The 71,008-nt window shown below is 42.7% G+C and overlaps 2 protein-coding genes across 2 annotated transcripts; one reads left to right on the forward strand and one right to left on the reverse strand.

The window, feature by feature from the left end:
* Positions 1–939: 939 nt before the first annotated feature.
* Positions 940–3,014, reverse strand: LOC100929391 (kelch-like protein 9). Its single transcript, XM_031959713.1, has one exon. The coding sequence runs from the start codon at positions 2,974–2,976 to the stop codon at positions 1,036–1,038; it is 1,941 nt and encodes a 646-aa protein (XP_031815573.1). The 5' UTR covers positions 2,977–3,014; the 3' UTR covers positions 940–1,035.
* Positions 3,015–41,329: 38,315 nt separating this feature from the next.
* On the forward strand, positions 41,330–57,013 carry LOC100919227 (cytochrome b-c1 complex subunit 1, mitochondrial). The gene is made up of 13 exons (XM_003762236.4): positions 41,330–41,479; positions 43,973–44,113; positions 45,081–45,167; positions 45,879–46,008; positions 47,685–47,883; positions 49,074–49,153; positions 49,850–49,965; positions 51,463–51,606; positions 52,372–52,532; positions 52,857–52,942; positions 54,393–54,481; positions 55,812–55,887; positions 56,789–57,013. The coding sequence occupies exons 1-13, from the start codon at positions 41,411–41,413 to the stop codon at positions 56,851–56,853; spliced, it is 1,443 nt and encodes a 480-aa protein (XP_003762284.1). The 5' UTR covers positions 41,330–41,410; the 3' UTR covers positions 56,854–57,013.
* Positions 57,014–71,008: the final 13,995 nt, after the last annotated feature.

A 71,008-nucleotide genomic window follows, 5' to 3' on the forward strand; every position in this document is an offset into this window, starting at 1 on the left:
TATTGAACAAAAAATAAAACATGGAATTCGAGTTCACAGAGCCATGGAGCTCTTCTGCTGAAAGTGAATCTTGTGCTATATAACCTTATTAACATTTACCATGGAAAAGGCATGGAATGTCTAAGTTATCTCAACAGCCAAGGAAAGCAGGGATATTTTATGGGGACTCAAAGAAAAATGGGCCACGTAAAATCTAGACATATTGAACATGCTTCTAGCTCTTATTCCCTTAAATTCAAAAGAGCTAGACTGAATCCCATAGATTAACAGCTGGTATTATGGAAAATTGCTCCTTGGAAAAAAGCTTTTAAAAAAAATTTCCTATTCCACTGAAGTACCATTGAATTTTTAAAATTCAGTATTTTTGAGTGTGTCTACATGGGAAAAAAAAATCAAAAGCAGTAACACCAATAATCAAAGCCCCGAAGCTGGGATTAGAGATGAGGCCATGCATTTTTCTCTGACATCACTATTTCTGCAATGACATTTTCTTGTCTAAGCAGCTTCTCCTGCTTGGAACCGTAGCTCACCTCGGCCGGGGGGAGGGGGGTGAGAGAGAGAGGTGACAGAAACGGTCAATGAACAGAGGGGAGCGGCTCCTCACCAGCCGCCTCCTGAAAGCACTAGCAGTCACAAGACAAAAGGGAAAACTCCCCCCCAGAAGCACACAGGACAAGGTCACAACCCCCCATCCCCCCCCGCCAAGGGGACTCTCGGGCTGCCCCCCCCGGTCCCGCCCCCCGCCCCACAGAGTCACCCAGAGGGGGGGGGGGGGCGCAGAGCCCCAGCATCTGCCGGGGACCGGACGGACCCGGCTTTGCCAGGGGCGCGGGGAGGACGCGCCGAGGACGCTTTTGTTCACCACGGACAGGCACCTAGACACACAAACACCACGGGGGACGTCGTTTTCGGTCCCCGGACCGACTAGGGGGAGAGGGAGCTAGGCTAAGGACCAGGAAAGCACGACGAGGACAACAAAGGGGCCTCCCGGCCGCCCGGGCCCCGGGGACCGCCCGCAGGGAAGCAGGGCCCGGCTTAGGGGGCAGAAAGGGGCGACTCTCGGGAAGGGGAGCCCGTGTTTTCCTCGGGAGGAAAAACGGTGAGGGTGCAGGCCCGGATGCCCCCGAGGGACTCGGGCAGGTCGAAGACTTTGTGCCACTCGGCCTTCTCGGGGTCGTACTTCTGCACGATCTCTACCATGCAGCGGTTGTTCCAGGAGTAGCCGCCCACCACGTAGATCTTGTCCTCGAAGACGGCCACCCCCACGTCGCTCTGGCCGCGCAGCATGGCCGCGATCGGGGTCCACTGGTCCAGGGCCGGCAGGTAGTACTCGCAGCTGAGCACGTCGTCGTAGTCGCTGGTGCCGCGGAAGTGGTTGCCCCCGATCACGTAGAGCTTGTCGCCCACAGTACACATGCAGTGCAGCCCCCGCACCGTGGTCATGGGGGCCTTCTGCGTCCACTTGTCCGTGTCCGGGTCGAAGCACATGAGCTCCTTTTGGAAGGTGTCGTGCGTGATGCCCCCCGAGATATACATCAGCCCCCCGTAGACCGTGCCCGCGTGGCCGTAGTGCGGCTCGCTCATCTTGGCCACGTAGCTCCACTCGTTCATCCTGGGGCTGTAGCACTCCACCGTGGCCAGCTCTCCGGCCGCGTTGCGGCCCCCCACGGCGTACAGGTGGCCCTTGAGCGCGCTCAGGTGGAAGAAGGTGCGCTTCTCGTTGAGGGGCGCCACCAGGATCCACTTGTTGGAGCGAGGGTCGAAGCGGAAGACCGTGTCCACCGCGGTCTTGCCCTTGGTGTCGTAGTTGCTCTGGCCGCCCACCACGTAGAGGAAGTTGCCGATGACGGCGATCCCGTGCTGGTAGCGCGGCGCGTCCATGGGCGCCAGGGCCTTCCACTCGTTGGCCTTCTCGTCGTACATGCGCAGCTCCTTGCTGACCACCAGCTGCTGCCGCAGCACGCCGCCCAGGGTGACCAGGTGCGTGCTGTCCGAGCGGATGGCCGTGCGCTCCGACTGCATGACGGGCTGCATGTAGGGCATCATCTGGTAGTTGCTGGCCTCCAGCAGCAGGTTCACGCAGGTGTTGTCGGCGCGCATGAAGTCCACCGTCTGCACGTGGTTGATGAGGTCCTGCGGCGACATGAGCGGGAAGCGGATGTTCTTCATGAGCTTGGGCGCCAGCTCCATGCGCGGCTCCTCGTGGCGCAGCCAGCGGCACGCGGCCTTGAAGAGCTCCAGCTCGCCGCAGTGCTTCAGGCTGTTGCTGGCCAGCGCCGCGGCCAGCCGCTCGAAGGGCAGCTTCTCGAACTCGCCGCTGTGCAGCAGCGCCGGGAAGTTGCGCAGGATGAAGTTGTTCACGTACTTGTCCACCTCGGTCAGGTTGTAGGTGTTGGCCAGCCGCCCCACCTCCACGCAGTTCTCCAGCGACACGCCCGAGATGAGGAAGACCTTGCAGAAGTCCAGGGCCGGCAGCACCTGCAGGAAGCTGGCCGCCTCCAGCGTGTCCTGCAGGTTGTCCATGGTCAGCGACAGCTTGGCCGTGTAGATGAAGTCGATGATCTTCTTCAGGCCCACCTTGTTCACGCCGTGCAGCTTGATGCACTTGAGGTCCTGCTCCTTCATGCCCCCCGTGAACATGGCCTTGAAGTAGTCGCTGGCCGAGGCCATCATGGCCCGGTGCACGGGGAACGCCTCATCGCCGTCGCCGGGGACCAGGCTCACGTCGCACAGCAAGCCCTCCCCGCGCAGCTGGTCGAAGCCCCGCAGCACCACCGAGCTGTGCGTGTTGCTGCGGAAGAACCGGGTCGTGCCGGCCTTGGACGACTGCAAGTGGGCGGACACGCCCATCTCGCCGCCGCCGCCGCCGCCGCCGCCGCTCCCCAGAGACGCCTTCACGTGAGCCTCCTCGTCGGGCCCGAGGCACCGCTCGCCGATGGCCGCCAGGAGCTCCCCTCCGGGGCCGCAATGGTCCATCCCCCCGCGCCGCTGCCCTCGTCCGCGGAGGGCCCGGGACGGACGCTGCTGCCGCCGCCGCCGCCGCCGCCGCTACTGCTGCTGCTGCTGCTGCTGCTCCGGGGCTCGGGCTCAGCTCGGCTCCTCTGCGGGCGGGGGAGGAGAAAGAGGAGGGGGGAGGGGAGGGGGCTGCGCCGTTCGCGCGCCCGCGGGCTCGGCTGTGGGGGGGGGGGGCGCGCTGAGGTGCGGGGGGGGGGGGAGAGCGAGGGGAGGCGCTGGCTCACGGTCGCCTGCCGGAGGCCCCCTGCCTTCCGCGGTGCGCGCTAGGCCGCTGCGCGGCCCGGGCCGCCGCTCCCGATCTCCCGCGGGCCCCGGGCTGTCCCGCGGGCCCTAGCCTGCCGGGCGGTCCCTGGGGGTCGCCGGGCCCCGCCGCAGTCGAGCCCCCGCAGCCCGCGCTTTTCGCCTCCGGCCGAGAGCCTGGCCCTGGGCCCCCGGGCTGGGAGCCGCTGGTGCAGCGGGAGCCTCCGGAGCTGCCTCTGCCCGGGCCGGCGCCGCGGCTGCGACTGCGGCGGCGGCTGCCGCTGGGGCTGCTGCTGGGACTCCCGCCGCCGCTAACGCGGAGAGGAACATTTCTGGAAGGGGCAGCGGCGAGAGTTGTTTTGCTTAACTATGCGCATCGGTTACCCGGGGTGTGGGGGGAAGGGGCAGGTGGGGAGGGGGAAAGATCCGTCTCGTTCCTGACAAATAAAATCGTTTTTAAAGAAAAAACAGTCCGAGGTCGCTTTTGCAGCTACGCTTACAGAAAGAATGGCTTCTGTTAAAAGGTGTTTGCGTGTCTTTTGTTTTCACATCACTTACATCCCAAGGTGGCTCCCTTCCCCCCTCCACCTCAGACAGCCTTTTGTTTTTTCTGAGAATGAAGAGAAAGAACAAATATCTGGGCAAAAGTAGCCAATAGATCAACCAATTCAGACCGGATATGGAGCGCTCGGGACACACCCACACTCCTCCCCCTCTGCTAAGAGGTGACTGACAGAAGAGCATCTTCCTCCTCCTCGTCCTCCTGTGGAGCTAAGCTTGTTCGGGGCGTTCGCCCGGCATCCTGGGCTAAATCGCTTAATTTTTACTGCACATATCCGTTTCCCCTTTGTTACTCACTTTCGTGTGAACGCGAATTCAATGAGAAAAGGAGCAAATCGTTTGATGTAGCTCCTTTGAAAACACTTGTTACCCTTACCATCCCCTTCCATTTACCCGAAGCCTCCAATCTGCTGACCAAAGTAATCAGAAAATCTTGAGGTAAACATGTCACATTTAGCTGAGTATAATCTGATGTAAAGGAGAGATAGAGATCTCGCAGGAATTTCTTAATCCATCGGAGGTACAGCTCAAAGACCGTGGTGTGTATAATGAACGAGTAGCGATAACAACTATAACAACCATAAGCATCTCATTAAGTGCTTAGTGCTAAGCACTGGGGACTGAGTAATCAGGAAGAGGGAGGAAGATTGATGTGAGCATGTGCAGAACACTAGGCTGATGCAATCCCAATATGGAAGTGGGTTCCTTGGGAAAGCGTGATGATGTCTAATGGAAGTGCCCGGCTTGGAGAGCTGGAGGAGGATGTGCAGACGTTCTCCGTTTCCAGTCTGCGTATCACATGATTAAGAGACAAACTGTTGATTGGTTGGAACTGGGATCCAAGGCACTGGGACCTTTTGATTGGGAGGAAGGGAGGCAGGATAGAGAGGTGTTGGCACTAGCTCCCCTTTAAAAAAAAAAAATCATTAGGATGGCCAGAAGGACCCTGAGTCTAGCCGGACAGTTATTTATGTATTTAACGATAAACAAAAGATCCATAAAATATTAACACTTTCAGACATAATCCTCTCCCTCTATTTAACAACATGTGGAAATGCTCATTTTATCTAGTACATCCTTCCCTACAATAGTATTTTATTTTTCCAAATATATGTAAAGATAGTTTTCAAAATTCTTTTTTTGTAAGATTTTGTGTTCCCAATTTTTTCTTCCTCCCTTCCTTACCCCCCCCCCCCAAGACAGCAAGCAATCTGATATAGGTTAAACATGTACAATCATTTTAAATATAATTTATCCTTTTGAAAAATTTTGTCGAGGAAAGCTTGAATAAAAAATGAGTAAATAAAGGAAGGAAGGAAGTAAAAATAGTATGAATTGGTCTTTATTCAGATACTATCAATTCTTTATCTGGGGGCAGATAGAATTTTTTATCTTGAGTGAGTTCTTTGGGATTGTCTTGGATCATTGAGGATAGGTAAAATATAATATTGCTGTTGCTGTGGTTCTGCCCACCTTGCTGTATTAGTTCATGTAATTCTTTCCAGCGTTTTTTTTTTAATTATCTTCCTATGTCATTTTTTTATAGCACAACATTATTCCATTGCAATCATATACCACAATTTATTAATCTATTTTTCAATTGATGAACATCATCATAATTTCCAAATCTTTTATTTAATATATTTTAAGTTAAGAATTTAAAAGTGTGAGAGAAGTGGTGGCAAAGGATATTAGATCCCTAGGAAGTCAGGAAGGACTGCATGTGACCTGGGCAAGTCATTAACCTCAGATTGCCTGCTAGCAAAATCTAAAATAAAATAAAAGGATGGGGGGGGCGGGGAGAAGAATAGGATAGAGAATCACTAGGGAAATAGAATGATTGCCTTATTTCAGTTAGGGCTCAGTTTAGATAAATTTGTAGTGAGCTTAGTCAATTGCTTAAAAGGAAACACTGATCACTGGGGGCTAAGAATGGGGAGAATGCACTTAAATATAGTTTCAAGATATTGATATTACAATCAGCCACCTCATAGTTTTGGGATTTTCTCCCACTCTGTTCAGTATCACACAAATAATAGCAAAGGAGAAATATGTTGGGAGTAGTCCAGACTTGGGGTTTGACATGATACAATTACTGATAGAAGACAGGAGCAAAGTATTTGAGAGGAAAGAATAAATCCAAGTTGAGCTGGTTGTCCCTCCCACCGTGGAAATATCCCATTTCTCCTATAACTGTGCCAGGTTCCCATGGGTCATAACTGGGCAGTGTCTAGAGTGTTGGGAACATTCAACTCTACCTCCCTCAAATTAATGAAACATGCACAATTCCTCCCCTTCTATGAAATTCTTCCTGGTGTGGGATGCAATTTGTGTAGGGAAGGCCGTCACAATTCCTCTTCAGGGTCTTACTGTTGGAGCTGGAAATGGCACAGAACACGGGGAGGATTTGGTGTTGATGGGGGAAGACTTATTTACTTGAAAAGAATCTCTCTTTCTGGGAAAGTACTCAAGTGGATTTAGGCAAATCTTGGGTTCTGTGTAGAGAAGAGGACCTTTTTTGGATGAGAGCACAAGTCTGGATAATTGGTCACAAACACATAAATTTCTCTTTTGGGAGAAGTTTCAATCAAAGGGATCTCAGAAGTCAAACTCTGGTTGAATGCAGAGCTAAAACTGAATTTCTTCACATCTCCATGGAATGTTCATTGACAGCTTTTTATAGACCCCTAGGGGAGAGCAACCATTTCCTGTGGCAGATTTTTTCATTTTGGGGTGTGTGTGTGTATTGTGTGCCCCACAGGTCTGTTTAGATGGGGCTAAAAAGGAGGTGCAGATAACTATATCTAGAACCTTATTTAAATACCCCTCTTCAAGGGAGACTGATTTTATCCTGGAGAGGAGCAGGAGTTTGGGACAATAAGACTGGCTACTCTGCTCTTTGGAATAGAATTATATCAATCTGTCTTATCCTAAATATTGTTAGTGTAGGGGACATTTTGCCTCATTTTAATCCAGTTTACTTGAAAGCCATTGGTCCTCTTCTAGAATGAAGGATGAATAACAACAGATCAGAGTATACTAGATAGTATATGGAGTGAATTACCTATCTCTCTGGGAGCAAAACATTTCAGAGACAGAGACAGAGAAAGAGAGAGAGAGTCCTAAATGTTAGGGGAAATTCTCTGAAATTTCTAATGTGGCCATTGCCTGCTTGATAAATGTGTCAGAAAACATGAGCAGAAAGTTTTCAAGAAGAAATTCAAGCTACCTGTAGCCATATGCAAAAAAATTCTGTGTGGAATAGAGAGATAAGGTGAAGAACTTACAGGAATGTATGAATTCTTTTTCTCTATTTTATTTTCATTATTTCTGTGTTTCCCCTATGACCTGTATAATATGTGCAGACCCATATTTACTTGAGCCTTGGCCAGCTATAAAAATATTTATTTAACCTGATCTGATGACATTTTAAAGTATTTGACATTTATCGATATTTAGTCTATTAGCTGGACCACTATCTGCTTAATTAAGCCTGAAGGCCTGATTTTCTGTTTCCCTGAAATCAGATGATTTCAGGGAAACAGAAACCTTCCATTCCAATCTCTCTGAATAGCAACAACCAATTAGATACCTTCCTTTCCCCTTCTCAAAATACCTAAAAGAGGGGGAACCATTAGTTTTCTGTTTACTTTGTCTTAGGTACTTCTGCCCCACCCCCTATCCCACCAATTCTGATTGAATGGGAAGTCCTTAAGCAGTCCTTTATTGTTTTTATTATGCTTTAGCTTTGAAATCCCTTATTCTGTTGGAATTGCTCTGGCAGACTATTCTCTGATTGCCTGTTTTTAGGAAATCTCCAAGATGTAGACACCTGTCTTGGGCCTGGCACTCTCCAGCCCTATAACCCCAGTTTCTTAATTGGTATCCCAGCATTCTCAAAGGACATTGGAGTTTTGAGATTTTTTTGATTTAATTAGGGGTTTGCCTGCCTTCATGGTCTAATTGTGCATATTCTGCTCAGAAATCCTTTCTGGATCTTAGTAGCAGCTCCTGTTCTATCAGAGGGGACAGGTGGAACTCCTCTAGGCCCCACTCTTTCCCTCCTTTGGAGTCCCTGACAGACTTTGGGTGCCCCTCTTAGCATGGGCATCATGACTGTCTTGAACTCCCTATATAAGCAGAAGCTGAGTTAAGTGCACAAATGACTGAAGACCACCTAACACAGTGAACTGTCCATCTCAAACTGGGTTCTATGGCTGAGATGAGGGCTTTTGTACTGCTGATAACTCTGGGATTGTCAGGAAGAGACTGGCCCTTGCCATAAGTCCTTGCATTTTCTAGTTTTATTTTTGATTTAGTTGTTTCACATTGGGTTGGCCAAAATTATGATGCTGAGACCTTCCAGGTATCTAGGGGAGGTAATTCAATAATTCAAATATTCAGAAGAAGAATGCGTAATGTTGTGTCTCAGTTTCCCTGGATTGTCATCTTTGTTAATTTATCTTTGTATTTTGATGTCTACCAAATGCAAATCTGTTCTGTGATAACTGTTTCCAAGTTGGTGGAAGCAACTTTTATGGTATGAACTTATTGCAATCAGTGGTATTATCCTGTTGCCACTATGTCTACCCTGCATGTAATTACATTAGTAATCAGAATAGTTCAATGGTCCCTATCAAAATGTTGCATACAGAAGATGCTATTAAAATGATGATGTATTAGAGAGGCATGATCTTGATGGTGAACTTGATAAACAATGATATAGATATGTTAACTGATTTTGAACAGTGTGTAAGTTCTTCATAGAAATATGATAAAAATCATTTACATATTACAAGGAATTGTGTGGAATAGAGATAAGGTGAAGAACTTACAGGAACGTATGAATTCTTTTTCTGTATTTTATTTTCATTTCACTAATTTTTTTAGTGAGTTATTTTCTTTTTCCAATTCACAAATTCTGTTTCCCTGCACTTCTTGGGAGTTTTTTTACCTTTTCCAATTCATATTTCAGGAAGTTGTTACTCTCTTGCATAGCTTCTCTTTCCTTTCCCCATTTTTCTTCTAGTTCTCTTTTAAGGTTTTTAATAGTCTCTTCTAGGAGAGCCTTTTGTATTGGGGACCAACAATTGTCTGGAGACTGTCTGCTATTAGTCTCTCCAGGGTTGAAAAGCTGTTCTCTTTCTGTATAGAAACTATCAATCATCTTTTTGATTTTTTTACTCATTTTGTTAAAGCCTGTAGGGTCTGCCTTCAGGGCCAGGAGGTTACCAGCTTCCAGTGAGAGATGTATGGATGGGTAGCTGTCCTGCTAGCTGGCTGCAAAAAGCTTCGAGGTACAGGAGTGCTCTGGGAAAGAGTTCCCCACCGGGAAGTAAGTCAGGTCTGCAGGGCTGAGCTGGGAAAGTGCCCTGCAAAGAAACCATCCCCCTTCTCCCCCCCCCCCCCCCCCCCTTGTGAGATAATGACTGCCCTAGGGCTAGGTGCTGAGCAGTGAGAGTTTCACTACCCCAAGCCAAATCCCGCCCTGGGGCTGTGGGTATTAGCAGCTGAGCAATGAATAGCCCTGCAGGGACCGGAAGTGTCTCTGCCTGGGGAAGCACAGTCTGCTGGAGAAGTTCTATTGCCCCAGGCCGAGCCCCCCACTGTGCCGATTAAAGGCTGCCCAGGCTGTGCCCCCTTGCTGTGCAGATTTATAACTGCCCCCACAAAAGCCCAGAACTGCAGGATGTGGCTGCAGGGCTGCGTTTCAATCTGCCTGAGTCACTTCCGGGTTTGAGTGGTTACAGCCAGATCTTGTTTGGTTCTGGCGTTTTTTAGAGTACCCTCTGTTTTAGGCTTTAATTTCTCTGCCAGTTTACTGCTTTGTAATCAAGGCAGAGCAGTTAGCCTATAGCAGAGTCATCTCTGTAACTTCTGTAGCCACAGAGATCACCCCCGCCCCTGGTCTGCTCAGGACACTAGCCTCTCGCTGCCTGGGCTAGTATGTTCCTGGCCCCTCAGGATAAACCTTTCCTGGCGATCTTCCAGATTGACTTCAGCTGGTAAGTTGTATGCTTCTGATCTTCATGAATTTAAGTTTAATACATATTAAACATATACTTTACTGTAATGAATTTAAGGAAGAGCTATTTCTGAGGCTGAATTTAATAGTTGGTTGTGAGGGTTTAAAATTTTTTTTCCCCCCCCCCGGGGGGCCCCCCCAAAAAAAAAAAAGGGGGGAAAAAAACCCTTTTAAAAAAAGGGTTTTAAAAAGTTTTAAAGGGGGGTTTTTTGGGGGTTTTTTTTGGGGGGGGGGAAAAAAAAGGATTAAAAAGGGGGTTTTTTCTTTGGGGGGCCCCCGGGAAAATTTTAAAAAAAAAGGGGGGGAAAAATTGGGGGGGTTTTTTTACAAAACCCAAAGGGTTTAAATTTTTTTGGGGGCCCCGGGTTTAAGAAAGGGGGGGGGAAAAATTAAGGTTTTTTTTCCCCCTTTTTTTAAAAAAACCCCTTTTTTTTTTTTTAAAAAAAAATTTTTTTTTTTTTTTTTTTTTTGGCCCCCTTTTCAAAAGGGGGGGGGGGGGAAAATTTCAAAAAAAAAGGGGGGGGGAAAAAAATTTTTTAAAAAAAAAAATTTTCCCCTTTTTTAAAAAAAAGGGGGGGAAAATTTTTGGGGGGGGGTTTTTTTTTTTCCCCGGGCCCCCGGGGAAAAAAAGGGTTTTTTTTTTTTAAAAAAAAAATTTTTTCCCCCTTTTTGGGTTTTTGGGGGTTTTTTTCTTTTTTTGGGGGGGGGTTTTTTTTTTTTTAAAAATTTTTTAAAATTTTTAAAAATTTTTTTAAAAAACCTTTTTTTTAAAAAAAATAATTTTGGAATGGGAAAAAAAATTTTTTTTTTCCCCCAAAAAAGGGGGGGGTTTTTCCTTTTAAAAAACCCCAAAATTTAAAATTTAAAAAGGGGTGGGGGGGTTTTTAAAAAATTTTGGGTTTTTTAAAATTGGAAAGGGGTTTTTTTTTGAAAAAAAAAATTTTTTTGGAGGGAAAAAAAAAAAAAATAAAAAATTTGCCCAAAAAAAAAAAAAAAAGGGTTTTTTTTAAAAAAATTTTTAAAAATTTTTTTAAAAAAAAAAAAAAAAAAAAAAAAAAATTTTTGGAAAAATTTTTTAAAATTTTTTCCTTTTAAAAAAATTTTAAAAAAAAGGAAATTAAATTAAAAAAAGGGCCCCCAAAATTTTTAAAATGGCCTTTTAAATTAAAATTAAAAAAAAAAAAAAAAAAAAAATTGAAAAAATTTTGAAAAATTTTTAAAAAAAACCCCTTTTAAAATTTTGGAAGGAAATGGGGAAAAAAAAAAAAAAAAAAATTTTTTAAAGGGGGGCCCCAACGGGGAAAAAACTTTTTAAAAAAAAACCCAAAAGGAAATTTTTTTTGGGGTTTTTTTCCCCTTTTTTTACCCCCCCTTTTCCCAAAAAAGGGGGAAACGGTTTCCCCCGGGATAAAAAGGGAAAACCTGTAAAAACCCCGGGGGGGGGGAAAAAAAGGGAAACCCAAAAAAAAAAAAAAAAAAAAATTTTTAAAAAAAAAAAAAATTAAAAGGGTTTTATTTTAAAAACCTTTAGGGAAAAGGAATTTTTTAAAAAATTTGGGGAAAACCCCAAATTAAAAAAAAGGGGGTTTTTTTGGGGGGGAAAATTTGGGCCCGGGGAAAAGGGGGCCCTTTTTTTTTTAAAAAAAAGGCCCCGGAAAAGGGGAAAAAATTTTTCCCCCTTTTTTTTTTCCCGTTTTTTTTTAAAAAACCCCCCCAAATTTTTTTTTTTAAAAAATTTTTAAAATTAAAAAAAAAAATTTTAAAAAAAATTTTTAAAAAGGGGGAAAAGGGAAAAAAAAAAAAAGGGGGGGGAAAGGGCCCAAAATTTTTTAAATTTTAATAAAAAAATTTTAATAAAAAAAAAAAAGGGTTAAAGTAGGTTTTAAAAATTTTTTCCCCCCAATTAAAAAATTTTTTTTTAAAAAACCAAAAATTTTTAATTTTTTAAAAAAAAAAAAAAAGAAATTTTAAAAAAAATTTTTAAAACCCCCCAAAATTTAAAAAAATTTTTTAAAAAAAAAAAAATTTGGGGAAAAAATTTTTAATTTTTTGGGGGGGGGGAAAGAAACCCCCTCCCCAAAAAAAACCCCCGGGGGCTAAAGGGAAAGGGGAAAAAATTTTAAAAAAAACCCCCCAAAATTTAAGGGAAGGGGTTTTTTTGGGGGGGGAAAAAAACCCTTTTTTTTTGGCCCCCCCCTTTTCCCAAAAGGGAAAACCCCCTTCCTTTCCCCCGGGGGGGGCCCCTTTTGGGGCCCCTTTTTTTTTTTTGGGGCCCTTTTTTTTTAAAAAAAAATTTTAAAAAAAATTTTTTTTTTGGGGGGGAAAAGGGGGGTTTTTTTTTTTTCCTTTGGGGGGGGGGGGGGAAAAAAAAAAAAAAAAAAACCAGGCCCCCAAAAAAGGGGGTTTTTAAAAAATTAAATTTTTTTTTTCCCCCTTTTTTTCCCCCTTTAAAAAAAAGGGGGGCCCCCAAAATAAAGGGGTTTAAAATTTTAAAAACCAAAAATTTTTTTTCCCCCAAGGGGGTTTGGGGAAAAAAAAGGGGGGGAAAAAAGGGGGGAAATTTTTTAAATGGTTTTAATTTTAAAAAAAAAAAAAAAAAAAATTTTTTTGGGGGAAAAAAAATAACCTGGTTTTTTTCCCCCCCAAATTTAAAAAATTTTTTTTTTTTCCCCCAAATTAAAAAAGGGGTTTCCCCCAAAAAAGGGGGAAAAAAAAAATTTTTGGGGCCCCTTTGGGGGAAAAAAATTTTTAAAAAGGGCCCCCAAAAACCCCCCCCCCCTAAAAAAATTTTTTTTTTTTGGGGGGGAACCAAAAATTTTTTGGGGTTTTTTTCCCCCCTTTTGGGCCGGGGTTTTCTTTTTTTTTTAAAAAGGGGTTTTGTTTTTTAAAAAAAAATTTTTTTCCTTTTTTTTTTCCCGGGAAAAAATTTTTTTTTTTTTTTAAAAAAAACCCAAAAATTTTTTTGGGGGTTTTAGGGAAAAAAGAAAATTTTGGGGGAAAAAAAAAGGGAAAAAGGGGGGAAAAAGGGGGGGAAAATTTTGGGGGGCCACCCATTTTTTTAACAACCGGGGGAAAAAAAAAAAATTAAACCCCCTTTTTTTGGGGGGGTTTTTTCCCCCCCCCCCCAAAAAAATGGGAATTTTTTTAAAAAAAAAGGGGGGTTTTTAAAAAAAGGGGGGGGGCCCCCTTTTAAAAAAAACCAAGTTAAATTTGGGGGGGAAAAAAGGGGGGGGGTTTTGGAAAATTTGGGGGGAAAACCATTTTTTTTTCCCCCCCAACCCGGGGGAAAAAAAAAGGGGAAACCGGGGAAAATTAAAATTTTTTAAAAAAAATTTTTTAAATTTTTTTTTTCCCCAATTTTTTTTTTAAAAAAAAAATTTTCCCTTTTTTTTTCCCCCCTTGGGAAAATTTTTGGGGGGGGGTTTAAAAAGGGGGTTTCCCTTTTTTTTTTCCCCCAAATTTTTTTTTCCCAAAATTTCCGGGGTTTTTAATTTTTTTTTTGGGGGGGGGGGGGGCCCCCAAAAAAATTAACCCCCCCGGTTAAAGGGGTTTTTTTAAAAAAATTCCCAAAAGGGGTTTAATTCCCCAAAAATTTTGAAAAAAGGTTTAAAAACCCTTTTTTTTAAAACCCCCCCCCTTTCCCCCCAAAAAAAAAAGAAAAAAAGGGGGGGGGGGGTTTTTTTTTAAAAATTTAAAAAGGTTTTGGGGGGAAAAGGAGGTTTGGGGGGGGAAAAGGGGGGAAAAGGGGGAAAAAAAAGGGGTTTTCCCCCCTTTTTTTTTGGGGGGTTTTAAAAGGGGGAAAAAAAAAAAATTTTTTTTTTTTTTTTTTTCCCCCAAAAAAGGACCTTTTGGGGAAAAGGGGAAGGTTTTCCCTAAATTTAAAATGGGCCCCCCGGGGTTTCCCAAAAAAGGGAAAAGGTTTTTTAAAGGGGGAAATCCTTTTCCCCTTTTTAATTTTAAAGGAAATTTTTTTTTTTTTTTAAAAAAAAAAAAAAAAGGGTTTTCCCAAAGGGGAAAAAAAAAAAGGGGCCCCCCAAATTTTTAAAAAAATTTTTTTTTTGGGTTTTAAAATTTGGAAAATTTTTCTAACCCCCCAAAAAAACCCTTTTTAAAAACCCCAAAAGGGGGGGAAAAGGGAAAAATTTTTAAGACAAAAAATTTAAAAAGGGGGTTTTGGGGGAAAAAAGGGGGGGGTTGGGGGGGGGGGGTTTCCCGCCCCAAAAGGAAAGGGGGAAATTTGGGGGGGGGTTTGGTTTTAAAAAATTCCCTTTTTAAATTTTTTTCCAAAAAAAAAAAAATTTTTTTAAAAAAAAAATTTTTTTTTTTTTTTTAAAAAAAAAAAAAAAAAAAAAAAAAAAAAAAAAAAAAATTTTTTTTTGGGGGGGGGAAAAGGGGGAAGGGGCCCGGGGGAAACCCAAAAAACCCCTTTTTTTTTAAAAGGTGGGGGGAAAGGGTTTTTGGGGGGGGAAAATTGGGTTTTTTGGGGGGGGGTTTTGGGGGGGCCCCCCGGGGGGGGGAAAAAAAAAAGGGGGAAAACTTTGGGAAAAATTGGGGGCCCCCCCAAAAAAAAAGGGGGGGGAAAATTGGTTTTTAAAAAAATTTTCCGGGGGGTTTTTTTTTAAAAAAAAAAAAGGGTTTTTTGAAAAAATTTTTTTTAAAAAAAAAAAAAATTTTTAGGGGAAAAAAAAAAACCCCCCAAAAGGGCCCGGGGGGGGGGGGGTTTTTTTGGGGGGGAAAAAACCCCCGGGGGTGGGGAAAGGGGGGGGGTTTTTTCCCTTTTGGGGTTTTCCCCCCAAAATTTTTTAGGGGGGGGGGGGGGGGTTTTTTTTCCCCCAAGGGCCCGGGGTTCCCGGGGGGGGGGGGGGGGGGGGTTTCCAAAGGGCCCCCCTTTTTTAATTTTTTGGGGAAAAAGGGGGGGGGGGCCCCGGGGGGAAATTTCCCCCCTTTTTTTTTAAAAACCCGGGTTTTTAATTTGGGGGCCCTTTTTTGGGGGAAAAAAAAAAACCCTTTTTTTTTGGGGAAAATTCCCCTCTTTTTTCCCCCAAAAAAAGGGGGGGGAAAAGGGGGGGGAAAAAATCCCGGGTTTAAAAAGAAAAATTTTTTCCAAAAGGCCTTTTTTTTTTTTAAGGGTTAAAGGCCCCTTTTTGGGGGAAAAATTTTAAAAAAATTTTAATTTTAAAAAAATTTTTAAAAATTTCCCCCCTTTTTTTTAAAACCTTTTTTAAAAATTTCCCCCCCCTTTTTTTTTTTAAAAAAAAAAAAAAAAATTTTTTTTCCAACTTTTTTTTTTTTTTTAAAAAATTAAAATTTTTAAAAAATAAAAAAAATTTTTTTTTTAAAAAAAAAAAAAAATTTTTTTGGAAGGGGAAAGTTAAAAGGGGGGAAAAAACCCCCCTTTTTTTTTTCCCCCTTCCAAAAATTTAAAAAAAAAAAAAAAAAAACCAAAAATTTTATAAATTTTTAAAAAAGAAAAATTTAAAAAAAAAAGGTAAAAAAAATTTAAAAAGGAACTTTTAAAAAAAAAAATTTTGGGAAACCCCTTTTTTTTTTTTTTTTTTTTTCCCCCCCCCAAAAAAAAAAAAAAAAAAAAAGGGGGAAAAAAAAAATTTTTTTTCCCCCTTTGGTTGAAATTTTTTTTTTTCCCCTTTTGGGGGAAAATTTTCCAATTTCCCCAACCCTTTTTTAAATTTTAAAAAGGGGCGACCATCTGGAAAAAGATAGGAGAGAGGAACACTAGTGTCTTTTCTCTTAAGGCCAGGAATTCTTTCTGTTTGGAGGAAATACCCCATTTTGTCCAGAAAAGGAACATCTTGAAGTTCCTGGAATGAAAAGGCCTTCCCGTCCCTCCCAAGTTGAGACACAGGAGATTCCTGTCAATACCTCTGGCATGGGGTCATATGTGAGCAAGGTCACAGGCGCCTGCTCCCTCCATACCCCATGGGAACTTACTGAAGAGACTGAAAGGATGAGAGCAGAGAGGGTGGGGATTTGGAATTAGGAAAATAGGGTCTTGAAGGGAGATTGAGTTTTGGACCACCTGGACAAGTCTTAAATGGAAGAGGTAAATAGGGATATACTTACATGGACAGGGGAGTGCCCCTGGATGCTGCTGGGCGAGAAAGTGCCTGCTGGGGTTTCTTGGGAGAATGTGGACATTTCTTGGAGACGCCAAAAGGGGACGTTCCCTGTGCACGATGAGAAGGCAGAGAGAGAACGGATTGAGGACACACTAGTTGGGAACGAAATATTTTTTTTAAAATAAGAGTCCTAGCAAAGTCACCAGACTGAACTCTATGAACGTCCTCTCCAAGGGCAGGGTTTCGTCTTAGTAATAATATGTTTTTGAGGAGCCCCAACCCAGCACTACCCCTTGGATTTGTACGTGGTGGACTTAACAAAACTTGACATTTTTTACTTCTGTATGAGTTGCTGGGATTCGGTTATAAAGATGGGCTATCTCACAGTCTTTATCCGTTCATTCTGGGATACAGATACTTCAACTCTTTTTCAGCCAAACTTCAAACCTAGGCACTTTAGGGCGCAACATCTTTGAAGCTTTCAACAAAGATTTTGGACGTTTGAGAGTGATACAAGGCTAGACAAATGAGCAACTGCTGTATAAATGAGGAAAACTTATTGCTAGTCCCTGGGATGGGGTATCCAGGTTGGGGAAAGTGGGGCTCAGGGTGGGCTTGTTGGAAGAGCAGTTGTTGTAGCTTACCTGAGGGAAGCTGTGAGGGCTGATAAGCAAAAGCTGATGAAGAACAGAAAGAATAAGCTTCCATCACTGGCTCTTTCTGAGAGTTCAAGCTTGTGGGTTCCTCCTTGGATTCCAGTTTGGCTGAGAGAGCGGGAAGACAGAAAGAGGTAAGTGGATTGAAGGTTGTTGTGAGAAGGCCTTATCTTTACTACCTCCAGATTGGAGGATGAGAAGTTTCCAGGATTTGGTTGGACAGGGCCTTCGGGATCCTCCCTCATTTTGAGAAGTGGGTCATTTGTCCAAGTCTCATATAGAGAGTTGTAAGTGGCAAAGGAGGGATCTTGAGACCTTCAACTTCCTAATACAAGGCTAATTCCATTCTATCCAGTTTTGATTCCCTCCCAACCACCGGCGAATTGGGGGTTCGGGGAAAGGGTGATTTCATTCCTAGATTCATTTCTGCCCACTAATTTCTTGTTTTTTCCTTATCCAAGTCAACAGCCTTCTTCCCTTCAGATGCATAGCAATTGCCATTCTCCTGACCCTTTCACTTACCTGTGGGACAAAAGCCTTGGTGAAGTTTTCCAACTTCAAGGCTGCGAGTGCTAGGCTGCCTCAGCACCTTCTGGTCTTCAGAGACCTCCAAGAGCTCCAGTCTGAGGGATTTCTGAGATCCTTGGTGGGGCCTTCGGCTTTTTAACTTTGGGAAAGAGAGACAGGGGGTGGAGCCTCAGTCTTTTGTTAGACCCCAGCCTGTGAGTAGCCACCAGCAGGACCAACCCCTCTGTCACCCAGGAGGTGTGGAACTCCTTCCAAACCCAAGGAATGGGGCCTGAGATACACCCTCCTCAGGCACTGAAATTTACCCATACCTTGATTCTTCATTTAAGTGGCTTGGCTAGTAAGAACCTGTGAATACTTCTCACTGAGTTCTCACCTGGCAGTCTCTAGCTCCTAACCAGGGTTACTTGAATGAGTGATCATCTGTGACCCAGAAATTTGGGGGGGAGGGGGCAAAGGGAAATGACTTTTCCTTGGAAGGTCATTGGAGAAGAACATGTTTGATCACAACTAGGGAAGAGCAGGATGTTGGCCATCCCAAGAGGGGGGGAGGACTGAAGATGAGGTATAGACAAGCACCGGGCCTCCCTTGTCTTCTCCAGCCTGAGAGATTCCTGAATTCTGGTAGGGAGATGAAGCTCCTGCTTGAAACAGAACACAGAGCTGATTGGGACAGAGGTTAAAGAGAGGTACACTCAGATCTGCCATGATTGCTTCACAGATGTGACTTGGAGCTGAACAGGGAAATTTTGGAAGGATTTTCACAATCAGAAATGGAGGACATATGATAGGCAACCACCCTAGAGTGTTTTGTAGGTTCCAAGAAGACTGTGTAGTCTGGATTCCAAGGGGATACACTAGAGGCAAGCTGCCCAGGAAGGCAACTCTTTGTAATAGGGATGAAGATCCTGAAGTGAGGAACTATCAGCAGATTCAGGAGGAGCATAGATTGGAGACTGGAGTCTGAGCAAGTCTGGATGTTGGAGGTGAGAGAGTACAAGACCTTGAAGCTTTCAATGTGGACCTTGTTGGAAAAAAAAATTTTATTTTGATTAAAAAAGGCCAGTCATTTCCAAAATATATAGAGGATCACCTCTACAAGCTGGAATTTTTCCCCCAAAGTTATCAAACTGTGCATATCCTTTGACCCAGCAGTGCTACTACTGGGCTTATATCCCAAAGAGATACTAAAGAAGGGAAAGGGACCTGTATGTGCCACAAATGTTTGTGGTGGCCCTTTTGGGTGGTTAGAAATTGAAATGAATGGATGCCCAATAATTGAGAATTTGGGGTAATTGTATAATGAAAAAGGAATATTATTGTTCTGAAGAAATGACCAGCAGGATGAATACAGAGGGGCTTGGAGAGACTTATTGAACTGATGCTAATGAAATGAGAAAGAATCAGGGATCTTGGGTAAACCCTCAAAAATCACAATGTATGAGGGATGTATTCTGACGAAGTGGACCTTTGACAAAGAGAAATTAACTAGTTTCAATTGATCAATGAATTGGATAGACACCCAAAGGAAGAACACTGGGCAAGTGAATGAAATTGTTTGTATTTTTTGTTTTTACCTGGGATTTTGTTACCTTTGAAACCCAATTCTTCCTTGTAAAAAAGAGAACTGTTTTGGATTCTGACCAATATTGTACCTTAGGATAACTGGACATATTTAAAAGGGAGACTGTTTGCCATCTGGGTGAGGGGGTGGAGGGAGGGAGGGAGGGAGGGAAAAATCAGAACAGAAGTGAGTGCAAAGGATAATGTTATAAAGAAATTTTTTCAAAATAAAAATTAAAAAATAAAATTAAACAAACCAAGAAACCAAAAAACCTCTTAGTGGAAATGGACTTTGAGGATTTAGGCTAGGAAATACTGTATAGCTTGTCTAGCAATGGCCCCACTTGAGACTCTGAATAGCTGTGGCCATGCATTCTCTCAGCCAAGGAAGTCAGATGTTGGTGCTTCCTGGGAGAGGTGATGATGTATGTTATATGTTGTCTGTTTGTTTGTTATAGTGTCTTTATTGTGGCCCTGTGTTAATCGTTTATTGATTTTGTGCTATGCGTTTCCCCTTCCCTGATGTCTTATTTAATCAAGATTATGAGCATTTTCAAATTTGTATCCACCCTCTTTAAGATATGCTTGCTGAATGCAAATTCCAAATTAGTTTAATCTTAGAGATATCTGGACCCCTAAAACCCTGAAAAGGGAGATGTAGCCCAAATGGTCCTGATATAGCAATGCAGAACAACTCATTGTGTACTCTTATAATGACTAATTAGGGTTACCGACGTGGGGGTGGGGGAGACTTCAAATATTAATTTGTTCCCTTTCAGAAGTGTGCAATATAAAAGATGTTTACTGAACCAAGTGCTCTTGAAATGTTCTGACTGTAAGTTTTAGGCTCTTGGAGATATAGACCTTATCAATTGTACAATTCTTTGATAATTTCAAATTAATATTTTTGTTTGCCAAATCTAAGAAAACAAGAATGAAAGATTCCTTTTCTCAAAATAACAATAAAGATGGATTATTTAATTAAAAAAAAAGAAGTGAGTGCAAGGAATAATGTTGTAAAAATTAAGGCATGGGCCCAATTAATAAAAAGGTAATTATTAAAAGAGAAAATTACCCAAAAGGAAATCAAGCCCATTCCCAATTGATAAATGGTCAAAGGATAAGGAACAGACAATCCTCAGACAAAGAAATTTGGAAACTATGACTAAATATGAAAAGATGCCCAAGTCATTATTAATCAGGGAAATGAAATTAAGACAACTCCAGATGCCATTTAACACACCCGTCAGATTGGCTAGGAATGACAGGGAAAGATAATGCTGAATGTTGAAAATTGGGCAGGGACGCTGGATACATTGTTGGTGGAATTGTGAATACATCCAGCCATTCGAGAGCGATTTGGAACTATGCTCAAAAAGTTATCAAACTGTACACCCTTTGAATCCAAAGGTTATTAATGGGGCTTATACCCCAAAGAGATATTTAAAGAAGGAAAATTATGTGCCAAAATGTTTGTATGGCCCTTTGTGGGACTAGAAACTGGAAAATGAATGGATGCCCATAATTGAGAAATGGCTGGGAATAAACTGTGGGGATATTATGGACTATTAATTTCCGGTAAGGAAATGACCGCAGGATAGGATAGGCCTGGGAGAGACTTACATGAACTGGATGCTGGAGGGAAATGAGCAGGACCGGAGATCATTCCATACTTAACACCAATAATATTTGATGACGCCCTGATGGATGTTGCCCTTGAGCAAATGAAATGAATCAACTCAGTTCCAACAGAGCAAGCAAATGAACTAACCAGCTTTCCAGAAAGTCCTGGGAATCTGAACCTTCTAAAAATTCCAATCCCTCCTTTTTTGTCCACCCACTTTTTGACTTTCACAGGTAATTTCTAATTGTCTCAAAGTCTGATTCTTCCCAGAGCAAAGATAAGGGGTTGTCCATTATTAACGAAAATAACTTTAAATATTTTAACATGTATTGTCTAACCGCCATGGGGGAGTGGGGGAGGGGAAAGAAGTTTTGGAAAAAAGGTTGTGCAAGGGTTAATGCTGAAAAATTTCCCATGCATCGATCTTGTGAATAACAAGGTATAATAATAACAAATATATAAAAAAGGCCAGTCTAGTTCAGGGAGATAACTCTCCTGGAGGCTTCTTGCCAAGCTGACATGGACCCATGACCAAATATACCTTGAGTGTCTTGTCGTCCAGCCATCGCTGACAATGATCATCTCTTCCACATCCTCTTATCTTCTTCACAATAACATGAATTGTTTTTATCAACAGTTTTGTCAAAAACCCAAAGAGTCAGTACTTTAAAAAGTAAAATTCCTTTATTGTCAAACTTTACATCAATAGGGACCATGGGGAAGACTATATACAAGTGAATTTGAGAAAGAAGGCCAGGAAAGTGGCCCCTACACCCCACCCTCCCGCCTACCCCTAGTAGAAGTGTTATCCCAAAGGAGAGCCATAAGGAGAGAGCCAAGCAAGAAATTATCCCATAACTTTTTGGGGAAGTTGACCATACCAAAAAAGGTTCAGAGGAGTCTTTCCTGACTTTGGGAGGGGTGAGAAAAATCCAGGAAAGGGTTAGCTTTGTGGTATGGGCGTGGGGACCTTTTCTTAATTGGTTTCTTTCCTTCCTTCACTTTTGTTTAAGTGCCAAGGGCAGCGAACCTGGCCCAGCTCCAACCTGAACCCTCTTCATCAGCGTTGTCCTTGGTCCTGTCTCCAGGGCCCAAACCACCCACAAGTTCGGGCCTGCTTCCCTGAAAATAGTTCCAATGGACACCGAATCTTGGTGGGTGCTATCTTCCCATAGAGAGTTGTTGATCATCTAAAGTTATAGGAAAGAGAGGAAACATTATGCCTTTTCTTCCCAGGAATTCTTTCTGTTTGGAGGAAATACCCCATTTGTCCAGAAAAAGTGACATCTGAAGTTCCTGGATGACCAAAGGCTTCCCCTGTCCCTCCCAAGTTGAGACACAGGAGATTCCTGTCAATACCTTTGGCATGGGGTCATATGTGAGCAAGGTCACAGGCGCCTGCTCCCTCCATACCCCATGGGAACTTACTGAAGAGACTGAAAGGATGAGAGCAGAGAGGGTGGGGATTTGGATGGTAGGGAAAATAGGTTCTGATAGGATTGATTGAGTTTGGACTGACTGGGACAAGTCTAAAGGCGGAGTAAGATTTGGGAGGTAAAAGGATGGTACTTTTAATGGAAGGAGTGCCCCTGGATGCTGCCTGAAAAAGGCTGGGTTTTCGGGAGAAGGGACATTTTTGGAACGCCGGGGACGTTCCTTTGTACGATTGGAGAAGGCAGAAAAACGGATTGAGGAAACTAGTTAAAACGAAATATTTTTTTTAAAATAAGAGTCCTAGCAAAGTCACCAGACTGAACTCTATGAACGTCCTCTCCAAGGGCAGGGTTTCTGTCTTAGCTGAATCAAGTATGTTTTTGAGAGCCCCAACTCCAGCACTACCTCCTTGGATTTGTACGTGGTGTGGACTCTTAATACAAACTTAGACATTTTTGTCTTACTTCTGTATGAGTTGCTGGGATTCGGTTATAAAGATGGGCTATCTCACAGTCTTTATCCGTTCATTCTGGGATACAGATACTTCAACTCTTTTTCAGCCAAACTTCAAACCTAGGCACTTTAGGGCGCAACATCTTTGAAGCTTTCAACAAAGATTTTGGACGTTTGAGAGTGATACAAGGCTAGACAAATGAGCAACTGCTGTATAAATGAGGAAAACTTATTGCTAGTCCCTGGGAAATTTCGTGTTTGGGGAAAGTGGGGCCTAGGTTTTTGGTTGGAAGAGCAGTTGTTGTAGCTTACCTGAGGGAAGCTGTGAGGGCTGATAAGCAAAAGCTGATGAAGAACAGAAAGAATAAGCTTCCATCACTGGCTCTTTCTGAGAGTTCGTAGGGCCCTCCCTGATTCCAGTTTGGCTGAGAGAGCAGGAAGACAGAAAGAGGTAAGTGGATTGAAGGTTGTTGTGAGAAGGCCTTATCTTTACTACCTCCAGATTGGAGGATGAGAAGTTTCCAGGATTAAAAGTTGACAGGGTCCCTTCGGGATCCTCTCATTTCAGAGAAGTGGGTCATTTGTCCAAGTCTCATATAGAGAGTTGTAAGTGGCAAAGGAGGGATCTTGAGACCTTCAACTTCCTAATACAAGGCTAATTCCATTCTATCCAGTTTTGATTCCCTCCCAACCACTGTATGAACTTGGGGTTCAAGGGGGAGACCTAGGGGAAAAAGTTAGCTCCACATTCCTAGATTCATTTCTGCCCACTAATTTCTTGTTTTTTCCTTATCCAAGTCAACAGCCTTCTTCCCTTCAGATGCATAGCAATTGCCATTCTCCTGACCCTTTCACTTACCTGTGGGACAAAAGCCTTGGTGAAGTTTTCCAACTTCAAGGCTGTGAGTGCTAGGCTGCCTCAGCACCTTCTGGTCTCGAGGCCCCCAAGGCCCATTGGTTTCTAATCCGGGGCCTTTCTTAAACCTTGGGAAAGAGAGACAGGGGGTGGAGCCTTGGTCTTTTGTTAGACCCCAGCCTGTGAGTAGTCACTTAGCAGGCACTAACTCCTGGGTTGTCACCTAGGAGGGGAATCCCATAAATCAAAGTGGTTTCAGGGGTCTGAGTATACAGTCTCAGGTAATTGAATTCCATTATATCTTGGATTCTTCCCTTTATTGGGCTAAGTAAGAACCTGTGAATACTTCTCACTGAGTTCTCACCTGGCAGTCTCCAGCTCCTAACCAGGGTTACTTGAATGAGTGATCATCTGTGACCCAGAAATTTGGGGGGGAGGGGGCAAAGGGAAATGACTTTTCCTTGGAAGATCATTGGAGAAGAACATGTTTGATCACAACTAGGGAAGAGCAGGATGTTTGGGCAACATCCAAGAGTGGGGGTTATAGGACTGAAGATGAGGTATAGACAAGCACCGGGCCTCCCTTGTCTTCTCCAGCCTGAGAGATTCCTGAATTCTGGTAGGGAGATGAAGCTTCTGCTTGAAACAGAACACAGAGCTGATTGGGACAGAGGTTTAAGAGAGGTACACTGTGATTCCTATGAATTGGCCTTACAGATGGGACTTGGAGCCGGAAAAGGGAAATTTGGAAGGATTTTCAACAAGAAATGGAGGACATACGATAAACCACCCTAGAGTGTTTTGTAGGTTCCAAGAAGACTTTAACTGGATTCCAAGGATAACTGGAGGGTTTGCCCAGGAAAAACCCTTGCAACAGGGATAAGACCTGAAGGAGGGAATATCAGCAGATTCAGGAGGAACATAGATTAAGCTGGACCAAAGTCTGGAATGTTGGGAGGGAGGGCATAAGACCTTGAAGTTTCAAAATTTTTTTGAAAAACAAATTTTTTTTGAAAGGCCATTATTTCAAAAATAAAGGATCACCCAGCTTTGGAATTTTCCCAAATTATCAAATTGTATTTTTAACCAGCGGTGCCTACTACTGGGCTTATATCCCAAAAGAGATAGTAAAGATAAAGGGACCTGTATTGGCCACAAAATGTTTGTGGTGGCCCTTTTGTGTGGAAGGAAACTGGAAAATGAATACGCCCATAATTTGGGAAAAAAAGTATATACAAGGAATATTATTGTTCTGTAAGAAAAATGACCAAGGATTAATAAGGGCTTTGGAGATTTATATTGAATTTGATGCTAAGTGAAATGAGAGAATCAGGAATTTAAAACCTCAAAATACAGGAATGAGAATTTGGACGGAAGGGATTTCTTTGAAAAGAACAACCTGTTTAAGATTAAAATTGATTGAAGAAGCTGTTATACCCAAAGAAAGAACACTGGGCAGGAAAGGGAAACTGTTTGGTTTTTTGCTTTTTCTTCCCGGGTTTTTGTTATGCCTGAAACCAATTTCCCGGAAAAAGGAATTGTTTAATCTGCATATAAATTTGGATATAAAGTTAATTTAACATGTATGAGACTGTTTCCTTAAAGGGGAGGGGAGGAGGGGGAGGGAGGGAAAACGAACAGAAGTAAAAAAGGAAATGTTATAAAGAAAAATTTTTCAAATGAAAAAAAAAAAATAAATTAAAGTTTTTCTTTCAAAAACCTTTAGTGGAAATGGACTTTGGGGATTTAGGCAAAACTGTATAGTTTGGTTAGCAATGGCCCCACTTGGAGACTCTGAATAGCTGTGGGCACTTCCCAGCCAAGGAAATAATGTTGGTGCTTCCTTGAGAGGTGATGTTGGTTATGGTGTTGTTTGTTTGTTTAAATTGGGCCCCCTTGTTTAGATTTTAAAAGGCTTCCTTCCCATTTTATTTAATTTAAATTATTAACTTTTCAAATTCCAAACCCCTTCTTAAGAGAAGTTTGCTGAATGCAAATTCCAAAACTTAGTTTAATTCTAGAATATTCAACCCCAAAAACCCTGAAAAGGGGAGATGTGGAAAAAATGGTCCTGATATAAATGCAGAAAACCTAAAATTTTATAAAAATTAGGACCAAGGGGGTAAAGATTTCAAAATTAATTTGTTCCCTTTGGTGGAAAATAAAAAGATAACCAAGCCTTGAAATTTTGAATTAAAATAAGGCTCTTGGAGAAACCAATAATTGTACAACCTTTAAAATTTAAATTAATTTTTTGCCAAAATCTGAGAAAAACAAGAAATGAAAATTCCCTTTTCCAAAATAATAAAGATATTTAATTAAAAAAAAAAAAAAGAAGTTGAAAATAAAAAATTTACTAATTCCCCAAATAAAAAGGTATAATTATTAAAGAAAAGAGAGAGAGAATTGACTCCAATTCATGAGAAATCAAGCCCATTCTCCAATTGATAAATGGTCAATGAAAAGAAACCCTGACAAAGAAATTTGAAACCTACACCATATAAAAGATGCCTTTAAACATTAACCGGGAAATGCAAATTAAAACTTGAGATCCTACACACCTGTCAGATTGGCTAGAAATGACAGGGAAAGATAATGTTGAATGTTGAGGGTGGGAAAAACAGGGGACGCTTGATACATTGTTGGTGGAATTTGGAATACACCAGCCATTCGGAGAGCGGAAAGCCTGTTGGAACCAAACTGGCACCCCTTTTATCCGAATCCACGGGCTTATACCCCAAAGAGATATTTTAAAGAAGGAAAGGGACCTGTATGTGCCAAAATATTGTTGGGCCCTTTTAGGTGGGAAAACTTGGAAAAAATTGGATGCCCAACAATTGGAGAAAATAAACTTGTTATGGATATTATGGACTATTATTTTCGTAAGAAATGACCAGCAGGATGATTTCTAGAAATTAAACTTAATGAACTGGATGCTGAGGGAAATGAGGAGGACCGGAAATATTCCTACTTCAAAACCAATACTATATGAATCAGTTCTGATGTGGGCGCCTTTGAAATGAAAATGAACAACTCAAGTTCCAACAGAGGCAATGAACTAAAACCAGCTTTAACCCAGCGAAAGAACTTGGGAGATGACTTGAACCCTCTGAATAGAATTCCAATCCCTTCTTTTTTGTTCACCTGCACTTTTAATTTCCTTCACAGGCTAATTGTTAAAAGTCTGATTCTTTTGTGCCCCTAAGATAAGGGATGTCCATAATATATTTGTATTTAATATACTTTTAAAATTTAATATGTTATTGTTCAACCTGCCATGGGGGAGGGGTGGAGGGGAAAGGGAGAAGTTGGAAAAAAGGGTTTGCAAAGGGCGAAAATTCCCAATGCATCGATCTTGTGAATAACAAGGTATAATAATAACATATATAAAAAGGCCATCTTAGTTCAATAGATAACTCCTCCTGGAGGCTTTTTCCAAGCTGGACATGGAACCCAAATAAATAACCTGAGGTTTCCCAGCCATTTGGAAAATTGATATCTCTTCCCAACCATCCTTCACAAAACATGAATTGTTTTACCAACAGTTTCACCAAAAACCCAAAGAGTCAGTACAAAAAGTAAATTTGGTTTTCCTACACCTTTAGGGAACCCAGGGGAAATACAAAGGAATTTTAGGGGAAAAGTGGCCCCTACACCCCACCCTCCCGCCTACCCCAAGAAGAAGTGCCTTATCCAAGGTGGCAGAGCTGGCAAGGGAGAGAGCCAGCAAGAAATTAGTCCCATACTTTTAGTAGGAAGTTGACCATATCAATGATTATTGAAGGTTCAGAGTGATGTCTTTTCCTGACTTTGGGAGGGGGTGAGTATAAAATATCCAGAGATAGGAGCTTTTGGTAAGGGCCAGGGAACCGTTTCTTCGATGGTTTCCAGGTTTCCTTCACTTTTTATGCCATGGGCAGCAGAAGCTGAACCCAGATCCAAAACCTTTAATCAGCTGTTCCTGGCCTTCCCAGGGCCTTAAACCATTCTAAAAGTTTCCTGCTCTGGCCCTGAGGGAAAAGCCCAGAGGACACCCGAATCTTTGGTGGGTGTCTATCTTCCTATAGAGAGGTTGTTCGATCATCTGGAAAGCATAGGAGAGAGGAACACTAGTGTCTTTTCTCTTAAGGCCAGGAATTTTCTTCTTAAAACCCATTTGTCCAGAAAAGTAACTCCAAGTTCCTGGATAAAGGCCTTCCTGTCCTCCCCAAGTTTAAAACAGGAGATTCCCTGCCCAATACCTTTGGATGGGGTCAGGAGCAAGGTCATAGGCCCTTGCCCCTCCATACCCCTGGGGCTTCACCAAGAATTAAAGGATGAGGAGCAAGAGAGGGGGGGATTTGGATTGGTGGTTAGTTCTGATAGGATTGATTGAGTTTGGACTGACTGGGACAAGTCTAAAGGCGGAGTAAGATTTGGGAGGTAAATAGGGATATACTTACATGGACAGGGGAGTGCCCCTGGAGTTGCTAACAGAAAGGCCTGCTGGGTTTCTTGGGAGAAGGAATTTCGAGAAAAAGGGACGCCCTGTGGACGAATGAGAAAAGAGGAAGGATTGAGGGACACACTAGTTGGGAATGTTATTTTTTTAAAAAGAGTCCCAAAGAAAGTCACCGACTTGAACTCATGGAATTCTTAAGGGGGAGGGTTTCTGTCTTAACTGAATCAAGTATGTTTTTGAGAGCCCCAATTCCAGCACTACCTCTTTGATTTGTTTGGGGTGGACTTTAATAAAACTTATTTTTTTTAACTTTACTTCTGTGTGGAGTTGTTGGGATTCAAAAAGATGGGTATTCCAGTCTTTTATCAGTTCATTCTGGGATAAATATTCAATTTTATTCCCAAAATTTCAAACCTAGGACTTTAGGGCGAAACCCTTTTAACAAAATTTTGGATGTTTGAGGAAATACAATTAAAATAGAAGCAAAATGAGGAAAATTATTCAGTCCCTTAAAATCCAGGTTGGGGAAAGGGGGCCTAGGGGGCCTTGGAAGAGAAGCTTTAAGCTACCTGAGGGAAGTTTTTTAATAAGATAAACTGATGAAGAAAAGGAAAGAAATAAGCTTCCATCACTGCCTTTAGAGTTTGGGGTTCCTCCCTGATTCCAGTTTGGCTGAGAGAGAAAGAAAAAGAGGGTGGATTGGTTGGGGGCCTTATTTTAATACCTCCGATTTGGAGGAAGAGAAGTTTCCAGGATTAAAAGTTGACAGGGCCCCTGGGTCCTCCTTTAGAGAAGGGAATTTCCCAAGTCTCATAGGAGAGTTGTGGGCAAAGGAGGGATCTTGAGACCTTCAACTTCCTAATACAAGGCTAATTCCATTCTATCCAGTTTTGATTCCCTCCCAACCACTGTAAAGGAACTTAAATTATGGGAACCAGGGGAAAAAGTTAGCCCACATTCCCTAATTCCATTTCTGCCCACTAATTTCTTTTGTTTTTTCCCAAGTCAAAGCCTTTCCTTCGATGCATAGCAAATTGCCATTCTCCTGACCCTTTCACTTACCTGTGGGACAAAAGCCTTGGTGAAGTTTTCCAACTTCAAGGCTGTGAGTGCTAGGCTGCCTCAGCACCTTCTGGTCTTCAGAGAACTCCAAGTGCTTTCTGCGTCAGAGCTCTAGTCTGAGGGGTTTCTGAGATCCTTGGTGGGGCCTTCGGCTTTTTAACTTTGGGAACGAGAGACAGGGGGTGCAGCCTCGGTCTTTTGTTAGACCCCAGCCTGTGAGTAGTCACTTAGCAGGCACTAACTCCTGGGTTGTCACCTAGGAGGTATGTACTCCTTCATAACACAAGTGAATGTACATAACCCCAGGCACTTGAGTTCCTCTCCATATACCTTGGTTCTTCCCCTTATGGTTTCAAGAACCTGTGAAATTTCCTCACTGAGTTCTCACCTGGCAGTCTCCAGCTCCTAACCAGGGTTACTTGAATGAGTGATCATCTGTGACCCAGAAATTTGGGGGGGAGGGGGCAAAGGGAAATGACTTTTCCTTGGAAGATCATTGGAGAAGAACATGTTTGATCACAACTAGCGAAGAGCAGGATGTTTGGGCAACATCCAAGAGTGGGGGTTATAGGACTGAAGATGAGGTATAGACAAGCACCGGGCCTCCCTTGTCTTCTCCAGCCTGAGAGATTCCTGAATTCTGGTAGGGAGATGAAGCTTCTGCTTGAAACAGAACACAGAGTTGATTGGGACAGTGGTTTAAGAGAGGTACACTCAGGTCTGCAGTGATTGCTTCACAGATGTGACTTGGAGCTGAACAGGGAAATTTTGGAAGGATTTTCACAATCAGAAATGGAGACTCTGTAGTCTGGATTCCAAGGGCATACACTGGAGGCAAGCTGCCCAGGAATTCTTTGTTAACAGGGATGAAGATCCTGAAATGAGGAACTATCAGGAGATTTAGGAGGATATAGATTGGAGATTGGAGACTGAGTAAGTCTGGATATTGGAGGTGAGAGAGCACAAGTCTTTGAAGCTTTCAGTGCGGGTGAATCGGGACAGGGGGAAGCCCTGGTAGACATCTATGGGACACCTTCTAAAGGTATGTGGTGACTTTCTATGAGATTGCTGCAAAGATGGCAGGCTCCCCTCCCACCCCCAATAGGAAAACTGTTCATTGGAGAGGGCTTGTCAGACTTGCCTCTAAAAGGGAAAAGAATGATCAGAGCACCGAGAGAGCCAAAGTTTCAGGTCTGTGAAGACACAGACAAAGAGGGAGAAACTGCTGAGGGTTGCCCCATGTGGGGAGAAGGCCAGGGATAAGGGGGACACAGAAACAGGGAGCAGAGTAGTCTCAGGAAGGAGCCAAGTGCCTTGTGTCAACAAAAATGCACAACATTTTCCATGGGGACATCCCTTTATTTTCCAATTTTAAAAGGTAGCAATACAAAGGATTACACATTGTGAACAGTTAGAGACCTCAAGGATCATTTAAGAAGCCTCTCATTTTAGAGAGAAGAATACTGAGGTTAAGGAAAGGGAACTGACTAAATCAGGGTCACAAGATCAGTAAGGCAAAAGTAGCCAGCATGGGACCAGACCTCTGGGGGAGGGGGCACAGGGGCAGGGGCAGGGTCAGGGCCAGGGCCAGAGCCATCAAGGGTTATAGGAAAGCCTCCTCTTGGCCTTGGGATGGGACCTGGCTGAGCGCCTAGGAGGGGAGGAGGCTGATGATCTTTGGTCTGGGGGCTGTCCGATCATCTGACTGGGAGTGATGTAGGCCCCTGACCCTTGGATCTGTTGAGGCCCCAAATCAGGCAGAAGCTGACTACTGGAACAGCCAGAACTGCCTTCTGTTTCTGTCCTGAGTCCTTCCTCCAAGGGCTGCAAGCATTGTATGCTGTGGACCTGGGCTGGCCCAGGGGGCCTCTGGGGAGCCTGGTTCCAGAAAGATACTCCCAACTGCAGGTGCGAATCCGACTTCTTGTTCTCAGAGTTTTGTATTATCTGTGAAGGGAAGAGAAGATGGCAGGAGTCATTGCTCAAGCAGGGTTACGGGTCCTCACTCAGCTCCAGGATTTCCTTTCCCTCTGTGGAAGAAAGCACCGCATTTATGCTGGGAACATTGTGGATGGCTGCCTCGTGATTCTTGAGTCTCCCAAGCTAAAACACAAGAAATTTCTCTTCTTAGTGGGCTGGGGTGAGCCCAGTGTCTGGGGAAGACCATTGACCACTCTTTGTGAGCAGAGGTCTTCCTGTGGAGACTACATATAGCAGAGAGCAGAGGGAGACTGGGGTGGTCCAGATGACAGGGTTTACTTACCTGGGCATAATCTATGTCATTCTGAGCTGAGAAGTGCCGGCTGGAGTTCCGTGGGGAAATCTGGGCCTTTTCCTGTTTGAGCAGGTCAAGAGGCATTTCACCTGTGGATGGAGAACTTAGTTTGTATGGAACCAAAAACAATTGGCCATGGAATTCAAACATCCCAAGTCTGGACCAAATCCCTCCATCCTATTCAAAGCTGGAGCAGCAGAGACTTTGGAAAATGTTTGAACAAAGCATCCCCTGATCCAGCAGACTAGTAAACTCTGTCAGAAAGGACATCTGGTTGTTGTGTCATCAATTATTATTGATGAAGCCATGCAGGTTTTGTGATTCCAACTTCCTTATTGAGATGTCTGCTTACCACTTTTCCAATATCATATTATAAAATGTTGTCAGGAACCAAAACTAGTTTCTCTGACACATATATTATAGATTATGCCCCTTCTTCCCTTTGTGAATGTGTGAAGCATTAGCTCTGAAGTCAGGAGGATGTGAGTTCAAATCTGACCTGAGACACTTAACACTTCCCAGCTGTGTGATTCTGGTCACTTAACCCCAATTGCTTCAGCAAAAAGTAAATAAATAAATAATGATAGGAAGCATTTCAGAGAAACCCAAGAAAACTTATATGAAGTGATACAGAATGAAAGGAGCAGAGCAGGAACCTAATTTATCTGGTAGTAACAACATTATAAAGAACTTTGAAAACCTTAACTGCACTGATTAATGGAAATGATAACCCTAATTTTTTTTTAATGTATAAACATATTTATACAATTCTCTTGCTGCATAAGAAAAATCATATCAAAAAAAGAAAGTAAATGAGTAAGAAAACAATATGCAAGTGAACAACAACAAAAAGAGTGAGAATGTTATGTTGTGATCCACATTCAGTTCCCACAGTCTTCTCTCTGGGTGTAGATGGTTCTCATCAATCATCTCACTGGACAACTCTAATTTTAAGAGGGCTGACAAGAAGGGAAAGATTGTTCCCTATCTTCTAACAGACTAGTGAGAGTCTAAAATTGAATGAATACAGTTTTGTACATGACAAATGTTTTTCTTTTTCTTTTTTTTTAATAAAGCCTTTTATTTTCAAAACATATGCACAGATAATTTGACAACATTGACCCTTGCATAGCCTTGTGTTTCAGATTTTCTCCTCCTTCCCCCCATTCTCTCCCCTAGATGGCAAGCAATTCAATATAAGTACATGACAAATGCAGGAAATTTTTTTTGTTTGAATATGTATTTTTGTTACAAGTTTTTCCCCCTCTTAGGGAGAATTGGGAGGGATAGACAAAGAAATGCTTGTTAATTGCGAAAAACTGTAAAAAACAAAAGAAGAAAAAAAGAAAAGCTGAAAATTTGTTTATTTCTAGTTCTGTGGTCGCTCTCCTTTTCCCCAAAGATCAATGACAATGGCTCAGCAATCCTATCAGGCAGTTCTTTTAATACCCCTAGATGTGACCTGAGTTTAGTGTCATTGAGACCCCCACAAAAGCTTTGAATAGCTCCTGTTAGGGGCACAAGGTAGCAGACACATTAAACTCTGGGTTTAATTGGTGAACATCCCTGAGGAAGTCTATTTTGTAGAAATGGGTGCAGCATTGGAGGCAGAAGGGAGGACTAGGAGAAGTGTTAAGGTTTCTTTTTCTTTTTAAATTGTATGCTTTTTCAAACAAAGGTCTACATTCTCTCTCCTTCCTCACACTCCTCTTCCTGACTTGAGAAAGCAAGAAAAACATGTGACATGTTGCTGTTCATTCTTCATTTTCAAAGAGGGCCAATGACCTCACAGGATGACTTGGATTTAAGTGAGACAGTTGCACACAGTTATCAGCTTCCCTTTTTCTTTCAGAATCCTCCAAGCCAGAGGCAAGTCAAAAGTCAAGACAGCTGCTGATGACTCAGGATAGAATGGATGACCCAGGCACGCTTAATGTTTGACCAGGCTCTAAGTGCTCCATAGCGTCTGGGTAAGTTACCTCCAGGGCCACTGGAACAAATTATTTTCATCCTCTGCTGGGTTTGAGGCCTGTGGGTTACCTTCCAACTGGTTTAGTCCATTTGCCAAGATGATTTTACCAGAGTGTGGCTGCTCTGCCTGCCACAGCTTCTGAGTTGGGTGATAAGTGGACACCAAAAGGAGGAGCAGCCCTCCCTGCAGAGATGTCAGTCTAGCCGCACTCCTGTGATGTGTATTATTCATGTAATATACCACGTGTAAATTACCTGGACGTCTATACTGTATCTCACCGACTATGTCAGTAACAATGTCTCAGTCTGCATTTTGAATTGGTAACTTGTCATTCAGGAGGTTCTAGTCGGTCGGCTTCGTTATGAGCCTAGAGTTCCAGTGGTCGGCTATGTATTGATCAGAGTTTCTAAGACTTTCAAAGTCGTCTTTACAATACTGCTATTATATAAACTCTTCTCCTGGTTCTGTTCACTCTCTATCAGTTCATAAATGTTTTCTCAGTTTCTCTAAAACCATTCCCTTCATCATTTCTTATAGCACAACAGTATTTTATCGTATTCATATGCTCTAACTTGTTCAGTCATTCCCCAATTGATGGGTACCACCTCAGTTTCTAATTCTTAGCCACCTCAAAAAGCATTGATGTAGATGGTCTTTTCCCTCTTTCTCTGGATTTCCTTAGCAGCTAGATGGCTTAGTAGATACAGCACTAAAGCTGGAGTCAGCGATCCAAATCCAGCCTCAGACACTAACTAGCTATGTGATCTGTTTGCCTTAAACCACTGGAGAGGGAAATAGCAAATTTATTTGCCAAGAAAACTCCAAGCATAGCATGATCCATGGGATCATGAAGAGTTGGACATTACTCAACAACATAGGGCCAAGCTATAGGGGATATGGTGGTAATAGAAGGTAGCCCAGAATAATCTCTAGGTTGTAGTTCTGGTTGGTTGGGAGAACTGTAGCCCCCTCTACCCTCTACAGGTAAGAGAAGTTAGGAAGAAAGGAGGGTTTGAGAGGGAAGATAATGTTTTGGACATATTGAGTTTAAGGTGTCTATAGGACATCCAACTGGAAATATTTGCTGGTTTTGCTGGATCAAAGAATGGTCAACATTTAATATTTTTTTTTAGCCAAAGTTACAGATTATTTACTGTAATAGCTTTACTAATCCACAGCTTCATGAATAGTGTATTCATTTTCCCACAGATCTAATGGGTGCAAGGTGGAATCTCAGTTTTAATTTGCATTTCTCTTAATAATATATTAGAAGTATATTAGAAGATTTAAAAAAATATGGCTACTGATGGTGTGAATTCTGCCTCCTCCTCCTCCTCCCCCCCCTCCGCCGAAAACGACCTATTCATATCCTTTAACCATTTATAAATTAGGGAATAATTCTTATCAGTTCTCTCTATATTTTTAGAAATGAAATTTTTAATCAGAGAAACTTGCTGAAAAGTTTTTTCCCAATTTATTTTTTCTCTTCTAATTTTAGCTGTTTCATTTTCTTTAGACAAAAATGTTTAAATTTTGTTATTGAAATCGTCCATTTTACTTCCTATGTTGTTCTCTTTCTCTTAAGTCATGAACTCTTCTCCATAGATCTGACAAGTAATTTCTTCCTTTCTCCTCTAATTATTTTTTTGTTTTTATGATGTCAGACTTTATATATATATATGAATCATGTATTCATTTGGCGCTTGTCTTGGTATAAGCTATTGAGCTATACCTAGTTTTTGCCAACTACATTCTAAGTTTCCCATCATTCTTTGTTAAATAATGAGTCCTTGCTTGGTTTATCAAAACACAGACTATGTGCTTGTTTCTGTATACTATATATCTAATCTGTTCCACTGATCAGTCATTATCAAATTGCCTTAAGGATTACTGCTTTGTAGCATCCGTTAAAATCTGGTACTTTTAGGCCTCCTTCCTTCCTACTTTTTTCCATTTGAAACTTCCCTTGCAATTCTTGACCAAAAAGTCATTCTTTCAGATTCTTCTTTTTTTTTTTTTCTCAAGCTATAGGAAGTCATTCTATGGTAAGTTTGATTGGTACCAGTCTTAGATATTACTATCATTCTTATCATATTGGCTTGACTTGCCCATGAGCAATTAATATTTCTCCAGTTACTTAGATCTGTTTCAGATTTCTTACCTGGGAGATCCAGGGAGGATAGAAGGCTACACCGTTTCACCAGCTGGGGATAGATAGGGTCAAGCTCTGTCTGCATCTTATTTTCACAGGTTATAATCAGATCCTTTACTTCCATTTTGGCTGAGAGGAAGCAGAAAATAGGTAAGTATTTTGTGGGGGTGCTTCTGACTGCCTACCTGCCCCTCCTTCCTTCCTCAATGTCCTTCCCCCACTATCCAGAAATATTGGAGTAGTTTAGAATGATAGTGCTTTAGGAATCCTTAGGAAGCCAAGAAGCCTGGAAAGCTTCTGAAGGACTCCCGACTCCAAGGACCATCCAGCTATACCCTGGAAAGCTTTAAAAGCCAAACACAGGCTATAGTTTCTATTTGGTCCTGAGTAAGGACCACTGAAGGTGATGGAGGAGGTTGGTGATATTAGGAAGATCAATTTGACAGCTGAGAGGAAGGTGCTTGGAACTGGAAGGGCCCTGAATCAGAAGGCCATTGCAATGCTCCAGGCGTGAGGGGGAGAAGGTCTGTACTAGGGGAGGGGGGTTATAGTATCAGAGAGGAGAAGGTGGTGGCTACTGAGATGTGTGAAGAAGGCAAAAATGGCAATGCTTGTGATTAATTGGATATGGGGGTAATAGAAGGGAGCCCAGGATAACCTCTAGGTTGTAGTTCTGGTTGGTTCGAAGAACTGTAGCCCCCTCTATGGTAAGAGAAATTAGGAATAGAGGAGGGTTTGAAAGGGAAAATAATGTTTTGGACATTGAGTTTAAGATGTCTATAGGATACCCAACTGGAAATATCTAAAAGGCAACTGGAGATCTGAGACTGGAGTTTGGGAGAGTTTAGGTCTGGTCAGGTAGATCAGAGAGTCATTTTCAAAGAAATAAAAATTGAGACCATGGGGCTTTAGATCCCTCAGTATAAAGGGAAAAGGGTCTGCACATAGCCTTAAGAGACACCCATGGTTAGTGAGTATAGATGTGGTATGCATGAAGATCTAGTAAAAGTGACACAGAAGGAATAGTCATAAGGGTAGGAGAATTGGGAAAGAGCAGTCATTAAAAACTCAGGGAAAAGAAAACTCAAGAAAAGGATGATTGACAAGACAGAGATCAGAAGGATGGGGACTGAGAAAAGGCCATTAGATTTAGCAATTAAGAGATAATTAATAATTTCAGAAAGAAAAGTTTTGTTGAATGATGAGGTCAGAAGCCAGACTGCAAAGTGTTGAGAGATAAAAGGAAGTAGACACACCTATTTTAGAAGGCCTTTTCAATGTTATTGTTGTTCAGTTCTGTCTAATTCTTTGCGACCACATTTGAGATTTTCTTTTGTTTTCTTATAATAATAATAATAGCTTTTAATTTTTCCAGATTTTCCCCCTCCCTCTCCACCTTCCCCCTCTTCTAGACAGCAAGTAATCTAATATAACACATGCAATTCTTCTAAACATATTTCCACATTTATCATGCTGTACAAGAAAAATCAGATAAAAATGGAAAAAAAAAAAAGAGAAAAAAAAAAAAAGCAAGCATACACCAACAAAGATGAAAATACTATGTTGTGATCCACTCTCAGTCCCCACAATCTTCTCTCTGGATGCAGATGGCTCTCTTCATCAAGTCTACTGGAATTAGCCTGAATCACCTCATTGTTGAAAAGAGCCAAGTTAATCACAGTTGATTATCATATAATCTTGTTGTTGCTGTGTACAATATTCTTCTGGTTCTGCTAATTTCATTTAACATAGTGCCTGTAAGTCTCTCTAGGCCTTTCTGAAATCATTCTGCTGATCGTTTCTTATAGAACAATAATATCCCATAACATTCATATGCCACAACTTATTCAGCCATTCCCCAACTAATGGGCATCCACTCAGTTTCCAGTTTCTTGCCACTACAAAAGGGGCTGCCACCAACAGCTTTGTACATGTGATTCCCTTTCAAATTTGGAATTTTCTTGGCAAGGATACTGGACTGGGTTTGCCATTTTCTTTTTCAATTCATTTTGCAAATAAGGAAACTGAGGTAAACATGATTAAATGACTTGCCAGAGTCATCCTGTTAGTAAGTGACACTTAAGATACCTAGCTGCCTCTTAGGGTGAGAAAGAAGTGGTAACATCTATTTTAGAAGGCTTTTTCAACGAGGTTAGGCAAAAAAGTCCCCTAAGGAAAGAAAGGAAGGAGAAACATAAGACAATACCTAGTGAAGCTATATTAAGTGAGAGTTTGTTGATAATAGGGTAAAGAAAAGCATATATTTGAGCCACAGGAAAGTAGTGTATAGTAAGGGAGAGAATGAAGATTAGTGAAAGAATAGGTTTAGTAGAGGAGAGCTGAAGAGAAGGATAGAATAGGATTCCTTGTGGATAGAGAAGGGTGTGCCTTGACAAGGAGAAAGTGATTGAAGAAGGAGATGGTGGCAGAAGGCAAGAGGGATCTTTTTGTGAATGACCTCAATTTTCTTTTTAATAGTATTTTATTTTTCCAAATACATATAGTTTTCAACATTCATTTTTGTAAAATGTTGTGTTCTAAATTTTTTCTCCATCCTTCCCTTTCCTTCCCCCCACCCCAGACAGCAAGCAATCTGATAGAGGTTAAATAAAGACTAAATATAGTCTTTTCAAACATGTTTCCATACTTGTCATGTTGTGCAAGAAAAATCATATCAAAAAGGAAAAAAAACACAAGAAAGAAAAAAACAAACAAGGAAAAAAACAATAACTTGGTAAAAATAACTATGCTTCCATCCATATTCAGTCTCCATAGTTTTCTCTATGGATGAGGATGGCATTTTTCATTCCACGGCTATTGGAAATATGTCTCAATTTTTAAAGTGCGTTACAGTTCTCTCAAGGTTTCTAGCTGAGAGGGTAGGGAGGGGAGGAACCATGGGAGATTTGAGGAGAGAGGAAAAGGTTTGGTGGGATAAGTGGGACAATTAGGAAGCTTTGCTGCAGGGAAGGTCATGAACCATAAACTTGTAGTGGACCTAGTCAGCATGGTTCCTATTATACCCTACTTTTGGTTCAGCAGCATGTGAGTAGAAACTAAGGCAAAGGATGGTGGGAGAAATCCAAGGCTGCAGTATGGAAGCACACATCCTTAATAGGATAAAGGGGCAAGGGACTCACTTGAAGTAGTGTCCCCTCATTCACTGGAGGGGTATCAAGATGGGGCAGGGGAAAAAAAAAGAACCAGTGCAGAGATGATGTTCTAGGAAAGAACTGCGGGGGTGGAGGAACTGGAGATGGTTGGGAGGGTGAAAAACAGGATTTGGAGTTGCAAAAACAGGCAGAATGACAACAGATTATGATTGGGTAAAGGAATTTTGGAATTTATGAAGGCGTAAGTGGAACACTTGTGGGTGAGTATGGGTCACTGAGTATGGTTGTTAGTGGGGCAGAATCAGGGCAATAAGTAACTGTAGGAATTGGAAGGTTTCTTTGCATAGAGTCCCCTAAATTCTTTCCCTGCCTCCTTGACAAGGCAACTGAGTACAGATCTGCAGAGATCACACATGTTAAAATGTACTGAAAAAGGGAGGAACACAGTATTTCCCTAATTCTAAAAATATCTATTCTTGATCTTTCTTGCAGCCTTCCCATCTCTTTCCATACCTTCTCTTCCCTTCACTTCACTGAACAAGTTAGGTATAGTTGATGCTTACTACTTTACTATTTACCACTCTCCTTAGCTCTCTGGGGAAAGGACTTTTTCAAAAATCACCAACAACTTTTTAATCACTAAATTTTCATAGGATGATATATTCAAGCAAAAAGGGACCTTAGAAGTCATCCAGTGCAACCCTCTCATTTTACAGGTGAGGAAACTGAGGCTCATAAGTATTAAGTCACTTGTTCAGCTTCCATGGCTCATATGTGTTTGAAACAGGTTTCATACCCAGGTTTTCCTGGCTCTAGGTACAGAAATCTATCTACACAAGAGGGCAGAGACAAGGAGAACCAACTGAGCTAAAATCAGTCACACTTTGATACTTTCTGACCTATTTGCCACTGGGGCCTCACTTAATGTTTTGTATCTTTCTACTATGAATACTAGGTACTTAATAATTGATAAGGAATTCATTAACTGAATGAATAGGGGAAAAAATCATTTATTAAACTACTGCCACAGGCAGGTCCCCATCACCTCAGAACTGGACAATTATAATTTGCTAGTTGTCTCTCTGCCACAAATCTTTCCTCACTCTAGTCATCCTCCACTTGGCTGTCCAAATGATCTTCCCAAAATGCAAATCTGACCCCATCACCCTCTGGACTCAATCAATAAAGTCCAGTAGCTCCTGATCATCTCTAAGACCAAATATAAAGTCTGCTGTTTGGTTCTAAAAGCCCTTCATAACTTGCCCCTCATATCTTCCCAGTCCTTTTACATATTACTAATCCCCTCTATCCCCCTCCCATCACCTACTCTGTGATCTTGTGAAATTGGCCTGCTAGCCATTCCTAAAACGAGGCACTCCCTTGGAATGGACTTCCTCCTTGTCTCTATGTCCTGACTTCCCTGTTTTTGTTTTGTTTTGTTTTTTAAGTCCCTGCTAAAATCCTCCGGTTCAAAGAAAACTTTTTCCAGTTCCTCTTCATTCTAGTGCCTTCCCCTCTGTTGATTGTTTCCAATTTATTTTATATACAGCTTTTCATACATAATTGTTTACAGGTTGTCCCTTTCTCCTTAAAGGCGTCACTTAACATGATGGATGCCTGGTACAAATGAAATGCTTAGTAAATGTTTGTGAAATGTGCAGTGCTAAGCTCTGGGGGTACAAACAGAATAGCAAGAAACTCCTGCTCTCCAGGAGATCATATTCTACAGAGGTTCTTGACTGGAGATCCACAGACTTGTGTATCTGTATTTATACATACACATATATACATATAATTATACACATATATTATATTTAATATGCACATATATACTATCTATATTTATACACATACACATGTATAAATTTATACACATATATTACATATACATCTATATAATATATAACTTATATTTGTGCACATATATATCTATATTTATACACATATATACATTACTCCTATATCTATATTTATATACACATATATTTATATATCTATATATACCTATACACACACACACATATATATATATATATATATATATATATATATATATATATATATATACATAAAATAACTATTTTAACTATCTAGCTTCCCTGTAATCTTTTATTTTAGGAATTTGATGTCCTGAGCATGGAACTGTAGGTTTCATCAGACCAAATTAATTTATTCACATGTAAAATAATTTTCACTTCGTTCGTTGACAGGGCCAAGGACTTTGGTGGTGATGATTTCCTTTTTTGGGGGCGGTCGGTAGTTATGGTTGCTTATAGTACCTGTAGAGCCACCCCCCAAACCCACAACAGCGACTTTCCTATGCCATGGATGGGGGATGGGGTGGGACTGGGGTCCGGATGGGAGGCCGGGCAGGTGGTCTGCTCTTCCTAGGCCCCGGGGCTTGCTTACCTGCAGGAAGGGTGGCGGCTCGTCTGTGGGTGGTGGCGGACGAAGAGGATGTCAGGCCCCTTTTTCTCGAGGATGGCTCCCGGTCGATCGTAGCAAGGGCCGCCTGCCCGTTCAGGATCAAGGTGCGCTCATGGCATATTCCACATGAAAGTGACCAAGGTTAGTAGGTTTCCTTTCTTCGCTACTACATCCTTCAAGGAAGGCAAGAGTTTCAGTTTCTTTGTTTGTTATCCAATCTTTACTCTTTCACCCCCAATGCCCCGCCCAATTCAGACGCTTTAAGCGGTAGGGGCTCAATCAATGTTTGCTAAAGGAGTGAGCACGTGGAATGGGCTGCCCGAGCTCTCCTAACGGGGAGTCTCTAAGCTAAGGCTCGAAGGCCTTCGGCGGGGGGTTCGGGAATACTTGTTCGGATACTGGATGGCTTCTGTTGTACCTTCTAGCTCCGAACCCTGAGAATGAATGAATGAATGAAGGGAGGTGCTGGCAGTGATTGACAGAAGCGCCCGAGAACTTCACGGGGTTCTTCGACAGGCGGCGAGAGAGAGAGCGAGAGAGAGAGAGAGAGAGGGAGAGAAATAAGAAAGTAGAAGAAAGAAGGAAGAGAAGGGGAGAGAGGGAGAGAAAAGGAGAGAAAGAGAGAGGGGGGAGAGAGAGAAAGAGAGAAAGACACACACAGAAAGACACAGAGAGAGAGAAAGACACACACAGAGTAAGAAACAGAGAGAGATGTGGAGAGGGAGGAGAGGGGAGAAGGGGGAAGGGGAGGAGAGGGAGAGGGAGAGGGAAAAAGGGAGAGAGGAAAGAACTCGCTGGAGAGGGAGAGTGAACAAGAGAGGAAAAAGGAGGCGGGGGTGGTGGTCCAAGAAGGCGCATGCGCCGTCCCAGCCGAAGTCCATCTCGGACGTCTCTTGGCGCATGCTCCGCCCAGCTTGAGGGAAAGAAGCGAAGAAGATGGCGGCCTCCTCTGTTTGCCGGGTCGGCGGTGCCGCTGCCAGGGCCCTTTTCCGCGTTCGCCGCTCGGTGAGGCTTCACTGTCTTCCTGTCTTGCCACCGGCGCGGTGTGTGTGTGGGGGGAAGGGAGAGCGCCTGGTGCCGCGAGGCGGGAGCGTTCCCCGAGCTGGGGCCGGGGAAGGTCACAGGGTCACGGGCTTAGGGCCGCGCTCTGGGGGCCCGGGAGAGGCTGCGGGCCCGGGAGGGGCTGGGGGCCCGGGAGAGGCTGGGGGCCCAGCCCGGCCCGGCCCGGCGGGAGGCACGGGTAGGAGGTTCCGAGGAGGAATCGGCCAGGGGGCCGTGGAGACGAGGCCGAAGGCTCGGAGACAGACCCTTCGGCGTCCGAGAGGAGGGGCTCGGCCCAGTTCGGGCAGCCGGCTCCGCGCGCTGACCGAGGCCGGCGCCTGCCCTGACCTTGGCCCGGGCTGGCGCCCTCCCTTTCCGAGCCTCGCTCTCCCCGTTCTCCAGGCGGGCGCCGCTCCCGGGAAGAGGTGTCTCCTTACCCGGAGGGCGCCTGTAGGACCCGAGGTTGATGGTGTAGCGTAACGGAGAAAGCGCGGGACTTGCCCGGGAGCCGGTGGGCTGGGGGGGAAGGAAGGGCCGTCATTTGAGTGGTAGCTCCGATTGGTTAGCCCTAATTCCAGGGCCCACCTGCCCCATTCTCCTGCGCCTTCCAGCCCGGTCTTCCAGCCCCTACTTACAGGAACGAGTAGGTGGTGGTGGTCTTTTGGATGAGGCGGTCTTGAGGATTAGCTAGAAACCCGACATACCCAGGAGGGTTTCAGGTGAAACACAAGGATGGCCAGCTAAGTCAGAATCCAAAAAAAATCCTTACAGGCTAAATATAGCATGAAGAAGTTCAATAGGAATAAATGTCTTAAATTTGGGTGGGCGCCAAAAATCAGGTTTACAGGCATAATATGAGGGTGGTGGGGAGAAAGTAGTTGGCCTGAAAAAGATCTGGTGTTTTTAGTAGACCCGCAAGATCAATATAAGTAAGCAGGGCAATGTTGCAGTTAAAAAAACCAATGACCTTGGTCTGTGTTGAGATGGGCATGACATAAAATTTAGGAATAAGCACGTACTCTGTCTCCTGCCTTATACGTGGTATGGTGCTGTAGGTTTGGTGGCTGTGGTCTGAGGAGGATATTGGTAACCTGGAGAGGTATCCAGAACAGGGGAAGTGGGATAGTTGAGAGCTTTGAGTCCATGATAGGAGTTGAAGGACTTGGGCCATTTTTAACCTGTGGAAGAGAAGGCTCAGAGGGTGTATTTGGAGTTGCACCTTTATCTCTCCTTGTTAATGAGTCATTTCAGTTGTGTTTGGAGTTTTCTTGGCAAAGATACGGCAGTGGTTTGTCATTTTTTTTAGTTCATTTTGTATATAAAAGAATGGAGGCAAGTAAGGCTAAGTGACTTCCCCAAGATCACACAGCTAGTGTTTAGGATGGATTTGAACTCCGGAAGATGGATGGTCTTGATTCCTAGGCCTGTGCTCTATCTACTTCACCTGGCTACTGACTGGCCTGCAACCACCCCACCCCCACCTCTTGCCCTCCAGCCTTGGTGTGTCTTCCCATTTGAAGGGATGCTTTGTGGAGCAGTGCATAAAACTCTGGTTTGGCTCCAGAGGAAAGAATCCTGAACATTGTGCATAAATTGCTGCAAAGAGGCCTATTTGATGTTAGGAAAAACTTAGCATTAGAGCTGTCCAGAAATGGCAGCGAGCTGCCGCTATAGGTGGTGCATTTAGCCCTGGGTAGAGGCCTTTAAACAGAGGCTGGGCATGTCATCCTGCTTGTTGGGCATGGGTGGTATCTGAGGTTATTTCCAACTTGGACATTCTGTGATTTTTGTTTTTTGAAACTTGTTGACTGAATCTGAGAGTGGCCGGTGCAGACCCATACTTCTAGCTTAAGTGGACTTGTGACTAGTTTGAATTGCAAAGTCCTAGAATAATATATGCTATCTTGAGTCTCTTAAGCTACTTATTAGCAGCTTTGTTAAAACTAAAGTAGAAAAGGAGGAGGCTAAAGTTTGAGCTACAGTGAATTATTTTGAATTATCTCAGGATTTTGATTTATTTCTCTGTTCTGGATCAGGAGAGCAAATTGAGGGTTGCATGTACTTAGTCTTCGGTGTTCATGACTCTTGAATTTTTTTTGTGACCATCATTATGTGTCCCTTTTTCTCTGTAGTGTATTGTACTCAACTAAGACTGGAATGGACTTTCAAGAAACTGCTTTGGGTTGCTGAACTATGGGAAAAACATTCAGACAGTCAAATTTTGATACAAATCATTGTGCTCAGGGGAGAATAAAGGTCCCAGGCCCTATTTCACAAAGTCATTCACTATGGGAGAGACAGAAAAATAATAGCATTAGAGACGTGTTTATCAGATTATTCCTAGATTTTGGTGTCAGAAGGGAAGAGAAAGTGGGTCATTGGTTGTGTTGGGTCAGGAATGACTGAGATCAATATGGTCAGATTTAGAGCTGTTCTAATGACAATTTATTTTTTCAGCCTTCTCTATTAAAGCTGCCCGCAACTCGTAGTGCAGCTACCTTTGTTCAGACTCTCCAGAACATTCCAGCAACCCAGGTCACCACGCTGGACAATGGGCTCCGGGTGGCTTCTGAGGACTCCAACCAGCCTACCTGTACAGTAAGTTTGAAATAGGTTTCTTGGTAAGCGGGGCCATTACTTTCCAGATCCTATAAGCTTCCACTTTAGGAATGGGTCAGCTAGTTAACTTAGGAGCTCTATACTTTACCACTGATGGGCAATGCCTGATCTATTATTACTCTGTAGGACTAAAGGAGTTGAATGCCAATAGTAGAGTCCTTAGATTTAGAGTCAAGTCTGAATTCTAGTTGTGGCTTTGCTGTAGACTTATTATCCCACCTTGAATAAGTCACTTAATTTTTCTCATCTGTAAAATGGTTCTTAACTGGATTGCTAATATAAAATCAGGTCATCTACCTGAGAGTCCTTGAAGAGAGTAAAATTATACAATCTCTAAAGTGATCACCTTTGTTTTCCTTTATCAATTAAACAATAAATATTGAGGGCCATACCTTGTGCAAGATTTTGTCCTGGAATAATTTACCTCTGTGTAAAAGACCTTTTTGTGGTAATCTATCCTATAGTTAACCACAAAAGATGATTAAGGTATTTGCCTGACATAAAGAGTAAGTTGCAATTCTAAATCTATGAAAAGTCAGTTAACCGGACTAAGGATCCCTGTGAGCAAAGTATAGACCCTGACATAATTAATGGCATTCAGCAAAAATGAGGAGATAAGTTAAGCTTTAAAGATGGGGAAATTCCAATATGTTGAAAAGAGAAAGGACATTCAAGACTTTGGGAACAATATATACAAAGGCATGAGGCACAAAGGCACAAGATGCATTGAAAGGAGTATAGTACAGTCTCCAAGTGAATAGTATGTGTTAGGGAGAGACAGAACTGAAGAGTTTGGTAACCAGTTTGTGAATTGCTGACACTAAGCAAGTTATTTAAATTTTATTCGATGCAGTTTCAAACAGAGCAGTGATATGAACAGATCTGTGTGTAACTTGAAAGACTGGAGTGAAGCTCCTGGTGTTTTTCTTTATTATTTCTCCTCCAGGTGGGAGTTTGGATAGATGTTGGCAGCCGTTATGAAAATGAAAACAACAATGGAACTGCTTACTTCGTGGAACACTTGGCATTTAAGGTATGAATCGCTTGAAGGTCACTATATTCTAGAACCACAGATCCCAGAGGCTCCTTAATTTGTGTAACTTTTGGGACATGAATTTCTGAGAATATGTCTCTTCACATTATAGTACATTGTTTTATTTAAGAGCCACTAATGAAGGTCTAACACTGGAAGAAAGAGCCCAGGGGGGTTCTAGGACATAGCTGACAAGGTCTAGCTTACAATCTCTGGGTTTCTAGCTCCACTTTGGAAATGTTCAGAAAAGCTTTGCCATTAGGGCTTTCACAACTCTTGACCATTGTTGGTCAGTCTTTGAATTTCGCCTTAAGATACTAAATCCTCTGAGCTTTACTATGATTTTCTATTTTTTTTTTTTAAACAGGAGGAAGGAGAATATATTTAAACATCCATTTCAAATGCATAAAGTAACATACATGTGATTGAAAAATAAAACCAGTTACATTGAAAATGGTTATCAAATATTTAAAAGCAAGTTCATGGATCCCAGGTTGAATTCCCTGCCATAGATAGTATTGCTGGGATGAGTTATGGGGATTTATGAATTAAAGGGATAAGGGATTTTGTGCTGAGTTTTGAAAGTTAGTTGGAAAATAGCTTGTTGTAAGCTGCTTCCCAAAGGGCCCTTATTTCTCACATTTCTTTTGGCCATTGAATTGGGACAGCCTAAAATGATTTGATTTTTCTTCTCTGTTGATTTGTTTCCAGGGTACAAAGAATCGTCCTGGAAAAGCATTGGAAGAAGAAATAGAGAGAATGGGTGCCCATCTAAATGCCTACACTACTCGGGAACATACCGCATACTATATCAAAGCCCTGAGCAAAGACCTTCCTAAAGGTAAGCAGCCTTCTGGGTTCTCTGTGTATTGGAGATGTGGTTTGTTTCTCACTTAGTGACACCAGCTTGACAGTGACCTTGACAGTTGTATCAAGAAGGATTTCACCCCTGATTTTGTAATCTGTCATCTCCCTAGCTGCGAGACTCTAAGGAGCAGTGAAGTGTTGTCCAAGTTGTTAGACTTGAAGGCTTAGCTTTGAATCCTGGCCCTGCAATTTAATATATGTATGAATTTGAGAAATTGAGTCACCCCCTTTGGGTCATAGTTTCCTCATGGAATCTCCTCAAGAGATCCCTCAGGATCATTTCCCTTCTAGAAGACAACTCAGAGGATTATGTGATAGAAGAGATGAAATAGTATGTAGTATGAAGTGACGCATCTACAAACAGCATCTTTTTGTTGTAAGGGATCACTGAATAAATGCAATGAAACAGCATGAAATCCATGGCAAGAGCTGGAAACTTGAAATGCAGCATATCTGATTAGTATATGATAATATCTTGTTGCATGGATGGCTTAGTATATAGATGTTTTGCAGAAGTTGAATCCCTGAGACTAGTAGCTTTGGCAAGGACCCTTCAGGAATTGGGAAGTATTGTGCCTAACAATTAGCTTTCTCAGAGTAGAATAAGGAAGTAGTGAATTCTCAGTTAATATAGTTATTAAAGCCAATGCTGTGTGACCACTTTACAGGGAAGTTGAGGTGGGGAAGGAGAGAGATTCATGTTTCAGATTTGAGTTGGTAGTTGACTTCTTAGATCCATTCTCACTCTTAAGAGTCTGTATATCATGGCTGTGGATGCTTCCTGGTTAATTTTCCATCATTTGTTCAGAATCCAACATTTGAATGATGTCTGGACTTATTTAATGACTGAAGATTCCCTTGGGGAGTGCTTTAAATTGTATAATTTAAATTATTAAAATATTTTCTCCTAGACCGAAATCACAAAGAAAATGCCTTATTAGGAATGTTTCTTAGGAAAGAATGATGTTACCAGCCATTGGTATAGGAATTAGCAGTATTTAGAAGTTATCTGTAATTTCTAAAGCAAGTTTTCTAATTCTAAACCCATCTTTGTCTTTCTGCCTTAATGGTCATCACAACTTCCCAACCTTTGGTCTGCCCTCAATTATAAACTATCATCTTTCCCAAAGATACCTGCCTAACCTTTGACCATTCCCACCTTCAGATTGCTCCATTGATAAATTGGTGGGTTGCTAGAAGGGCCATCTTCCTTTCTATGGCTGAAATGCCTTTTTGTTCTCAAAGGATTCCCCCCAGAATTATGTATGGCCAATGTTTTATGACTAAATTATTGGGAGATTATTGAGGAGATCATGCTACCTCTCCTGCCTTCCTTGATCAAGTGTGGAACACAAACAGCTAGAGGTAGATAACTAAGCAGTAAATCTTTATAGGTAACATCAGTTTCATGCCAGAGAAAACAATTCACATCATTATTTGTGGATGACCACAGCATCTAATTCTGGCCGAGAATAACGTGCAGATGTCTGTTTGGTGTTGCAGGTAGGGAGTGCAGTGATGACCACAATGTTTCTCTCCCATTCTACTGTCTCATCCACCTGTTACTTAGCATCAGGTTGGTGAGATCTCTGCGCTAGCAGCTTTTCCACAGTCCTTTTTCCCTCATTTTATTTAACGTGTGTCTTATAGCTGTTGAAATCTTGGGTGACATCGTGCAGAACTGCAGCTTGGAGGACTCCCAGATTGAGAAGGAACGAAGTGTGATTCTTCAAGAAATGCAGGAGAATGACAGCTCCTTGCGGGATGTGGTATTTGACTATCTTCATGCCACTGCTTACCAAGGCACTCCCCTTGCCCAGGCTGTGGAAGGACCCAGTGCGAATGCCAAGTGAGAGTCTGCTGCCAAGGGGCAGCCCTGTCTCTGGAGCACCCGCAGTGCTTTATCAGGGGTGGTGGAACAGTGTAGGACGGCTCAAGGAGCCTTATCCAGGCATAGGTGCCAAGTGTGCCTGTAGCCTTGGAAAGGTAGATATTTAAATAAATGCTCCCTTTGGGAGGGGTGCACTCACTCTAACCGCTGTGGTTGGACAGAAACATAGCTCAAGGCCGCAGGGAAACTTTCTTCGGTGCCTTTGGCACCTTCTGATCATCCTCAGTAGGGGTAAATATTAGGCATGTGAGGATGGCTTTGATACTTGGAAACAGCCAGAGTTATCCTGAGCCATGTCTGGGGAATAAGACTGAAGAATATTGGTTTAGGGGCCAAATGAGGTTTGAGTTCTGAAGGCAGATCCCAGAGGAGTCTAGACTTGTACAGTGGCATTGAACTTAGAATAGGTATACGGCCTCCCAAAAAGCCCTTTGCTTCCAGGGACCTTTGTTTTATCTCTTACACATAAGGATTGGTCAAAGGACCTCTGCTGACAGTCCTTGTTCCTCAAGTTCCCTTCAGCTCAGATAGATTTTGATCTTATGACAAATTATGATGATCTGGCTCTGACAGCCAGAAGGATGTGTGAGTTCTGGTGTGTTGGCTGTTGTCTTATAATCAAACCTCATATAGAGCTAATAGCGGGCTATTTATCCAGTGTCTCCATAGGGTTACACATGTATAATCGTACATGATTGCTTTCCATCTCAGCGAGGAGCAAGGGTCAGAGAGAGAACTTGGAGCTCAAAACTTAAAAAAAAAATTTTGTTAGCATATAATTGGGGTGAAAATGAAAGTATGCAGGGTTTTTCTCATAACAACCTTTTGAGGTATGAAGTGCACTTATTGCCTCTCTTTTATAAATGAGAAAACGACTTTCATCCAGTAGGAACTTAACCCAGATCTCTTTTGAACCCTATTTCAGAGTATCTGGAATATACAGTGTATCCATATTTATCCAAACTTCAGGCTCTGGAATCAGAAGACCTGTGTGTTTAAATCTTACATGTGGTATTTCATTGTTTTTGAGAACTGCCTGGGTCTCCGTTTCCTCATCTGTAAAATGTGGAGGTTGTACTAGATGGCTTCCGAAGTCACTGCCAGCTCCAGAGCGAGGTAGTTCTCATGTGTGAACTTTTCCTTTTCAGAAAACTGTCCAGGCAAGACTTGGCTGATTTTATTGAGACTTATTACAAGGCCCCTCGAATGGTGCTGGCTGCTGCAGGAGGTGAGTGTGGGGCAGGCGAGGAGAAGGGCACAGAGGGACAAGCAATGGGGGGGGGGGAGGAGAGGGTGTTGGGGATCCACCTAGATCCTGCTGAGGGCTCTGAGAAGTGAAAGGGAAGGGCTATGAGATCACTCATCATCCTGCTTCTCTACTGCTGCTAGTTCTAGTCTGCTCCCTTAAGGACCCCCTCTTCTCTCCTTATCACACTCTGCTATCCCTCATCCCCCAGGCACCTCATGGCCAGGACCCATTTTCCAGCCTCTTTGTTTCCTCCCTGCATGCCTTAGTTTGTACCCTTCCTTTGGCTTGTGTACAGAGCAACAGGATCCAGGTGATTTAACTAAGGGCTCAAGACTGAAGGTTAGAAGTCATTACTCACTGCCCCCCAGCTACGTGCGTGCTGGAGTGTGGTTTTGCTCTAAGGGGCTTGGACTCCCCAAATTCGGTGGCAGAAGAAGGATTTAGGCCTGATGTTTTCTCAAGATTTGTTCTTCTGCCAGCTTGAGTCTCAGAAGCTGGCCTTTGCTCACCTGAGGAGTTGTTTAGTTTTCCAGCCATTGTCTTCCTAGATTTAATCTGAGTTTGTCCCTCTGGGCCTCTGACCGAGCTGTATTCTCTGGGGTGAGCTTTGGGGGTAGCGGAGTTGTTGAAGGATGACATTGAGGACATGATCTCTCTTCTGCCTTCCCTGACCAGGCGTGGAGCACAAGCAGCTAGTGGACCTTGCTGAGAAGCATTTTGGCAGCCTCTCCAAGACATATGCTGACGATGCTGTGCCTCTCCCTTCATCCTGCCGCTTCACAGGCAGTGAGGTATGCTCTTGGAGCAGGCACTCCCAATCCTTATGGAAAGGAATTGGGAAATATCGAAGTCATAGTTTTATGCATTTAGTATTTATTTCATATGTTCTCTGCCCCTGGAGTTTGCTTTTGTTGCTTCATTGTATGCTGAGCAGACCCTGTGTAAGAACAAGAAGGCTCTTAAAGATCCTACCATGTCAGAGTATTTTTTTTTTTACCCTTGTATCCCCAGTTCGTGCCCAGGTGTTTCTGTTGTGGCGGGTTAGTTGTTTCAGGTGTCCCAATTTTGTGTCCAAGTGATTGTGATTGGCCAATTCCTTCTCCAGCTCATCTTGCAGAGGGTACTGAGACAAATAGGGTTTCCTGACCCTTGCCCATGATCACACAGTAAATGTCAGACGCTAGATTTGAGTCTTCCTGACTTGAAATCCTGCACCTTCCCCACTTTGCCAGCTAGCTGCCTGGAATGTAACAAGCACTTAATTGAATTGCATATTGGTTTTGCCACAGGATATGTGCCTGTATTGGCCAAGAATTAGTCTTCCTCAGTGTAGGAAAGGCTAATCACCAGAAATTTAATCATGAGGACATGAGCTGTTTTGACCACAATAATTTAGGATGTGATTTACTATGGCACCAAGGAATTGTGATCTATGTTGGGGAAATCAATACCACATTGGAGGACCTCATTGGGGTTTTTTTGCCACACTTCAGAAATATGGCTCCAAATTTATTTTTACCCAGACTAATGACAAGCCTATGTCCAGATTTGGCTAATTATGTCTGTTGGAGTTAGGAGAAGGGAGGCCTTTGTTAAACTTGTGTGTCCCAGAGGCAGAGAACAAAAAGGTGGCTCCTACAAGCTCCCTACATAGACCTCTGTAAACAGTTTCAGATTGAGAAATAAAACACATTAAGCAAGATAATTAAAATGTTCAGATTTATCAGAGACAGAGACCTAGTACACAAGGCTATCATTACACTGCCTTTGCCTCTGGGGCATTATGTTTATGAATAGCCACTGTGACCTTGAGCAAGAGTGCAACCAGAGACATCCTCTGGCCAGTTTCATGGGATAGTCTTCGTCCAGACCAGAGTTCTTAAACCTGTTTGTGTCATGGAACCCTCTGTCAGTCTGGTGAAGCTTGTGGACATTTCTCAGAATAATGTTTATTGTGTATGTCCACAATTGAAGGAAATCCTAAATTTCACTTAAAGACTTGTGAATAAGGTGTATTTTTTTTCCTAAATTCATTTCTTTACCTCATACCAAGTCTGTCTTCTGATTTCCAGTCTAGACTGAGTTCCCGCAGGCAGGCCTTGAATATCCTCCTTCCCTAAACTCCCGTCCTGATTGTGAATTCTTTGGGAACAAGACTTCTGTATTTCCTAGTTAGACCTGGCCCAGGGGACAGAAAGTGTGAGCCTGGCCATCCCAGAGAACCCTCAGATAAATACTCTAGAATGTGCTTTGGGAACCTCCTTTTGACCACTTTTTTCCTGTTTCAGATTCGTCACCGGGATGATGGTTTGCCTCTGGCTCATGTGGCTCTGGCAGTGGAGGGCCCCGGCTGGGCCAACCCTGATAACATCGCCCTCTCTGTGGCCAACTCCATCATTGGTCACTATGACTGCACCTATGGAGGGGGTGTGGTAAGGACCTGGGCTCTCTCCTGTGTGTGTGTGTGTGTGTGTGTGTGCTTATAAAGCCCTGGCTTTTGGGTTCCCAAGTGAGTGGGTACCATGAGGGACTTGGGAACAGTGGGGAGGCATGAGGAAGGGCTCGTGTAGGAGGTCTTCCCTTCTGTAGTCCTGGCTTGGTTTGTGTGTGTTTGAAATGAGAGCTGCAAAATGGCAGCTCCTGGGCAGATATGGTATAAAGGGGAAAGTACTGGGCTCTTTTATTTACTTGGACCCTTTTCTTCTTGGATCTTTTTGCACAAAATGGAGCTTGTGCCAAATTTGACTAACGATTAAAACCTTCTCAGAGTTATGGTTCAGAAGGGCCCCTGTGATGCTTGGGAGCCTGGGACCCTGAGAAAGGCAGGTGGCATGGGGAGGGCCACAGAAGTAGGAGAACTAGGAAAAAGCCTCCTCAGGAAGGGTGTGAAGAAGCGCGCAGCATGTGTCCTCCTGTGTAAAGTTTCTGACTTAGGCGGGGTGAGGGGGAAAGCCCAGTGCGAGTGCCTGTGGCTTCTATGCTGACTTGCCTGCTCTGGGTGAGACCTTTTTTAAGATTTCAGTGATTGAAAATGGTGCTTTTCTATTCCTTTTTTTGGTTCTGCTACCGAGAGCACCCGGGAAAGGCTGTGGCTGTCAGCGGTGTTGCTTCTCCTCTTCTAACAGAGGGAGGGCTGCGGGACTTGTGGTAAGGAACAGGCTGCCAGGAAAGTGATGCTCAGTCTGACTTGGTTACAGCACCAGTCCAGTCCTTTGGCCGCTGTGTCGGTGGCGAACAAGCTCTGCCAGAGCTTCCAGACCTTCAACATCTGCTACTCGGAAACCGGCCTGTTTGGCATCCATTTTGTCACTGACAAAATGAACATAGACGACATGGTGTTCTTCCTTCAGGGCCAGTGGTAAGTGCCTTCTCTGGGCTGGGGCATTGGGCCTGCGCGTCCGGAGTAGCCTTCAGCTGCACGCGCCTGTGCCTTGTGGTGGGTTTTGTGGGTGACTTTTTTAAAGCTCTGCACAATTCTCCGTCATCAAGCCCCTCCCCACCATTTCACACATGCAGAAACTGAAGCCTAGGGTGGTAAAGTCACTCGCCGCATGCCCGGGGATCTGAGCTTCGCCTCTCACTCTGAAGCCGGCGCTTTTCCTAGTGTCTCAAAGCAGGGGGAGGGCCACGGGCTAGTCTGTGTGATGTTAGCACGGGCAGTGACATACGCTTTGCTGTGCAGGACGCGTCTGTGCACCAGTGCCACCGAGAGCGAGGTGATGAGGGGCAAAAACATCCTGAGGAACGCGCTGGTCTCTCATCTGGACGGTAGGTCTGCACGGAGGTGGGGGACAGGGGCCGCTGCTGCCTCCGAAGGGTCTCGAGAGGGGGGAGGCAAGAAGAGCCTGGAGATGGAGTTCTCCCGCGATCACCACCTGGCTTTCCTTGGGTGCCTCGTCGGCATGCAGAGGTGGAGCCTCTGCCAGCAGGACCCAGACTCAAGGCTGGGCTGCGTCTGTTTCCTGAGCCCCCCAAGCTCAGTCCCATGGTGTGGGAGGGAAGGTTGGCCGTTAGCAGCCCCTTATTTTGCCAGTGACAAATCCGAGGCCCAGAGAGCTTTAAGGGACCCGAGGTCATTTTGACTCTTGGGTGCCAGGTTGGGATTTGACCCGAGGCCTTCTGACTCCCGAGTCTGGGACCATTTTCCAATGCTGAGACGTTTGGTCACCTCTGTGGAGGTGAGTTTTTTGGTCACAGCTTATTTTGAACCATCTACCAAGTGTAGAATAGTGAAGAGTGCTGGGCTTGGGCCCTGGCACTGCGTGTTGGCAGCAAATTACTTTTCTGAGCCTTGTTTTCTTACTATGTAAAGTGGGGATCAGAGTATTTGCTTATTTAATGAGGTTAATATGAAGAAAGTACTTTTAACCTGAAAATACTAACGGGCTCATTGAGACGATAGTCACAAAGCCGCCTTTATTCTTTTGGAGGAAGCGGAACTGGACATTCTTGCCAGAGTCTCCGCTGAAGCCATTGAGGCTAGGCCTTGATGGGTAGACAAAGAATCAAGGAGCGGTTTTGTTCTGCACTGGTGGTTCTGAGGTTGCACCAACCTGGTCCTAGTGAACAGTCATTGTCCGAGATTATAGACTGGGGCTCAGAAGACCTGTCGAGGCCGTCTAGCTTAGCTATTTTACTCTGCCAGTGGGGCCCAGAAGATTCTGTGACCTGGCTGGGGAGGGGAGGGTCCTCCCAGTTCAACTCTAGGCCCTCTGACTCCAAATCCAGCACCCTGCTGTGCCAGTCTGCCGTTTCCTCAGGGACCCTGCAGCTGCCTGGCCATAGGTTACCCATTTTTAACCAGAATCTTTCTTAAATTACTTGATCTGAATAAACCATAAAATACATTGAATTAAAAGCAGACCACACCTTTTATCGTTAGCAGGCACATAGAGAAGAAATGCTTGCCTGCCTTGAGGAAAATTCTCAGACAGTGGGCTCCTGAATGCTGGACACATTTACATGGAACCTCACACTAATTCTTCCTACATTGTGCTCCCAGGACAATTCTTGCCGTTGGAATATTACATGGTTTCTTCATTTGGGGAAATACCACTAGCTAAATCGCTCCCTAATTTGTGAAGGGTTTAATTTTTTAGCGGTGAAATTGATTATCCTTCTTTACCTTGTAAAGATGTGGTTTGGAATCCAGAAGCATGGAAAGCGCTTCCATAAGGCATTCTTTTTGAGTCTGTCATTAGAACAACTCTTTTTGCAGGTACCACCCCTGTGTGTGAAGACATTGGACGTAGCCTGCTGACATATGGCCGCCGTATCCCTTTGTCTGAATGGGAGAGGAGGATTTCGGTACGGAAAGGCTGGGGTGGGAGGACTATGGGCAACTTTGGAGACCAGATTTCTATGCAGCAGAACAAATCTACTTTAGGAAGGGGTGGGTGTGTATAGGTTCCTTCTGTTGATTTATAGCAATGCCTATCAGGATGAAAGAGGTCAGTCTTTGCCTCTAATAGGATGAGAATAAAGGTAGAATTGGTATTCTATTGTACATTAGTGGATACAGACTAGGCTTGTGTAGGACACTTGCGGACACTTTGGGGCCTGTGCAATTTGGAGTTTGTATTCCTGGTGTTCTCTCTGGGCACAAGACCTATTGCCAAGAATTGCAGGCTGCCTGAGGTATGCTGTCTTGGCCAGTCTTCAAAAGGCTGTGAATTTTGTGCAGTGAACTCTGTGAACCTGAGCCCAGGAAAGTACTTGAATTAGAAATTGGCCCAGTTTACTGACTATCTATGCTTTGCTCCTCAGTTTGGGTCATTGAAGGAATTAGTGATTCTTTTTTCCTGCCTGGTACTCTAGTAACCCCAGATGAGATTACTTCTGTCCACCCTTAAGGTGATCATTTGGACAAGTTCCCCCTGAAACCTTTGTGGGCACCTCTTCCAAGGACGAACATGGTTCCTCTGGTTCTTTGGACTTCAGTCAGCTCTGACTCTAAGCCAGATTTGCTGGATCTCATAGCACAGTGGTCCTCACACTTTTGTTCTCAGTATCTTTATCCTATTAAAAATGATTGAGGATCTGCCCAAAGAGTTTTTGTTTATGTGGGTTATAGTTATAGTGATCACATTAAAAATGAAAACCAATTATGAAGATGTAGACTCTCTGAAAGGATTTCAGAGATTCCTCAGGATGCTCTGGACCAGACTTTGAGAACCACTGTCAGCAATTGTTGTTGGAACGAGATTTCCAGAGAAAAGCTGGGCATGATTCTGCCTTTGGGGGTTCAACAGAGAAGCATGCTGCCTCCTTTCCCATTTCCTAGTCTGTTGCTATTTCTTGAATACATATACTGGAAGAGAGTTTCAAGTATAAGTGAGGGAGCTCCTTTAGTATCTGCTCTATCCTATAATCAAACCACCTCTGAGGTTTCCCAGAGTGCACTTAGCAAGAATTCTTTTGGTAGCAATTAGTCTAATTAGGCATTTTTAAAGCATTCTCTGTTTTATTTCTCAAAGGTATTTACTATAAAGAGAAGAAAATGTTTTGGCAAAGAAACTAATAAAGAAAATTGCTGGGTCAGATGTGTTGTTGATTTTGAAACCTTGCTATTGTGTGGGTGAGCCTTGTGTGTGTCTCAGTGCTGACTCCTTGCTCATCTGACATTCGCTCCCTCTAGGAGATCGACGCCAGTGTCATAAGGAACGTCTGCTCCAAATACCTGTATGACCAGTGCCCTGCAGTGGCTGCAGTAGGTGAGTAGTTTGCAGGCTGTCTTTCCTGCTCAGGTGAGACTAGGGCTGGGACTAGGGATTTTTTGGGTTAAGGAGCCTTCTTTTATTCACTTGGGTGTGAGTTTACAAAGAAGAGGAGTCTGCTATTTGTCCTAACTTTTTTCCCTTTGAATTTCTGCCAGGTTTTCAAAGTCAGATTAATGACTTCCCTTCTTTTCTCCATCATTTGGGCTGAGGCACATTTCTGCCTCTCCAGATCGAAGCAGAGAGAGTCTTGTTGGGAGCTGGGGTTCTAAAGCCCCTTGTGGGAAGTTCTCCATCTTGGGCAGAGGAACTAGAGCCCTGGAGTAAAGGAGGGAGGGATCCCTGCTCTCCCCATTACTCTGGCCACTCCCTGTTCAAAGCAGCCCCTAGATGCTGCTCTGACATGTTTGCTTGTCAGTCAGAGGGAGTTCCGTCAGGAAACCTGCCCCAGCAGCTCCCTTCCCCCTCCTACCGATCAAGTGAATTTGCTTCCCTCATGGTTCTTTTTAAGGGGTGACTATGATTTTTTCCCCCTGGACTGAGGTGAAGGAGGCCCCTGAGGCTGGTGCCCAGGGAGAGGGCTCCTGGGTGGGGACAAGGGACTGGGGGCCTTGGAGGCCTGGAGAATGAGGTCATGGAGCGGGAGCAGGGACCACAGGGCGGTGCCGGCCCCGAGCTTGAAGGAACAGGTTCCCGGCCTCCTGAGGCTGAACATGCTCTTCACTCTTGGCTCACGTTTTAGGCAGCGCGCCCGCCTCCTTCCCTCCCAAGGCCTCTGGATCATCCCCGAGGCCAGGTGTCCTGCGCTGGGTGGGGAGGGAAGGGAGCAGAACTGGGACGGGCCTTCAGTGGGTCTGCAGACGGGGCCTCAGGCTGACTAACGGCTCTTCTCCCTCAGGTCCCATCGAGCAACTCCCTGACTACAACCGGATCCGCAGCGGCATGTTCTGGCTGCGATTCTAGGGCCCACGCCCAGGGCAGGGTAGGAGTGGCAAGATCCAGGGCCTGGAGGGGCTCCTCGGCAAGGCTCCTTCCACACGCTTTGGTCTGGAAGCAGCCACCCAGCTTCTTGGGCCGCTGGGGCTGTCTCCAATCTGTCTGAATAAAAGTAATTTAAGTTGAACCTTAGGTTTTTCCTAATAACGTGCCACATCTCCGTTGTTCACTCAGTCAGTTCTCCCTTTTTTATTCAATGCTAAATGCTGCTCCACATGTGGGATACAGAGAAAGTTGTCCCTGCCCTTAGAGAATTCATGTGCATGTGTGTAAGTGGGAGTGTGCTCAGAGGTCCCCCTTGGATCCACACCACGGGAGAAAGAAGGCACTAGCAGGGGCAGGGGCCAGGGAACAACGGCGCACCAGCAAAGGCCTCTGGCCATGGGGGAATGAGAACTTGTGCTTAACAGTGGGGATTCAGAGGCTAGCAATGGACAGTTCCTAATTGGACTGTATGCCAATAAATGTAATAATCTAAGTGAGATAGATGAATATTTACCAAAATATAGATTACCCAGATTAACAGAGGAGGAAGTAAATTACCTGAACAGTCCCATCTTAGAGAAAGAAATTGAAGAAACTATTAATCAACTCAACTATTTGGAAAAATAGGGAAAGAAGGAATCCTACCAACTTGTTTTTCTGACACAGACATGGTGCTGATACCTGAACGGGGTGGGGTGGGGGAGGAAGAAGGGGTGGTCAAAACAAAGAAAGAAAATTATAGACCAATTTCCCTAATGATTATTGATGCAATTAATATTAGGAAAGAGATTACAGCAAATTATTCCCAGGATAATATACTATGACCAAGCAGGATTTATACCAGGAATGCAGAGCTGGTTCAATATTGGGAAAATTGAGCATAATTGACTATATCAATAACGAAACTAACAAAAACCATATGATCATCTCAATAGAGGCAGAAAAACCATTTGACAAAATCCAACACCCATTCCTATTAAAAACACTAGAGAGTATAGGAATAAATGGAGTTTTCCTTAAAATAGCCAGTAGCATATATCTCAAACCATCAGCAAGCATCAGATGTAATGGGAATAAACTAGAACCATTCCCAATAAGATCAGGGGTGAAATAAGGTTGCCCACTATCACCACTGCTTTAGCAATAAGAGAAGAAGAAAAAGAGGTTATAGTTGATGAGGAAACCAAATTATCACTCTGCAGATGAGTGATATGCTTAGGGAATCAATGAAAGTACCAGAAACAATTCACAACTTTAGCAAAATTACAGGATACAAAATAAATTCACATAAATCACGAGCATTTTTATATATAACCAACAATGTCCAGCAAGATACAAAGAGAAATTCCATTTAAAATAACTAGATAATATGAAAGATTTGGGAGTCTACCTACTGAAGCAAAGTCGGGAACTATGTGAACACAATTACAAAATACTTTACACACAAATAAAGCCAGATCTAATCAATTGGAAAAATATCAAGTGCTAATGGGTAAGTCAAGCCAATGTAATAAAAATGACAATATTACCTAAATTAATCTGCTTATTCAGTGCCACATCAAACTCCCAAGAAATCATTTTACAGCACTGGAAAAAGTAATGAGATTCATTTGGGAGAACAAAAGTCAATGTCAAGGGAATTAATGAAAAAAATGCTAATGAAGGAGGCCTAGCTGTACCAGACCTAAAACCACATTATAAATCAGTGATCATCAAAACCATTTGGTACTGGCTAAGAAAAAGAGTAGTCAATCAGTGGAACAGGTTAGGTTTGCAGGACTAGATAGTGACTATAGTAATCTAGTGTTTGGCAAACCTACAGACCCCAGCTTTTGGGATGAGAACTCACCATTTGACAAAAACTGCCAGGAAAATTGGAAATCAGTGTGGCAGAAACTAGGCATTGACCTACACCTAACACCACATACCAGGATAAAGTCAAAATAGATTCAAGATCTAGACAGTGTTATTATAAGCAAATTAGAAGAACAAAGGATAGTTCTGCCTCAGATCTGTGGAGAAGGAAGGAACTTGTGGCTAAAGAAGAACTTGTAGATTATTGGATGCAAAATGGATAATTTTGATTATATTAAGTTTGTATACAAACAACACTAATGCAGACAAGATTAAAAGGGAAGCAATAAACTGGGGGAAAATTTTACACTTGAGTTCTTGTAAAGGCTTCATTTCTAAAATATATAGAGAATTGACTCAAATTTATAAGAATTCAAACCATTCTCCAATTGATAAATGGTCAAAGGATATGAATAATTTTCAGATGAAATTAAAACCATTTCTAGTCATGAAAAGATGCACTAAATCACTATTGATCATAGAAATGCAAATTAAGACAACTATAAGATACCACTACACACCTGTCAGATTGGCTAAGATGACAGGAAGATAATGATGAGTGTTGGAGGGGATGTGGGAAAATTGGACACTGATACTTTGTTGGTGGAATTGAACGGATCCAACCATTCTGGAGAGCAATTTGGAACTATGCCCAAAGGGCTATAAAACTGTGCACACCCTTTTTGCACACCCATCAGTGTTTCTACTGGGCTTATATCCCAAAGAGATCTGAAAGGAGGGAAAGGGACCCACATGTGCAAAAATGTTTGTGGCAACCCTGTTTGTAGAAGCCAGAAATTGGAAACTGAATACAGTATAAGAATGTTATGGAATATTATTGTTCTGTGAGAAATGACCAGCAGGGTGATTTCAGAAAGGCCTGGAGAGACTTGTATGAACGGATGCTGAGTGAAGTGAGCAGAACCAGGAGATCATTGTACATGGCAACAAGACTATATGAGGATCAATTCTGATGGAAGTGGCTCTCCTCAACAATGACATGATTCAGAAGAGTTCCAATGATCTTGTGATCAGAAGAACCATCTGTTCCTAGAGAGAGTATAGGTCACAATATAGTATTTTCACTCTTTTTGTTGTTTGCTGGCATTGTTTCTCATTTTTTTTTTCCTCTTTTTGATATGATTTTTCTTGTGCAGAAAGATAATTGTGGAAATATGTATAGAACTGCACATATTTAACATTTATTGGATCACTCGCCATCTAAGGGAAATGATTGGGGGAAAAGAAGGGAAAAAAATTAGAACACGAGGTTTTGTAACTGAATGTTGAAAATTGTCCATGTATATATTTTAAAAATAAAAGGCTTTAATTAAAAAAAAAAACAACAAAAAAAACAGTCCCTGATCTCAGGTAGTTCTAGGAATATCTGGGGACATATGGCATGTGCTTAGTGGATATCAGGGCAGAGTGGTTCAGACAATGCCATAGGAGACTTTATTGTGGGATACAATAGCTGGGGTAGGGTGGTGGGAAGGGGTACAGAGAAGGCAGTTCACTGTCCCTCAGGCTGTTGGATGGCCGGACTATAGTAAAAACAAAAACTTTGTTTTTTGAGCCTTTAAATAAAGAAACTTCATAGCCCTGGGTGAGGGGCATAATCGTCCTCAGCTGCCACATCTGGCCCATGGGCTGTAGTTTGAGGACTCCTGGCTTTAGTATGTCACATTCGGGGGATTCATCTAGATCAGAGCACATGAAGGAGGCACATTGAAATCTGAGGCTGGAAAGATGTGGGAGCCAGAGTGGAAAGCCTTCTTTGCTGGGCTGCAGAATTTGCATTTTACATTAGGGTTCACAGGGAGGCATGGAATGTTTTTGCCAATGATAGTAACCTGAGTATTAGGAAGACTTTTGGGGAGCTTTGTGAAGAATGGAATGGAAAATGAAGAGACCCTGGAGACAAGGTGAGCAAATGGTCGTTACTCTCTGGACTGTGATAGGGACAGCATCAGAGGAGAGAAGGAAGAATTGATTGTGGAAGTATCGAACTTGGCTTGGCAACAGGTTGGGTAATAAGTGAGGGAAAAATGACTCAAAAATGACAACGGGCCTGGGAGGATGGAAATTAGATGCATGAGAAAAGTGAGGATTTTAGCTGATGTTGGGCATTCGGTTAGAGATGTCTGGCAGACACTTGTTCGTGCAAGGGATGTTTAAAGTTCTTTGTATATAATTTGTCATTGAATCTGTGGGAATGGATGAAGTTTATGTTAGGAAAAGAAGACCTGGGATAGAGCCTTGTGGGAGGATGATGAATCAGTTAAGGAGCAGTCAAAACAGAAGCCAGATGAAGATGAGAAAATACAAAAACTGGGGAAGAAAATGAAGATGGTAAGGGTCATTTGATTTAGCAATTTTAGAGTCTGCTGGTGACTGCATTAAATTTCATTTTACAAGGTTTGGCACAGTTCAGCCTAAATTATCATTAAAGCAAGCAAAGGATTTATTACTTTAATAGTCCGCTTTTTCAATTAAAAACCATGTGCCAGGCACTATGCTAGATAGTGACGATGTGCAGAAAAAAAAAAACAGTTCCAGCCTTCCAGGAGCTTGTGTTTCAAAGAGTTGGGAGTTGGGGAGAGACACATGCACACAGATATCCAAAGTAATTTCAAGGGGAGAGTGCTGATAACTGGGCATTTGGGAAGACCCCATTTGGAAGAAGCTAAGGCTCCATACTGCACGGGTGAAGGAGGACATTCTGGGGATGGCAGAGCACTTGCACGAAGACACCAAGGTGGCAGATGTCATGCAATGTGGCTGGTTTATTAGGACGGAATACGTGGAGGGGAGGAGCATAAAATAAAATTGCAAAAATTGGTAGACCATAAATGCCATGCTTAGTATTTTGCATTTTAGTCTAGAATCAGTAAAGAGCCATTAAAATTTGAAAAGGGGAATGACTTGATAATAGATCTGTAATTGGAAGAGACCTCAGAGACCTTGTATTTCAACCTGTTTGTAATACAGATGGGTAAACTGAGGTTCAGACTCCTATAGCTTGAAGGCACCTCAGGCTAATGCAGTCACCTCAATCAAGTCTTATATTTTGTTTGGCAGCTGTGTAAAGGATGGGTGGGGTGAACGACAGAAAGGTTGGGGGTGAGGAAACCAATTAGGAGGCTACTGTAATATTCCAGGTGAGAAACCTGAAGTTAGCAAGATAGCAAGTGGGGAGAAGGGGATTGAGACAGAAGAGAGAGATAGGTTCAATACATCTTGGTGGCTAATTGAATATAGGGATGGAGGGAGAGGGAAGGGTCTGCTTTTTAGTCAGGAATGTCCCACTGATAATACGCCATGACATTTTATTCCTTAGTTTCATTTAATTCCTTCTGTCTCAAGTGGTCTGTAATACATGACAACAATATTGCTTCTGTTTTTCTCAAATGCCCCCTGCCACGCTTTCCCCGTCTGATTCTTGGATTTTTCCTTCATGAGTATTTCTTCTTACAATAGGATAGACTAAGCCTCTTATTCTCCAACTCGTTGTTCTGTTTTAGAATCATGTTCCGTTTCTAGGTCCCATGCCACCAATTATGCTGCATATTAATCTGAATATTAGGAATACAAGGAAGTCTAAAGGCCATTATTGGCCATGCTTGAATTGACACACCATGGAAGGAAATTACACAAAAACATAGGAGCCAGAGGAAATAAATCTCTTATTGAACATTAGGGAACTTATACAGGTGATAAGTACCACAAATATGAAATTTGGAGCTATATTCAGCATTAACTGATTCCTCAGGAAGTATACTAAGGATACTGATTATGACTAATGATAACAGAAAATATCTTTGAGTTAGAATTCATTCCTCATTAAATATTTTATGATGGGAATTAATATTGAAGAAGAGGTAGATGGAGCAGTGATTAGAGTGCAGGGCCTGAAATTAGGAAGATTCACCTTCTGAATTCAAATCTCACCTCAGACACGAGCAGTTTCCTCATCTCCTAAAATGATTTGGAGAAGGAAATAAACAAAACACTCCAGTATCTTTGCCAAGGAAATCCCCAATGGTGTCACAGAGTCAGACGTGACTGAAAAACTACTGAACTATAACATGGAGTCTTGAGGAAGAAGCTCCAAGAAATCAAAAAAAGTATGAAAAGAAAGTCAACCAGTTTGAAATAGAGAATAAAAAACTGAAGGAATAAATTAATTCCTTGAAAATTAAAATAGAAGAAGGGACGCTAATGACATTCTAAGACATCAAGAAATAATAAAACCAAAAAAATGAAACAATAGAAGAGAATGTGAAATATCTCATCAGAAAAACAACGAATCTAGAGAATAGATTGAGGTGAAAAATATAAAAGTCAGACTACCTGAAAAATTATAATAAAATAATCTTAACACAATATTATAAGAAACTATCTTTTTCCCTAGTAAATTTATTGATTTTTAATACACATTGTTTTATGAATCATGTTAGGGGAGAAAAATCAGAATAAAAGAGAAAAACTATGAGAGATTTAAAAAATGGAAACAAAGAAGTGAACGTAGCATATGTTGATTTACATTCAGTCTCCTTAGTTCTTTTTCTAGATACAGATGGCATTTTCTGTCCAAAGTCTATTATTATAAGAAATTATCAAGGAAAATTGCCCTGAAGTTCTAGAACAAGAAGACAAAGCAGAAATAGAAAAAAAAAATCTATCGATTGCCACTTGAAAGAGGTCACAGAAGGAAAACTTAAGGGAATATCATTGCCAAGTTTCAAAGTTTCCAGTTAAGGAGAAAATAATTTAAATATGGAACTACAATAAGGATTACACAAGACGTAGAAACTACTATGTTGAAGGACCATAGGTCCTGGAATACTGTATTTGTAAAGCAAAAAAGCTAATGCTGTGATAAAGGGCAACATCTAGCAAAGTTAAGCATAATCATGAATGGGAAATATATATATTTAACTAATTGAAAGACTTTCAGGTTGTTGTGACCAAAACAGCAGAACTTAAGGGAAATTTTGACATGTAACATCCAGGAGAAATATAAGTAAATCTTAAAGATCAATTATAAGAGACACAATAAGGTCAAATTGTTTATTTCTTATATGTGAAAATATCAGTTCTTTTGTGACTGTCATTATTTGGGAAATTGGGAAAAAAAACTTAGGCTTAGCTGAGTATGATGGGGTGATTCTAAAATAAAACTGTAGAGAGAGACAGAAAGGAGTAATTATAAAATGAGGCATGAATGGAAAAACTGATACAGAAGAAACTAGTAGGAGGGAGGTTGGGTAGTGCTGGAACTTTATTCTCATTGGGAATGGGTTAAGGAGGGAACAAGATATATATCTAGAAGGGTATAAAAAGTTCTAAATTCAGAAAAAAATGAGAGAGCAAATGATTAGCTAAGGTGTATGTGTGGGAGTGTGTGGTGTGGTGGAGAGGATAAGGAAAGGACTTTTGAAGGGATGGGCAGGCTAAGGAATAAGAGAGTAAGTTAGTAGGGTAGTAAGTAGAAGTAAGGCAGAGGAGTGAGGAGGGATGGGAATAGGGTGAGAAAAATAGTGAGGAAAAAATAGGTAGGAGGAAAAGACACATTAAGTAATTATGGCTTAGAATGTGAACGGGCTGAATTTTCCCATAAAATGGAACTTGTTAGCAGATTAAAAATATGAATTCAAAAATATGTTGCTTTCATGAAATATTATATAAATAAGAGATACACACAAAGATAAAAATAAAGGTCAGGAGTAGCATTTACTATGTAAAATGAGGATAGTAATCATGATCTCAGACAAAGTTAAAGCTAAAATAGATATAATCAGAAGAAAAAATAGGGAAGCTATACTGTCAGCAATATTATTCAGTAGATCATTTTTTAGATAATTTCAAATAACTAGACAACATAAAATACCTAAGAGTATACCTGCCAAAACAGACACAGGAATTATATGGACATAAACATAAAACACTTTTTATACAAATAAAGTCAAATCTAAATAACTGAAGTAATATTTTCCTTAAGTCCAGACCTGGGCATGTGACTCTCCTGTTCCACTATTTCCAGTGACTTCTGATTTCCTCTAGGATAAAGTATAAACTTGGTTTAGCTTTTAAAACCTTCCATAACCAAGTCTTGAACTTTCTGGCCTTATTGGCTATCACTCCCCATTTGACTTGTAGAAATCCAGCCAAATTGGCCTTCTCTCTGTTCCTAATACATGAATGTCTCTTGTCTTTTTGCCTTTGTATTGGCCATCCCCTATGCCTGGAATATATACACTCTCCTTACCTCTGTCTCATAGGTATATATTCCTCTATTCCTTTAAAGTGCATCTTCTGCATGAAGGCTTTCCTGTCATTCCTCCCTTCCCAACTCCAGGTACCCTCCTTCCCAAATGACATATTTGGATATGTTTGTACGTATTAACTTTGTTTTTCCCATAACAGATACTCAATAAATATTTGTTGATTGATTAAATTTATGTTTTTTTGTTTGTTTGTTTTTTGTCAGGGACAAGGCAATTGGGGGTAAGTAGCTTGTTCAGGATGACACCTGCTCATAAACGTGTCTGAAGCCACATTTGAATTCAGATTCTCCTCATTTCAGATCTGGTACTTAACCACCAAGCCACCTAGCTGCTTTGATTGATTGCTTTTAGACAGCTCTCCATGTCAGGAAATTTTTCCTTTAATGAGTCAAAATCTGACTATAACTTCTATCTGTCTAATTCTTTTCTTTCTTTTTTTCTTTTCTTTTCTTTTCTTTCTTTCTTTCTTTCCTTCCTTCCTTCCTTCCTTCCTTCCTTCCTTCCTTCCTTCCTTCCTTCCTTCCTTCCTTCCTTTCTTTCTTTTTCTTTCTTTCTTTCTTTCTTTCTTTCTTTCTTTCTTTCTTTCTTTCTTTCTTTCTTTCTTTCTCTTTCTTTCTTTCTTTCTTTCTTTCTTTCTTTCTTTCTTTCTTTCTTTCTTTCTTTCTTTCATTTAAGACTTTATTTATTTTGCTAAGGCAATTGGGATTAAGTGATTTGCCCAAGGTCACACAGCTAGGAAGCGTTAAGTACCTGAAATCATATTTGAATTTAGGTCCTCCTGACTTCAGGGCTGGTGCTCTAGCCACTGCATCGTCTAGCTGCCCCCACAAATCTCTTTCAGATGACTCTTCTTCAAAAATTCACATGAACAGAAAGGTATTAAGTGCATCCCTTGGGCACTCTCCTCACTAAGCCCTCACCTCTCTAGGCTAGACATTCCCAGCCAGTTCCTGCAGCACATCCTCTGATGGCAGCCCTTCTGGAGCTGCCCATGGACCGTCTGCCTGCTTTGCTGGCTGACCACCTTCTGGCCAGCTTCCCTCCATCTCTCTGGTGCCTTCCTTGTAGCCTCCTCACTATCCCCACAAATTCAGAATACCCCTTTTGTGTTGTCTCTGCTTACTAGAAGGTGAGCTCCTGGAGGGCAGGAACTGTCCTTGTGTTTGTGTCTGGTGTGAAGGATCACATTGGACTTTGATTATAGGCCCAGTGATGGACCCAAGTGGACTAGCCTTGAGAGCCTTATCACTAGAGAATTGGTCACTGAGTAAGGAGCTTTCTTGTCTGTAAAAACTAAAGAACAAGCATCTGCACCGATAAAATCACAAAAGTACAAACCCTCCATCTCAGGGCCGGCTTAGTGCTGAACACTGGGAGGCAAAGATGGGCTGCAGGCATTTTCTCCCAAAGGAGATCTCCCCAACTTTATCCGAGCCCTGCTGTTGAGCTGCCTTCTTACTCGCGAAGGGGGTGGGATTCCCCCAGAGCTCAGCAGGAGCCTTTCTTTTTTTTTTTTTTTTTTTTTTTTTTTTTTTAATAGCCTTTAATTTACAGGATATATATACATGGGTAACTTTACAGCATTAACAATTGCCAAACCTCTTGTTCCAATTTTTCACCTCTTACCCCACCCCCCCACCCCCTCCCCTAAATGGCAGGATGACCAGTAGATGTTAAATATATTAAAATAAAACTTAGATACACAATAAGTATACATGACCACAACATTATTTTGCTGTACAAAAAGAATCAGACTCTGAATTATTGTACAATTAGCTTGTGAAGGAAATCAAAGATGAAGGTGTGCATAAATATAGGGACTGGGAATTCAATGTAGTGGTTTTTAGTCATCTCCCAGAGTTCTTTTTCTGGGTATAGCTAGTTCAGTTCATTACTGCTCCATTAGAAATGATTTGGTTGATCTCGTTGCTGAGGATGGCCTGATCCATCAGGACTGGTCATCATCTAGTATTGTTGTTGAAGTATATAATGATCTCCTGGTCCTGCTCATTTCACTTAGCATCAGTTCGTGTAAGTCTCTCCAGGCCTTTCTGAAATCATCCTGTTGGTCATTTCTTACAGAACAGTAATATTCCATAATTTTCATATACCACAATTTATTCAGCCATTCTCCAACTGATGGACATCCATTCAGTTTCCAGTTTCTAGCCACTACAAAAAGGGCTGCCACAAACATTCGTGCACATACAGGTCCCTTTCCCTTCTTTATAATCTCTTTGGGATATAATCCCAGTAGTAACACTGCTGGATCAAAGGGTATGCACAGTTTCAGCAGGAGCCTTTCATCTCTTAAAGCTCAGCCCTGGATGTGGCTGGAAGGAACAGATGTTCCACCTCAACCCTGGAACTCAGGGGTGGGGATGGGGGATGTGGGAAAGGGCTGGCTGGCGGGACTCCACTGGAGGGACATGGAGCAGAGAAATGGGATGGAGGAGCAGTCCCTGGCTACTAGGGGCACAGGGGAAATGGGAGGGAGGGGACGACGTCCTTTGTGCTGGAACCAGAGAGAAGGAGTCTCCCTTCAGGACAAACTGAGGCTGGGGGACCCCTTGGCTCCGGGGCAGGGGGGAGGGCCACAGGAAGATGGGGGTGGGGTAGACAATGGAAGCTGAGGTTTCTGTGTTTACTTAAGAGTTCTGTAACACTAAATGAGGCCCTGATGTGGTGTAGATTGTTGCATGAGATTTTGTCTAGGAATCAAAATGAGTTATATTCAGAATGAGTCTTAGCCTTTGGGCAAGAAGCCGCCACATGGTGTGGGCTGGGCACTGTCTTGATGCTCAGCTTATGGGTTTGGGGCCGGGGGAGGGGGCCTCTGGACGTCCCTTCAGCACTCGACCTCAATGTCCCTGAGGTCCAGCTCCCCAAGCCGATGGGCCTTCTGTCAGCTCTGCTGCTGAGCGTTGGAAGTGGCTCTGCAATCTCCCTCTGGGCTGCTGAGCATGGGGAGGAGAGGGGACTGCAGGGGGGAGTGCTTTTCTCCAGGGGGGACAAGGATACCTTTCCTTTCCCACTTGCCTGTTTTTGGTCTCCTCAGCTTAATTTGAATCCTACAGCCCCAAGCTGTGTTTTTTCCATCCCTTGTGGGAGCAAATGAAGCTGAGTCACAGCAGCCAGAAACAGCCTGGTGAGCTCAACAGGGCCCAGGCAGGGCTGGGGTTCTGAGCCCCTCTGCCCTCGGGCTTCATGTCTGCACATCCTGCCTGTGTAGGGCATGTTTGGAACTGTACAGCCTGTCACGTCATCCCCTGAACTTGAAGCTGTCAGGCTGCAGGCCTGGGGCCCTTCACTGCTTTACCTTTTTAAATCCCTCCAGAACCCTGCTCAGAAGCTGCTGAGTCCATGGCTACAGAGCCCCTTGATCAAAGATTTCTCATGGAGGGGAGAGGCCCTGCCCTTTATGTCATTCGATGACAGAGGGTCCTGGTTCTGGTGCTTTCTCCCTCTCCTTCCCTTCAAGTCTGCTGATCCTCTCTTTTGCTTCTTTCTCCCATTTCTCATGCATAGGTTTCTGTCAGGTGTGTTAGTGAAATGGGACCTGGACTCATCGTTAGGAGACCTACATTCAAACCAAACCTCTGCTACTTAAGTCTGTCATGTTGGACAAGTCAATTCCTCCTTTCAAGCCCAAAGTTTCCTCATCTGTTAAAATGAAAGTATTAGACTAGACCTTTTACATCTATCTCTGGCTGACTTGAGCCTTATTCCCAACTCTTTCCCCTTGGATTAAGGATTTGTTTAGTATTTTATTTGTTATTAGGTTAAGTTCTGTGGCGATTAGGGTGGAAAGTTTTGTGAGGGTGGGATATAGTTATTGGGATTATTGTGGTAGGATGTTAGTAGGAAGATACTGCCAAGGGCTGTCCCAAAACTTTGGAGCTTCAGTAAGGTGGATTCTCTGGCTTTCCTTCTGTTGGGGCCTCTTTTTGGTGCTCTAGAGCAGCCCCATGCTACCTGTCCAACATATTATGTGGCAAAATCTTGATATTCTTCTTTCTCCAGAAAGCTACCTCCATACCCTTTCCAAGTCTAGGTGGTGGGCTTTCAGTCTGATAAATCCTTCTTTTGAGACACGGAGAATAACGGTCCACCGATCACATTGAGTTTCTTTCTCTTGTCTGAGTACCATGCTGGAGTGGGGCTAGGGCACTCCTCTCTCGATTACTCATAGTCTGGAGGAGAAAAATCCTCATACATCTTCTCTCTCTGAGGAGCTTTTAGTAGGGTTGGGAAGACAAAGCACATACTCAAGAACACAAAAGATAATTGTGTTGGACTGAGGGGTTCTGAGTTGGGAGAGCTTCGGAGCATCAGCTAATTAGTAGCTTAGTCTTGGAAGACTTCCAGAGAGAAGAGACCTCAATGAGGCTTTGGAGGATGGGTGGGAGTTGAATGTTCAGAGAGAGAGCATCCCAAGTGGAAATGATGACACGATAACTAATTACTCGGAGATTTTCCTTAGAAATAGCAAGACGTCTCCTTGAAGCTTCCCCCCAACAGACCTAGATTTGCCCTCTGAAACCAATAATAAGTCTAATTAGCATGCAAGGACGCCAGTGAGACCAGCAGACATGGAGTGGAATATGTCTGTTAGGAAGTCAGGGAAGATGTCTATAAAAGTTGAGTCATAGAATCCCAGAGCTGGAAGGAACCTCACGGTTGGTCTGACCTGGCCCCTCCTGGAAGCATAAACCTTCCTTTGCAATATCCTCAATCTGTGATCTTTCAGACTCAGTTTGGACCTTCCAATGATGAGCTCAGTACTTCCCTCGGGAAGCAGCTCCATTCTGCTAACAACTGATGGTCGGAAGTGATTAGGTATATAAATCTGCTTCTCTCAAGCTGCTTCTCACTGTTCTGAGTTTTTTCCTTTGACATCGAGTAGAATAAGCCTAATGTCTCTTTCACACAAGACAACCCATAAGTCCTCATTTTCCTCACTACTCCAGCCTTTGCTCATATGAAATTGCTTATACCCCTAATGTCCCTGCCAAAATATGCTTCTTAAATCTGGAGTATCTCAGGATTCCAGAGGTAATTTGACTAGGGCAGAGAACAGTCAGCTCTCACCTCCCTGCTCCTGAACCCATAAGAATTTCTGGCTGCCACTTCATGAAATTGACTCATTGAGCTTTTGTTCATTAATTCCTTGCCCCAGGCCCTTTTCACATTAGTTGCCTTCTAGCCAGGTCTTTTTTTTTTTTTTAATAACTACTTTTCAATGAACATAAATTTTTTCCCTATCCTCTTCTTCTACCCTTCTACCCTCCTGTCTCCCCCATAACAATAACAAACCTTCATGACAAATATGCATAGCGAAACAGAAGAGATTGACATAATGACCACATCCAAAAAAAATTTAACAAGGTCTTCACTTAGTATTAAATGTTTTTCTAACTTAAGTTAGCTTTTCCCTAACTTTAGATTTATCTTTACTAAATGTAATTAATTTTAAATTCACTTCATCATTTTAATTTGTCAGACTTTTGAGCCTGAATCTCTCACAAGTGAAATGGTATGGCTAGAACTATATTTTCAACCAAATCAGTGATAATCACATCGAAAGAAACAGGGCCAAGATCTAATATTAGAGACATGGGGAAGAGATATTACTAGAGTTAACTCTCCACTTTGTCTTGATAAATTAATGATTTTTCTGACTAATTAATTAATATTTTCCAGTTGTGAATCTAACTTTCCAATTTTTCAACCCATTTCTCTCCATTCTGTGTATACAGAAATACAGAAAATACACGGATAGTCTGTTGAATGTCTTCTTGAAATCCATTTATCCTGTGTTTATAATATTCTCCTCATTTAGTAATCTATTAATCATGTGAAGAAAGGAGATAAAGTTAATCCGCGTGATTTATTCTTAGTGAGCCTATGCTGGGTCCCAGGAATCACTTTTTTTTATAAGTGCTGAATAATCATTTGCCAATCACTAGGGGATTTGAGATTGAACTGGATTG

The sequence above is a fragment of the Sarcophilus harrisii genome, chromosome 1 (genome assembly GCF_902635505.1).
Source record: "Sarcophilus harrisii chromosome 1, mSarHar1.11, whole genome shotgun sequence".
Taxonomy (NCBI): Eukaryota; Metazoa; Chordata; class Mammalia; order Dasyuromorphia; family Dasyuridae; genus Sarcophilus; species Sarcophilus harrisii.

Bases quoted from the DNA above. Each gene is read 5' to 3' on its own strand.
- LOC100929391 (XM_031959713.1), bottom strand. From the start codon at position 2,976: ATGGACCATTGCGGCCCCGGAGGGGAGCTCCTGGCGGCCATCGGCGAG.
- LOC100919227 (XM_003762236.4), top strand. From the start codon at position 41,411: ATGGCGGCCTCCTCTGTTTGCCGGGTCGGCGGTGCCGCTGCCAGGGCC. The intron at 44,114-45,080 runs GTAAGTTTGAAA...TTTCTCCTCCAG, and splicing joins CCAACCAGCCTACCTGTACA to GTGGGAGTTTGGATAGATGT. The intron at 49,966-51,462 runs GTATGCTCTTGG...TTCCTGTTTCAG, and splicing joins GCCGCTTCACAGGCAGTGAG to ATTCGTCACCGGGATGATGG.